This window comes from Coloeus monedula (genome assembly GCF_965178545.1).
Source record: "Coloeus monedula genome assembly, chromosome: 8".
In the NCBI taxonomy this organism is placed as follows: domain Eukaryota; kingdom Metazoa; phylum Chordata; class Aves; order Passeriformes; family Corvidae; genus Coloeus; species Coloeus monedula.
The window spans coordinates 33,648,271-33,720,359 of NC_138788.1; the positions used below are offsets into that span (position 1 = coordinate 33,648,271).

The following is a 72,089-nucleotide window of genomic DNA, read 5'->3' on the forward strand; positions in this document are numbered from 1 at the left end:
ACCAAAAAACGAGTACTTTTTTCATTATTTTACTAAAGTTTGCCTTCCATTTTGGTATGTAGAAATAATGGATATCTCATGTCCACTATTTAGAAAATAGTCATTATTTTTCACTAGCAGAAGACAAGAGAATATGAATTTTAGGAGTCAAAAATTACAAGACTGGAAGACAAAATGAGATGATTGAGGATCCTGAGAAAAGGAAATTGTTTTAATAATTTTAATACTTACAAAGTCATCAGGTGTGTTCATGTATTCTTTTTTTTTTTTTTTTGCCTTTTTTGTTATATCCAACACAAATCTAGCAAAACTGATTACTCACCACATTCAAAAATTATCATTTACTACACTGGGGACCGAAGAAGGATGAATTATTCAAGAAAAAAATGCATAAATAGACACTTCAAGACATTGGGTTTTCTCATGTCTTTCTCTAAAAGTAGAATTCTCTTTTATTTGTAGTATTCGTTTAAATAAAAAATTCAGTAGGAAATGGAAAAAAACCATATCTCAGAATAATCAGTGAAGTCAACCTAAAGGGAAAAAAAAAAAAGAACTTTATTCCTTACACAGGGATTTTTCAGTGTGCTTAATTAAATGCCTTCCTGAAGATTTTAAAGCATTTTAGCTCATGTATATCTTTGCAATTTCAGTGCCAACCCAGTTAAAGAGCCTCTCACTTAACCCTGGTAAGAACCTACTGCTTTCTTGTAGCCCACTGCCACTGAGGTTGAGTTAAATATTCCCTCTAGAACAAATTAGAGCACAGAACATACCAAAGCCACTCAAAGCCTTGGAAACTTCAACAGAAAGCCTGTTTTATTTGAGGGCTGAATTGCCAACAGAGCTGCCCTGTTCTTTTCTGTCTGCAGAAACTAAACATTCAGAGAAATATTAGGTTCTTCCCTAAACCCCAACAATAATTAGCTTATCATTATTACCCTTATGACTCCACATTGATTATGATAAATGTACAGAACTAATTTTGGTCAATAAGGAATTGTACTAATTTCATTTAGTTTGAGTTGATATCCTTTTCAAAACCATGTAATTTGTGGCTGAATCCACAACAGGATCCTTTTGTGGGTGCTTGCCCAGCAGAAAGGCATCATTTTGCCAAAAGTAGTTCTGCAGTTCAATATTTACACATAGCAGTATTGGTGTGGTGTGATTTTAAACAGCTTTCTTTCTACCCTCAAACAGCATAAAAGCTTATTATTTAAAACCAGTTGATTAAAATCTGTCTGCAGTTTTAAAAAGTAAAATATGCATGAACAGATTTTGCTCGAGTTTGTTTAATTATCTCTATTTACAACTCAATGCATAAAATTGCATAATATGTTTAAAAAGTCAAATAAATATTTAATTTTTGCCTTTGGCTTTCTGAGGGAAAGTTGCCCAGTAACAGAATTCCTTATTTTTACTTCTGAGAGGAGACAGAGTTGCCTCATAAAATGATGCCTGAATGTTGGTGACACAACCAGTGACCAGCATCCACGCTGATGGCACCAAGCTAATCCAAATCAGCTGCCTGTGATTTGACTTCATCATTATCAACAGCTGTTATCATTCTCCACTTAGATGTGGTCGGCAGCCTCTGGCTCACCTAGAGAAGTGTATTTAGATTTACCAGCTCAGGGAGCTGCCCATGTCCAAATTTGTAGGATTATTACAGGAATGCTGTACACTTCCCCTGCTAGGCAGCATTAATGACCAAACTGGCTTGGAACACTGACTGCTTGATGGTGTAAGCTGGGATTCAACCATCCTTTAATTAATTAGTGGTCTTTACTTCGAGGAACTGAAGTAAGATGTGTAAAATTGGCAGTAGCACACACACATATACAGTCCCAATCAGCTCCTTAGCCTACTCACGTTGCAGAGCTGCTGATTTTTAACTATAGATAATATAGAAGGCAAAAAAAATGAGGCTCTCACAGTGCAAGAATAAGCACCAAGCCTATCTTTCAGCAAATAATGAAATTGTGAATGCATTTTCCAGGCATCCAGAAGTTAATACTCAATGGTCTCTCTGTCCTTCCTCTTCTTGAGTACTGTAAAATATATCCTCTATTATATATTGAAAATGATACAAATTAAACCAAGTATCTTCATTTGACAGTAGCCTACATCATGCTAGATGGGCCAGACAGAAATGACTTTGGTATTTAAATAAGCACATAAATTATGACTTAATAAGAGCTGCAAAGAATGAATTCCAGGGCTCAGGTTGGGAAACAAAGTTTTGCCACTTCAGTTCCAAACAGCATGAATATTCATGTATAATTTTTATTTGCCTTCAGTGGCATTCATGGAAACTGGTACTGAATCAGGATGTTTCAACACTCCTCTGACCTGTGCTATGGGTCTGACAAAACGTCACCAATGTAGACCAATTAGCCATGGAATTAAGGGTGCTTCCACTTCTGCAGTTATTGACCAGGCACTTCAGCATGCAATTGATGTGAGGAAAAAGTAAATTGCTCCATTTGCCACAGTGCACCCAATCTCACAGCATCACAGAATTTAAAGGGGAATTAGGTCCCTGGTGGTGTTTCCTGGGTTAGGAAATCACTTTTGCAGTCGCTCACAGCTACGACTTAGATAACTGGTCTCATTCCCATCAAGCAGAAAATCTTATTTTTCTCCTCCTACAGATCACTGACATGATCAGCAGCTGAGGAAGCCCCCAGAACAGCAGCAAGACATGATTCCTGCTGGGAAACCCCTGGCACACTGTTCTTGAAGCCCTCAGGTACCACTGCAGTGAGCACAGCCCCCGGAACTGAGTGTTCTTCCAGGGCTGGGGGTGCAGATCCTGTGCAGTCACAGTGTGTGATTCCTAAGACAGAGCAACAAATGGCATGCTTAAAGGGGAATGCAGGCTGAAATTGTATTAGTACATTGTCTCACCCTACTTTACCCTTCCTGGGGCTATTTCCAATAAATTTGGGTTAGAACAAATTCCTGCTGTGAGCAGCTTTGAAATTCCGGCTTTTTATTACACAGAATCCAGGAGAAATGGCTAATGGTTTCCAAGAATCCAAGTGAAACATGAACAAACAGTCCTTTATTTTTACCCAGTACTAAACCATAAGGCCCTGTTCAAACTCTGAGCGTTTGTTTTGCAGCTCACTCCTGTCCAGGAAAATTGGCCATTTTATTTTGTTTTGCTCTGCTCGTGTAGAGCTTGTTCTTCCATTTACCTCTTCTATTTAATTATCCTGCATCATTATGCTCCCTTTCAGGTCAAAAGCAATTTGAAATGGCTGCAGCAACGGTTGGCAAGTTTCTACTAAAAAAGAAAAAGAGAAAATAGTAATTACACAACAATTTAGGTTGAAGTCAATAAGGCCATTCTTGGCATGGAATGTTACTCAAGATTAAAGATAGCAGATGTTTGCCTTAAGTCACAGTCTCCTGTTAAATACTGCACATGAGCACTAAATATTGTAAAGGTTAAAGACTTGAATTTATCACAAGTTTATTATGGGAACATGAATACTTTTACAGCTGTAACCCCATAACAATATACACAGTATATTGAGCACTAAAAGCACCAGTGCTGCAAATGTCAATTGGTTCATAAATAATTTATATCAGCTTCATGTAGACGTTAATTTAATTGTTTAGACTAATCAAATTTCCCCAAGTTGCTGATTACTATGGACAGTGGTTTGCTGGCTGAAAATATGTCCCTGTCAATTCTTGGTGTAGAAGAGTTATAAAGGATACATTCTGAAACGAGTCAGGGCTCAGTAGAGAAATTCCACGGACAGCAGACAGAGTCCACAGGGTTGGCTGTCCTGTAGGGATGGGATGTCTGGGAATGGCCAGGTGTGTCCGTGCCCCGGGATGGGCAGCAGCACGTTCAGTGCACTGTAGGTCCGCTCCACCAGATGGCCCCAAGCTCATACATTCACCCCCAAAAGAATTCCCAGACGAAACATTTGACACAACTTCATTAAACGGCAACTGCTGAAACTCGCTGATGCATTAATGTTTAGAACTGGTTAATTAGGCACAATCAGGAGCCAATTGTAGGCACCTGCACAGTAACTAAACAGAAGCAATAATGATTTGCTTTTATAAGTGTTTTAAATATGATATCCAGGGCAATTAAGATGTGCATGGTTGCATCATGCTGACTGAGATTTGTAACTCCTTTGAAGTTTTATTCCCTGAAGTTTCTTTTGTCTATCAGAGTACCAGTAACTACTTAGGAAAGAGAACAGCAGCAATATATATGGAATAGTAGACAAATCCAATTATAACGGGAAATTCCCATTGCAATATGCATCTGTGTAGACACGTACAGAATAAGTAAAATGATCTCAGTCTTGAATCTGTTTTCTTTAACAAAACCCTCCACGACTTTGGAGTTCCTCTAGGGCTGAATCTGCAGCCAAGGGCTGTGCACTGCATCTGGGTGTGCAACACAGATCAGACCATGCACAGGGAATGTGTATGCAGGGAAGCAAAGGGAAAAAAGGATTTCCCCCTTTGTGACCTAGATTTAAATAGTTAAACAGGCAGGAAAAGAAATGGTAAAAGTAAAAGGAAAAAATACTGACAGAAGACAGTAAAAGAAAAAGTTAAAATATAAATTCATTTATGTATTTGAAAGAATAACTAGGTTGTTTAGTGGACTGTAATTGCTGAAGAATAAAAAGCTACCCAGGTGTCATGTCAGGCTGGATTTTAATGTTTCTTTGGCCAGCAGTTTTTGCTACACCATCTGGTTATCTACAGACTCAGGCAACGGAAAACTGGACATATTGTTCATCCAGGCATGTCTTAATACCTGATCTCAGTGGATCTGAACCTACATCAGTTTTATGTCCTGTGACAAATCTGAGTGTAAATCACTCCAAAATGAAAGTTTTCTGCCAAGCTGTTCTCAATTTTGTATCAGAACTACGAAAGGTAAGAAAGCTTTAGTCAACATCCCTTGAATCCTTCTTAAAACAGACAAAATTATTTCACTTTCATGTGCTGTGTTGAGACTCTTGCCTGGTTTCAGAGCTTGTTGCAAATTCCTCACATGGATTTACAAGGAATTAATGCTCTGCCTCCTTTGTCCAACAAAAGCCTGTATCACTTACAGGTAGCCCTACATTTGGGTTACATAGTACAGCCTGTGAAGAAATATAAACCAAAGTTCTCTGCTCTCACTTACACCCCTAATATGTAAGGTATCAATAACAATCAGTGATTTCATGGTTTCAACAGTGAGGCATTTAATCAGTAAACAGCCTCAGTAAAGTTATACAGGGTAAGCAAAGGGGTGTTTGGTCCATGGACAACATGCTTGTTTCAGGTGCAGAAATTTCAGGCAAATTTCTCTGTACAATATTTAAACATTTTAGGTTTGGCTTTCTTCAGAATCTTTTAGATCCTCAGGAGTCCTAAATTTATTAGTAATAACACAAAGTAATGGCCATTTTTCACTGCTAAGTAAGGTGGTTCTGAAGTATTTGTGTATATCTGTACTGCAAACCTGTCACATAATCTTTCTGTGGGCAAGCAGCTAAAGCATTGTGTAGATGTGCCTTTTACCACAGAAATTACACAAAAATATTGGCTCATTGTTTCTGGATTGGGCTCTAGTAATTAAGAAATGACTTATGCAGATTTAAGGTTCCCATGAGGTACTCATACATATACACGCAGATTGGCTCAGAAATAAATCATGCACTTAGAGATGTTACAAATTTCTTTTTCTCATCATAATTTTGGCTTAGGTTAACTCACCTAAAATAGTGAATGGCAGACAGAGGAGGGCTATGGAATTACAACATTTTGGAGGAAGTTCAGTGAAGAAAAAGAAAAAAAGCTGTGACTTTTGTTCTCTGACTTTTGTTCTCTGACTTATGTGAAGTGGTGGCACTGATTCTACTTAATGGCAGAGTTTCACATAGTGAATAGCATCAGCTCAGAATCAATGAGACAGATTTGGGCAGGTGCCCAAATCTATAGAGAGCCCTCTGGTTTTCATTTAGTGTCCAGGCCCACAAAAGGAGCTGCCTGCACAGGATGAAGTGCTCAAGTTCTCCTGACCTTGGGTTGCTGCCTTCAGCCTCCCTCCCTAGCAGGACTGGGACATGCCTCTTCTCTTTCAGTGCTTTAGTGGAGTGGCACAGGGACACTGGTACTGTCATCACTATTTGCTCTTCTTTTGGGTAAAAGAGCTGATAAAAAAAGAAAAAAGGGACAAAATTTAAAATAGAGATATTCTATATTGATATGTTCTCAATCAACAGGTGCACTCTGGGGATCTAGATGGATTTTCTGTCTGAAATTTATTTTGATTTCTGACATTATCATCTAATTTGTGTGATTCTGTAAAAATGGTACCAAAGTATTTACATTTATATTCATTGATTAGACACTAATGATAAAGAATAAAAAAAGTGTGCTTTTCCCCCAGAAGTTATAAACAGAACAAACATAATTAGTGCTTTGAGTGATTAAAGAATGAATACATGTAACATCCTAATAGTAAACATCCACTGTTTTCTATTAATTATAATAATAAGCTATTTTAGTTTAATTTAGTTTTAAGTGGAACTTCTTGAGCAAGCACAATGATTGGAATTTTTCAGGATGATTTTCCCATGTTTCATTTTAGGAGATATATTTCAGATTTTAATATCCTGAACCATTATAAAGGTTCCTACTGGCTTAGGGACTTAAATATTATTTTCAATCTTCTACATTTTTGCAGTGATATGAAAAACAGAGGTTGTTTGAAAGCATTCATTTGAAGTCTGAAATAATGAAACAATACTCTTCCTTCAAAATTAATTCTGCTATTACTTCCCTTACTGAAACTTATGAATTCTGCAACTGAGGATGCATTCCCTGGGATGGAGGAGTTTGTCTTGAACTCCTGAAACACTACCAGTGATTCTTCTCAGGTTATTTTTCTTCACCTGGGAATGCTTGGCTTATCAATATTTAAAGGTAATACTTTTCTCTGATACAAACCCATAAGAAATATGTTGATAAAGATGGTGGAGTTATCTAATAAATGTTTTGGTCTGGATCTGTTTTTTCTTTGATGAACCACTATGCATAGCCATATAAGGCCAAAAAAATACTTTAATGAAACCTTTTCAAGGATCTTTAATACGGAACAAAAGCTCTCATCAGCCCATGAAACTCCATGGCCTTAAGAGCTTCCACAGCTACAAGACCTAAGGACTGGACAGACAGCACACATTTCTAGTGAGGTTTTTTTGTCCTTAAGGTCCCAGAAGAGTTACATCCCTTAGGAAAAAGTCAGGAAAACCAACTTTTGCAGTTTCAGCTATTACTACCACTTGGGGTTTTTTGTCATGTTTCTTTTGCTGCGAGCTTGCTGTTTTCCACAGCCTTTTGGTAGGATGAAGTTTACCTGCTTTGATAGAAAAATCAGTTTCTTTTAAGGTCAGCTTACCATGAGCTGCAAGATTTTGCCCCAAGGCAAGCAAGAAGCCTGGACACATCCTGGCAAAGGGCTGTAACCTCCAGAAAAGCCGTATCAGCTGTGCTGCTCTTTCTGGCTGTGAACATTTCTTTGTGGACTGAAAGCTGGCTGCAGGTGGCTCAAAGAGAAACCAATCTTTGTGAGAGAAAAATACTGAGGGCTGGAGTTAGCCACCTAAAAGGATTGATAGCTTCCTCCATCGGGGTGGGATCAGTTCTCTCTTCTCTGCAGTCACTCTGAAAAACATAAATAGCACTGAGGGTACCTGCTGTGCCTGATGTAGGGATGGGACGAATAAAAAATTGGGATGTTCCCAGGGTCACTGTGGTTTGCTCTAAGAATGTGCTGTAGTGCAGTGATTGTGCTGTACCTCCTGCTGGGCTGGAGCGTAATTCCACAATGTAGCCTAAAATCTCTTTCTTGCTATTTACCACTACAGCTCATATTCAGTTCAAAAGTCAAAGCAAGTTTTGTTCAGCAGCCAGCTGCAAGCTGGGTCTAGCTTTAAAAAACCATCAGTCTGAAGTATTTATGCTTCATAAATCACCATCAGCTGATACATGTTGGAGAACCAGAACACTTCAAGCAGATTGCTGCAGCAGGACAAATTTTGTTTCATTTGTAGCTAGCACTCCTTGTGTCATGTCTGGCTTGATTCACACAAATTATTAGGCTATTTCTAGTAATAAAACCAAAGATTATTCCTGTGCACACCTATCAAGAGTGTAGGTACACATTCAGTCATGGGGGGCACAAACCAGAGGAAGTACAAGTATTTGACAACCAAAGACCAACCTAGTGTCCTCAAAGGAAGGTGACATGTCCTTTACCACCACCACCAGTTTAATATGGAGATTTCACAATTTAGAGTAAATCACCCTTTTAAAAATCCAAACTATCAATACTTGGCGGAGCTTTGTCAGAAAATTAATGAAATGAGGTGTACAAGGGAGAAGGGTCTATTTCAAGTAACATTTTAAGTGTTCTCTCCAATGCCAGTCACACACCTGGGTTTTCCAGGCTTCAGTCATGCCCCTTGCAACAAATCTAGCACTGATGTACTTCTCTCTAGATGAGTTTAGTACAGAATCTTATGCCTCTGTTCTTCCACAAACATGGTCAATAAAAGTTTTATTACTTAGTAGTTAATTTAGAGTTCAAGGCTTCCCTTTAATGCACAGTGCATCTATTAGGCAGATAGGTTTAACAAAGCCTCTCTGGCATTAATTGTCCAACAATAATCATGTAGTAAAGTGGATTGGATTCCTGCTGCAATCCTGATGGCTGTTTTGTAGCTGTGTGCAGTATTAATAGCTATGAACACTTTCCTGAAGGACATGCCCCTTCAAAGGCCCCAAGAAAGCAGATAATTAAATACATTTAATGTAAATTAGTTTGCTGCAATTCATGACTTAAGGCTGAAACTCTCTTATGCTAAAGATGTTCAGGAGTCTCTCCATGCAGAAGTTAAATGAACTCTGTGCAAAGGTAGTCTAGGGTAGCTCAGAGAATGCCATTGAGAGGCATGGTGAAAGGATTGGAGGAATCAAAGGAGTAAACCAAGTCACTGGTTGTTTTGCTGCCTTTCTTCCATCGCAGCAATTTGGGGTCCCATCATAACTACAACCTCTGCATGTTTAGCTAAATCCACCTCTGGGAATGATCAGACACTGAATTAATGACATGTTTACACTATAATATCACATCTTGGGCAGAATGTGACCGAGGGACAATGTAGTGACACACTGGGTTCTCTGCATCAACAATGAGGAGCACGGTTTGAAATGGCACGGACGTGTAAGCAGGTGAAAAGCCCGTTATATAAATACATCCCGTAGAAGGTGTTCAAACGCTTTTAATCCTTTAAGCAAAGATAAAGCAAATGGGCCAAGCTCAGCGCCAGCAGAGTGGTCTGGTGCGTGATTGCCCTTTGCAGAACGGGCCGGCAGTCTAAGCCTGTACGAACACCCGATGCTATCTCTGTGCGGTGATGCTCCCTCCCGCCGGCCACATTATTTTTTTTTTTTTTTTTCTCCATCATTTTGAAGCGCGGGGCATCATTACGAGCCAGAGATGAACACCGGAACGCCAGCCCAGGGTCGGAGCTGAAATCCAGCGTGTGGCGGCGGTGCCCTGGGATGTCAGCCTCTCGCACCGATGGGTTCATGGCCCTCCAGGGAAGGATGGGGAGCGCTGCGTTAAATGGGGCAGAAAAAGCGCTCTCATGGCGCCCCTTCCCCGCGTTAGGCGGGGACAGGATCCCGGTGCCGGCGGGACCCGGCCGGTGGCGTAGGGCGGCCCCGAGGGGCGGGCGGGACAGCCCCGGCTCCGGCTCCGGCTGCGGCTCCGCTCGGCAGCGCCGCGGGGGCGGGCGGGGAGGCGGGGAGGGGAAATCCCCAGGATCCCCGGCCCCCGCGGGGGACACCGCGTTAGTCACCGGGACCCTCCCCCGAGCGGGGACACCGCGTTAGTCACCGGGACCCTCCCCCGAGCGGGGACACCGCGTTAGTCACCGGGACCCTCCCCCGGCGCTCGGCTCCGCCGCGCCAGCGCCGCACCCCGCACAGCGCGGCAGCCGCGGCGGCCGAGGGATGGCGGGGCCGGGGCTGCGCCCGGCCGGGCTCTGCTCGGGGCCCCGGCGCTGCGGGGCGGGCTGCGGGCGGGCGGCGTGAGGCGGCCCCGCTGCCCTCGGGCATGAGAGGCGGCGCCGCGGGGCTGCGGGAGCGCCGGGACCCACCATGCGGGAGCTGGCGATCGAGATCGGCATACGGGTGCTGCTCTTCGGGGTCTTCGTGTGAGTAGCGCCGGGCAGCGGCAGCCAAAGGCACCGGCGGCACCGCGGCAACTTTGCTCCGCTGGCAGCCGAGTGCCTCTCGCACCGGGCCGGGGAGTACGGGGGAAAGGTGCGGGATGGAGGTGCGGGATGGGGATGCTGAGCTCGCCCCGTGGGCTCCGGCGGTCAGGGGACCCCGCCGGGGCAGCCCCCTCGGGATGCCCGAGCGAGCGGCAGCTGCCGCCGGTCCCCTTTTCGGGATGCTCAGGGGTAGAATATTTCCCCGGGTTGAGTCGTTGCAGGGGCTCTCCCATCCCCGGGGTTTTGTCGAAGAGCTGAGGGGAATTTTTTACTCGGAGAAGCTGCTGTTTGTGAGAGAAGTGTGCAAAAAGCGACCAGCCAAAACAATGCAACCTCACAGGTGCGGGTGGTTTCGTTGGGCCGGCTGTAGTTTGTGGGGTGAAGTCTCACCTGCCGGGGCTGTGAATGCGCCTCAACAGCTGGTTCTGGCAGCAGCGGGAGCCCCGGGCCGGGCAGCTGCAGCGCGGGTGCTGGAGCTGAGCGAGGACCGCCGGCTCAACGTGAGGTGGAATGTGTGAGAGCGGGTTTGGGAAGCTTCTCCGCACGCTGTTGGGCAGGGAGGAAAGTAATGAAAATCTGGTTGTTGAAAGATGTGCAGCTATCGCTGCAGGAACGTTCTTTCTCTTTGCCTTTTTTTAGGAGAAAGCAGTTATTCATTTTTTTTGCTTTGTGTATTTCAGCCCTTTCTTCTCAGTGCTGTATTCATTTCTTTCTTTCAGGCAGTTTGTGGTCTGAATACATTTGAACAATGAAAAGTTCCACTCTATATAAGTTTGCATTTCCATTGCTTAATGTTTAAAGATGAGTGTTCTCAGCCTTTGTGATCTCTCAGGAGCATCACAGAAATGGGATCAGATTTTGCTGTTTTGCTCGTTTGTTTTCCTGAGGATGGATGCTGTTGGTCACAGGTGCAGGCAGTATAGGACATCTGTTAAGCTGTGATAGTGACTTAGAGCTGCTGAAACTGAATGCTTTGATGAGTCCTTTCTGTACCTCTCATGGTTAATTAATAACTTGTACAATTTTCTGGTGTTTGATTCTTTCCTCAGCGCTCATTTCTCTTGAATATTGATGCAAATCTTTTGATTTGCAAAAAAACCCTGTGAGGTACCTTTGAAATCTGTCAGTTCAGTTGCATCTCGCTTTGAAAGTAGACCTGTTCCTGTCAACAGAACTCCTTTCTGGAATACATGGAGCTACAGGGTGAGCAAAGACCTCAGAAGCTGATGCTACATCAGAACCTTTCCCTTCCTTATGATTGTGTGTGTAATTCATCGCCTACACCACCCCTGTAAGAGATCTCTTCATGTAGTTTATTACTATGATGTGTAAATCATGACCCATCAGAATCAGTCATTTCTTGGTTGTGCATCTCTTCTGCCTTTATTTCCTCTCTAAAAGATTCCATCATTTTCTCTGCTCTTTGCATGGTTCCAAAATCCACTGAGGAGGGGTAGCTAACAGTAAAGCTCTTGGTGGAGTCACCATAACGGCAAATGCCTATGGAAGAACTTCTCATATTTTCATGTAGCTCAGCTCCTGCCCCGTTGGGACTCTGGGAAATAATTCTGATATTTCAGTAGGTCATTCAGAGCATTCATTGACATCTGAAAGTACTGGGCACGGTAGTGTTCCAAATTCAGGTTGGTGTTTAGTTTCATGAAGAACTGCATTTTATTTGCTTGTAATGGTTGCAAGAATACAGTCCCTAGGTAGACCAAAAGAAGAGCTTTTATATTCAGATAATCTTAGCACCAAAGTAATCTTTTGTTATTGCAACGGTATTCAATAGTTCTCTCAGTTTCCTAAATCGGCAATCATTCACATTTTGAAACTTCTATGTTGCAGAGGTTTAAACACTCTGTTTCCTGTGGTTTTTTAGACAGCCAGTGCAAGGATTTTTATGGAGCATTGAGTTCAGTGGAATATCTTTTCAGGAATGAACTTTCACTGGTTTTTTTGGAAGCCCTGGGAGAGGAACCCGGGCAGCAGCAACTTGAGCTCTAATTTCTAGAATTAGAAGCGATTTCTAGGAATGAAAAGGCTGAACAGGTTCCACCTCCCTTGGAAAGGAATGCCATTAACAGAAATGAATTAAGGTTGGGTCTGAGCTCATCTCTGTTGTGAGTGCCAGGACAAGAGGAACTGGACAGAAGAGAAGGGGTTCTTTCTGTAAATGTCTTGATGGCTTTGGGTCATTACCAACTCTTGTAGTGTTAGAAGCCTGACCTTGAAGGTAATGGTTCCACAGCTATTTGAGAGTCCTGAACCATCTGTGCCTCCCAGATGTCTTTGAGCTTCATCCTAACAGTTCATATCACTCACAGCAATAATCTGGCACATTTTGTATCATGGAATGCAAAAGAAAAAGGTGCATATTCCACGTTGGAGCTTTGCTTGGTAATAAATGTCATTTCATAAAAATGGAGGTGTGAAAACTGCTGTTGATGATCACTGAAATTGAATGTATTGCCAATCTGAATCTATTTTACAGCAAGAACAACCATGTTTTCTATGTTTAAGACTGGCAATGTTTTTTTTTTCCTCCAGTTGCCATAATTATCAACGTCAGTCATTCCATCAAAGGCAGAAACCTATACTTGTTATATAAGATCTGTTCTATCCTGCAAATGGGCACCCTTAGAAGCAGTGCACACTTTTTATGGTTGAGTATTGATTTGGTTGAATTCAACAGCCATTTAGGGTAGATAATGATAACAACTGACTCAGTTCTAAGTGTTGTGTTCTTGGCAATTGCTGAGAGCTCACTTAGCAATTAAAGACCAGATTAGGTATTGAAATTTAGCAACTCAAGCTTCTCTCCATTTACAGAGACCTGTGCTAAAGAGCGTTTTAACCCTCAGGATTTAGTAGTATTGAAGGAGGGATTAGTTAGAAAAGATTTTTTAGAAGGACTGTGTCTACCTGAAATTGAGAAGCAGGAGTTAAAAAAACCCCAAACCCCAAACAACAGAGTCAAAACCCAAGAACAAGTGTTTGCAGTAAAAAATATACTTAATGCACACTTTACTGCAAAGTTAAATAGGTATTCTTTGAGTACCTTCAGCAAAACAGCTCTCAAGTTGCAAGTTACAAACTGCAAGGATAGTGATATTTCTGTTCTGCCTCACAATTTTTCCCAGTTCCTTAAATTAACAAATTAATTTATAGTTTTCAAAATACGTATCTTTGCACCTTTTGATTGGGCTGAACTGATCTGATTGAACACGGGCTCTTTGTTACTTCCAAGGTGAAGAAAATTCTCATGCTTTGACTATTACATTATGTAGTTTCAAATATTGTCCAATCAAATCTTGCCTTTAATCAATTCTCACTTCATATTTTTGTTTAGGTTTTTACTTATTAAGAAATATTTGTGAGTACAGAACTGAGTTTTAAAGTGAGGTTTTTCATATAACTCTCAGAAGAGGAAACGGTCTATTGTTTAATATAAGAGCCATGAGGATGTACTCTGTTTGCAGAAAAAATCCAATGCTAAATTAAAGAATGATTAAATTAGGGTTTTGTGTTTCTGTTTTTCTTCATTTTTGTACTCATTTCTCTGACTTGGAGCATCTTAAAATGCCTGATTATTGCTAAAACGTGTTAAAAGTGGCCAGACTTTCATCTCCGTCTGTACAGTGGCATTTGTCACTTACAGGTTGCTTGAAGAAAGCAAATTGTTTTGACTGACTTGTTTTTACTCAGATAAGCCAATTATAAGGGGATTTGTGAGCAAGTCTGATAGTTTTACAGAGGACTGATGCCCTTAAAACAAAGTTTTTCATCTGTCCTAAAAAGAATTCACTGAGGGGTAGCTCAGAATGAGCCTGAGAGATTTCTTTATTTCTTAGTTCTGTTTCAGGTGTCTTTTAAGGGAAAACTTTTTGCACCTGTTTCAGAAGTTTTGGAAGACCACACCACTGCCTCTTGGCAGGAAGAGAGGATTTGTGTGTGTTATAGTATATTTAGCCCAATGACTTGTCAAAAGTATATCACTGACGTTTATAGAGAGCTAATTGAATGAAAAGACAACGTCTTTCAAGGATTACTTCATCAAACCTCGAGCTCTTCAGTGCACGTGATGCGATTAAAATATAAATGTCGTTTGGAGTAATTGGATATCTTCCCCAGAGCACAGCCTCATTAGCAGCCTCCCTGAGGAGTAAATGTTTATCTGCAGGCTAATATACAGATATATATTGCACACGTGTGAGTTTGCAGCATTGACTAATGCTGACATCTCTTGTGTGTGTGCCATGTTCAGTTTCTGGTGTAAGTAAATAAAAGCTGTTTCTGTGCCTGTTGTGTTCCTTACAAGTTTACATTATTAATATTTTAATCGAGTTATGAATATGCACGAAATAATTTGATGTGGAAAGCTCTTTCAAGTAGCTTTCTTTGTCAGGGGATGTTGTCTGCTGGATATCCTGCATATGTTGCCTTTATAAATGATACTGTGTATTGTCTTGTTAACACAGGGAGAAAATCAATTACCTGAGGAAATTCTACAATGCTGCACTTTTGTTTTGCTCTTCTCCCAGATTGTGTTTGCCTTTTCTCTCTCATATGGACAGGATTTTTGGAGGACAGGCTGAGCTGAGAATTGTGAGCAGTCAGAGCTGTGTAGGTAACAAGGGCAAGATGGTATTGAGAAGAAATCACCAGACTGAGACATTAAGATTTATTTTCTCACTCTGGCTCAAATGCTGTGAATTTACACAAATCAGTTGGACCAAGAATTCAAAGCACCTTTTAAGCCTTGGCTCTCTAGCTGAATTTTCAAAGTAGGTATTTGGCCACTTCCTAGTGGTTTTTTGTCCTCTGTTCTTGATTTGGATATCCCATAATTCTGGCTTTTTGGAACCTGATTTTTGGCTTCTGATCCTAGGAGTCTTGGACTTCATTTCTGTGTACCCCAATTTCTCATCAAGAAAACAAGAGCAATCCTTCTTTTTCTCACCCTTCCTTCAGTTAATTGGTAAATTCTTTGTAGTGAGGCAGCCAATGGGTTCACTGAACATTCTTGGAGCTTTTTCAGTGTTTCACAAATAGTAGTGATAAAAATAAATGAGAACATCAACGTGTTTGCTGACCTGTTTAATAATAGGTGCATTGTTGTAAGCCATAATTTACACATTACTAAAGTGAGGGAAAGGTTTAGTTTTGTGGTGCAGGTTGAAGTCTAATTCCCTGAGTAGGGTTAAGGAAGAGTTAAGGGAAAGACCTGCTGTAGAAAAGAGTCTCTCTGGTGCTTAGGATCTGAGAACACATATCAAAGGTTGCATATTGAGCAACAGACTTGTTCCAGTGCTCAGCAGAGTGGGTCACACCTTTGAAGTAATGGGAGAGCTAGAATGACATGGAGCTCCTGTCACTCCCTGATACACCACAAAGTAACCTGAATTTTAACTTTGCTTGGCACTGTGTCCTTGACAGGTTACTGTGAAAACAAAATAAATACCTAAATACCAATTCTACCTGGCGTCACATGAAGCACACAACAAGATGACCATGTGCCTGTCCTGATGGGTATGAATGACCAGGGAGCTCACAGAGACACTTGGTGCTGTACTGGGTTTTATGGCCAGGGTTTGGTAGCGAGGGGGCCCCATCCTCCTGTACCACTTGAGGGGAGGAGGGAGAAAAAATCAAAGTTAAGCCTGGGGAGAAGGGAGAGGCGGGGGAAAGCTGTTTTAAGGGTTAGATTTTCTCATTTTTTCTAGTGTGATTAGGCTAGTTTCCCTCAGTCAAGTCTGTTTTGCCCATGACAGCAACTGTTAGGGGATCTCTTCCTGTTCCAATCTTGACCCAGGGTCCTTTCAATGTATTTTCTCTCGCCCATCCAGCTGAGAAGGGAGAGGAGTGATGAAGCAGCATCCACTCAGTGTCATGCTGGTGTTCAGCTACTTGGTGTTTCACTTAGTTGAAGCTTGAGATTCTGTTGTTTTTGTATTATATTTATTGAAATAGGGTTGGATTTTACTGACTTTGATAACAGTCATCCAGGAGAAGCTGTGCCTACCAGTCTTTTTGGGCAGACTCTGGTCTGTGCGTGAGACAGACTGTTTCTACAGACTGTTGTATCAATACAGTTTGTGGAACTGAGTTATTTCATTTGTCTTCCCTGAGTCTGGGGGAAAGAGGAGCTGAAAGGATGGGAAGAGGGAAGGGGATTTAATGGCAGGAGTTCTAATTGTCCTGCTAATAGGATAGGATTTACAGTTGATCTCCATGGCTAAACTCACAGCTGAACACATGCTAAGAGAGGATGTTATTGTAAATGCCAAAGCATCTGCTCCAGATTTTTTGAGGAGTAAATGGTGACTTTGTGTGTCTTGTTGAATCTTGTTGAATCCCATTTACTCACAGACTTTGGCACTTTGTGTTTATTTGCTTCTAGCCTGATTGAGGATGTTTCATAGTGAGAATGCTACTAAGACTGATAGGGTTCCTGGGGGAAAAATTTTTCTTTAATAAATTGATTCTTATACTTTGATCTAAGCACAGTCAAGATCAGGCACAACTAACTGTGATTCTTATGGGAAAGAATTTAATAAAAATTACAGTCTTACTGCTGAGAATGTACTCATATCTGGCACAGTAAATCAAGATTTTTATGGTCCCCCAATCTGTCAGTGACTTTGAAAAGTCGGTACTTGGAAATAGCTGGCAGAATTATTGATGCTAAAAATGAATTAAGGGTAATGTTTAGTGTGTCTTGTAACTTTTTTGTGTAGTAAGGACTGTGCTGGTACCGAACAGGGGATGCCTGAGTGCTGCATCTGTATTGGCAAGGATTACCGGACAAGGACAGAAAGCTAAAGGCAGCACTCACATCCCTAATTAAAGTATTGGTTGTGATCCACTAATGAACAACAGGGACTTAGGCTGGGATGGTTAGGGAAAGCTTCACTCATTTCTGGATCAGAACAGCTGCTTTACAGTAGATCCAATTGCGTTGCCTGCATGGAAGACAGAAAGTTGTCGTCAGCTGTAGCACTTGAACTAAGATTTTCACGACTATATGGGTTTTAAAGTACCTTCCATTCACATTTTTCCTTTGCTTTTAAATGTTAGATTTGTCATCGTTGGACCAGAGGTCATTGCTATGCAAGAAACTGTGATTGATTGATTGATTGATATGATTCTGTAGAAAATGAGACTGGAAATGTTTCTTCATTTTAAATCAGATTGCTACCGTCACTGTGTATTGTATTTGTTTGTTTCTCTGTATTACAAAACACTTCTAGTTTTACTATCTATAGGGTTAAATATTTTGCTTGTTAAAATACCACTTTTTATTAAACACCAATTTAATTAATACAAATTTTTAATTAAAATTGCATATGAATGCAGTCAGTGGAAATTGTTTTACTGTAGGGTGGGTAACAGTTTACAACTGCTGTTTTCATAGTAAGTGGCTGATTGAGATAAATTATTCAGGCGCATTCCAGAGAGTTGAGAGGAGGAGTGAGGAAGATTGTAAGAGAGGTGTAGAAAACATCTTTTGTTTTCTTTTTTCCTGGAAAAGGTAGAAATAATTGAGCTGTTTAATCTGGAAATCTGAGGAGATGTGGCAGTGATCTTCACAGGTCAGCAGCTCCTTTGAGATGTATGAAGACAACAAGCTGCTCTTCACATCCTCTGGGAATTAGACAGGAAAGATTTTTAAATTTGTAGCAAGGGAAACTTAGGTTGAGTGTGGGAAATATATTCTAATTGAAAGGACTTAGAACACTGTGATAGACTGCCCGAGGACAGGTAGAGCCTCCACTAATGGAAGTTTTGAAATGCAAGTTGCACTGAAGTGTTTTAGGAGTATTTTACATCAAGTTTTGCTTTGCTGTGAGGAGGCAGACTGGGTGGTCCTGTAAGCTGGCACAAATCAACTCAGTGGACTGATATTCCTGAGTGTCCCAGTGTGTGGGTAAAAGTTTGAAGTGAAATTTCTTGCAAGAGTTTTTTGACTCATCTTGATGTGCAGGAAAGGGAACAGTGGTACCAATTTGAAATTACGTGGAGAGTACTTCAGCAATCACTGAACAGAAGCTGATGGTCCCTTCTGCAGGGCAGTGCCCTGCCAAAGTTTGTGTGCTAAATATTCTGCATTAACCAGACTGTGGGAAAACTGAAAACCTAGATTAGGTGAAATGTTTTACTCTGCAATCTGATGTTTTAGCCTGGACTGGGTGAAAAGTTTTACTACTCCTTTAGCCTGTATAATGGAGGTGAAAATGCTAGCTCAGAAATGTTTCAGCTCGGAAGAGTTTGTGGCTCCCTGCCGAGTGTTGTGGAGCCTTGCAAATGGGGAACAACAGAGGGGAGTGTCACCCGATATAAAGTGTTCTATTTTCATTAGCTGCCAATTCTCACTAATGGGAGAACAGATCTAATGGCCTGTCTGTACTCTCACAGGCCACAGAGAGGCCATTAATAATTGTGCTCATCTGTGTCCAAGGTGCTTTGCAGGAAGGTAACTATTGCTATTGGACCTCAGTGAGTGCTACAAAAGGCAAAAAGTGATGCTCCTATTCCCCATTACTATATCTTCTTCTCTTATTATTATTATTTTTTAAATCATTACCAAGACTCTGGAACATGTAGTTCTCATAGAACTGTTTTTGGACTGAGTGATTTTAATACACTTGGATTTTATTGGGAGTATCATTAGGAGGAGGAATGAAGGAGGGACAGAGATAACTGAGAAGGGGACCTTTGTCACTAAGAGAGAAACTTGGCATGGTTGTGAGTTTACCCCAACTTTCATTTCAGATCCAAACATAATCAATATTGTGTGACATGCAGATGTGAAAAAAAAAAGGAACTTTACTAGACTCAGCTCCATCAAATTGCTGTGAAGCAGTGTAGTTGTGCAGGGAACTTTTGAGGGTTGTTTGACTGAAAGCAGTTTGAGATGTAATCAAAATAAGCATTAAAAACATCAAGAGGAAAATTTTTACTGTCTGTAGTGTGTTTGGGTTCATTATTCAGGCATGTGCTTAGTTAATTTAGGCCTTTAATATGAATTCAGTTTTTCACTTTAGGATAATGCACAGCTGCCAGCTTTGACACTTCTAATGGCAGCAGAACTCATGATTTCATTTCCCTCTACTTTCTCCTCCCCAAACACACATTAAAATGGCTTTTGTGAAATATCTGGTATCATAGGGTATATTTAATAAAAACAGAGGATAGAGGCAACAATTAATACCATAAATAAATTTTTTTAGTAAATAAAATGAGAGATAATGCAGTGAAACCAGAAACTAATAGGTTTTCACTTGGCTGGTATTGGTTATTTCTGTAAAACTACTGCTGATTGTTTCTGTTACTTTTCTGGATGGCCTGAAGACTTGCACCTTGACACAATAAGCAGCAACTCTGACTTCCTTGCCTTGTTTTCCAAGGGCAGCACTGTTCCATGTGAGCAGGGATCACAAGGACCGAATGGCTCTTTCTCCCCAGGAGCAGCTAAATGCCAAAACAAAGTTGTTTTTGTTTCAGAATGGTTTATTTTATATTCTGCTGACCAGAAAGCAAAGTTGCAAAGATCACTTTCAATATTAGGTCAAGCAAAGTTGCAAAAATTAAAAACAAGCCAAAGTATATGACTTGGACTAATTTTGCAGTGGGATTTTTTCTGTGGTTCAGTACTCTTGTCTCCTGCTCTTCTGATCAAAGCTGCAATGCAGCGTGACCAGCTGTTCCCTCTTTCTTCCTTTCACTTTGCTCATTTCCAAATATTCAGCTTCTGTGAGGAAGACATGATGGTGAAAAGATTGTATTAGAGATAATTAAGTAATTTAAGGTCTGGAAACCCATTTTATTCCCATGGAATGGGAGTTTTCTAGAATCACAGTGGCTATAATGATGCTCAGTGATATTTAGTTCTACTTGCTTTCAAAGGCTCAGCCCCTAACAAGGAGAATGCATGGACTGGAAGTTTTTGGAATCTTTCAGATGTTCAAGAACAACTGCATGGCTGTGCTAATTCCTTGTTCTTGTGCTGTTCATGCATGCTCAGATAATCCTTCCCCTTTCCTCTGTGTCACAGGAAGGAAATAGTTTACTTAGAGAGAATTCAAATGCTAGGGACTGAGAAAACAGTGACAATGTAATTTAAGTGCGAAGAGAACTCACATTAGGTTCTAAAACTCCACCCCAGGCTGTTCTATCTTTTTCAGCACTGTGAAGAGATTGTTGGTTTGCTCTTTCATATTAGGTATTCTAAGTATATATCTCATTTATATGTGATTTCATAAGCCGCAGGACTCCTGTTGTGAATCTGTATTGTTTCTAGCTCGAGATCTGTGCTTTTAACTGATCCAGGCTCCACAGCTGTTGCCTCCTTGCTGGGTGCAGTGTTGGCCGCAAGGAGGAGAGTACAGAGGGTGGCCATTCATCTTTGGGAGAAGTTATACCCTGAGATATAGCTGTAAAATCAGTGGATATGTGAGGCAAATCTGGGAAACCTATTAATAAGGCTGAAGAAAAATACCAGAAACTCTACTTTTGTAGTACTTCAAGGAAATATGACAGCTGTGGTAATATGTGGGTATTTTAAAACCGCATCAGAATTTATTTTCAGTCTTAATCAAAATGATTTCTCATATGTCTGAAGGGCTAATGGAGGCATATGTGCTAATTAAATGTCACACTGCAATTGCTAGCTAATTTAAAGTATTCAGAAATATTTTCTTCAAGTGGTACTGACTCATCTGAAGCCAAACCTACCCTCAAGAACCAGCCCTCTATTTGCCAGTGGCATTAAATAAAACCCCCTGAAAACATTGCCCTTGCCCTTTGTCTTTATCAGTCCCAATAAAGCTCTGTATAGGGGTTATATATTGTTAATCAGAAATAGTAGGTGCATACACTGCATGGCATTGGACTGGGAAATAAAAAGTTTTTAGCTGTTAAAAAGGTAGAGAGAAAATTTATGGATGCTGGTGCTTCTGTGTCAGTGTGAGTGTACAGTACTTAGCTGGTTTTAGTGCACTTAAAAAATGATATTAAAAAAAGCCTATGAAGAACCAATAAGACATTAGCTCCTATTCCAGTGGGCACTCTTTTGCATTCAGTACCTACTGCAATATAAATTCTGATATATATTTTAAATTAACTCTTTCATTTCGATTTCTTCAGAGGAGTTGAAGCTGTTGCTTTCCTACCTGGGTGTTTGTCAGCAGTGCATGCTTGGCACGTGTAGGTACCAGTCCAGTTCATAAACAAGCTGCAGCATTAGGAGTTACTTTGATGCTGATACTGCAATGGTTTGCCCTACCTTGCTTTGTAAAACCATGTCAGGAAGCATCAAATCCCTTGACACCCAGTGTTGTGCCTTAACTACAGGGGATGTTTCTTTTTCTATCAGTTTATATCATTGAAGTTATACTTTTAATTCATGCCAGCTTCTTCCTTTCTTGTCATTCATAATTGAGTCTCGGCCATATTTTTTGAAACCCTTCTGGATGGCTGAGGAGCTGTGGATTTCCCAAATTACTTTAGATATTAAATGGCTCAGATGTCTTTGCTCGTGCTAACCTCTGAGCTGACACAAAGCTATCTCATCATGCTGATACACACAGACAGCAACATTTCAGAGTCTGAACTGCTCCAACTCTGTGGAGAGCAGAATAATGGTGATAAACCACAGGCATTGCTTCTTATCTCCCTTCATCACTATCCCCTCTGCTTCAGTTTTGTTAATTTTACATGCCAGACACAGACCATTTCAAGCTTTTCAGATTTTGTCTGGTTTTGCAGGAGTTTGTAAAATAACCACCAGCAAGTTAGAGGGTTTTTTCCATAATATTATCTGTAGGCAGTAAACACGGCTAGGTTTTCTCATGGCTGGAGAATAAGTTATTCTCTCCAGGTTTGTCAAATAACAAGACATGAATGCTTTCCCCACTATTAGTGTGTTTCAGAAAGGCGAGGTTGAAGTCTTGAATTCAAATGCGAGCCAAGGTGATGTGAACAAACAGTGGTCAATGCAATGTACCCAGATGATGCAAACTCTGGGCTCCTTCTCTTTTAGCCTGGATCACCTGTGGGAAGCTCCTAAAGCAAATCCTGTCTTTTAGAATACGATTCTCTTATCTCCACAGCTGTTGGGCCCAATGATGTGTTCTCCTTTATGGCTCTTTCTCCTTTATGGCTCTTCATCCAAAATGTTGGGGCAGTGAATCTCTGGTGCAGGAATCTCTCACTGAGTTACGAATTGCCCAATTAGGCCAATTCTGTAATTAGGCCAACTATTACCAACTTCAGCACCACTGACACCGCTCACAACCTTGCAGAACAACTGATGGCACAATTTAACATGGCAGGTACACCAGAAGAGCTTTTACTGCTAGATTTGATACCCGGTTTGGGGAATACTTGGGGAAATATCCATGTAAAAACATCCAAAATGGAGTTCCAACAGCCCAACCACAGTTAATATGTGTTTTTGGGAGAGGCAGCAAGGTCTGCTCACACAGAGTTCTACAGGCAGGGAATGGTGGTCAGAGCCATTTTTTTTCTTCACAGACCCTCAGAGGTGATTTATAAGAGAAGTTCATTAATATCTGCTATCTTTTTGTTGTTTGCCCCAATGAGGACTTGCAGAGAGACCTGTTTGAGGATAAAATCTGCTTATCAACAGATGAAGCTTAGAAAAGAGGAGGGTCATTCATTAGGTATCTGGGATGAAATTCTGGGTTTGAACAATCACAAGTTCATGATCATTCTCTCCTGCTGCTTTGTCAAACCATGTGTACTGCTCTGTCCTCTCAGTTACTGTCACTTGGTATTTGGGGAAAGCTTTGTCTGCAAGAGAAAAAGTAAAAGGCAAAAACCCCCAATTTCCCCTGTCTCCTGCCAACCACACACCCTTTAGTTGATGCTCAGGAGCAGGCAGCAAATTTAAACCTTGCAGTGTGATTCATGCAGCTGAGGGCCAGGTAGTGGTGGAAACCATAAGGTGAGGTGCTAAACAATATCCTGCTGTGACTTATGGGAGATGGAAACCACGGTGGAAGCTCAGGTCAAAACCTCTCTGAGGATATTTGTGCTCTGTTTGATTCGTTCACTACCAGTGAATGGTTTCATAAAAGGATAACTGCAAGTTTTCAGTCCATATCATCACAAAGCTGCTTTTAGTGCACTGTTACCTGGCTCTGGCTGTGATGTGGTGCTGGCATGAAATGATGCTAAAGGGCTGCATGCTGTGAAATGGAAATGAAGTTAATGTACCTCACAGTGCTCGTGTCCTCAGAAAAGAGCAGCGTTTTTCCTCAGTGTGGTGCTGTAAGCAGCAGTGTTGGCATGGCCAAAGCAACCCCAGGGACTGGGGCACCTGTTGCTCACCGGTGTTTTTAATGACATTCGGGCTCCTGTTTCCCTTGGGCTGCTTTGAAAGTCACAGTTAAAGGCTCTTGAATTTAATGGAAGACCTTTTATGCCTTAAATTCACATCATTAGGCTGAAGTGTTCGAAATCTTGCTTGCTAAGCAGTTAAAAACATTGGGTGAATATGGAAAAATGAAGGAAATGTAAGGCCAAAAAGCTAAGACTAAATTTTTCTGTACTAAGACAAAGGAAGCTTTTTTGCCCACCTGCTGCCAGGGGACTGAGGTTGTATTCTGGGCCATAACACAAAATGATCAAAACCAGTTTTCTTTATCCAAGGACTGCATTCATTTCTAATAACATCCAGTCCTTTAAACAAGCTTGTGCTGACTTATGAATAGTGATAAGCTGTATTTTTGGTTGGGACAAAGGAACGTAAATCACCAGGTGTTAGACACCTTAGAAACCAGTATGTCCTCATGATTAATACAGTACAAAGGGAACTGCCTTCCAGCTAGTGAAATCTCATATCCAGTCACCCATTGGTGATGCTTCAAAAAAGGAGAGAATTGTTCTCTTATGAGTCTTGGCATAAAAATTTAATTAGCAGTTGAGCTCTTTCGGAAGACAAAAACACAGAAAGTGATTTATTTTTTTACAGTCACTATCCTCTAACTGTTTACTTTCTATTTCTGTATTGTTCACAGAGACATCTGCTGCCTTCTGCAGCTATGTTTTTTCTCCTTCAACAGTGATTTTGAAATTATTTTGCCCAGTTTCAGAAAACTTTTTTTTTTTTTTTTCATTATGTTGCACTTAATTTGAACACTGTTTTTGGAAGATATCAGAACACTAGTCCAAGAAATAAATGAATACATAATCAGATTTAATATATAGTGGATACAAAACTGCTGCTGTTGCATAAAATAATAATGATTACAGTCATTGATAGATTTGCTGAAATTACTCCTTCTTAATACGAGTACAGGTGAGTATGTATTAATCAGAAAATCAGTCCTCATCTGAAATCAGATCTGTTTGTTATTTATTATATTTTCATCTCTTTATCATGTGTTATTATGCTCTTAAAGGAATTAAATCTTATGACAGTGTGTATCTGCAGTGTCATAGCTTGTTTCCTGTGAGAAATGAGTTTGATTTTTTATTTTAATTTCTCAGACTTAACTATAATTTTAGCTTTCTTACATCACAATGAGGACATGAAACAAAAGATCAAGAAGAGCCCCAAACCTTTAAATCTGCTGGCATTTGTTCATAATGTCAAATGTCTTAACATCAATTTAATTAAATTTCTGATCCAATGTGACAAACTTTCCAAAAGTGCACTGGTGCACAGATATATCATGGTCACCTTGAAGCACAAATGTTTGTGTGTTGCTCGCTCTCTGCAGTTACCAGAAATGCTTCAAATAATACATTTTAGGACTTTCTTTTAGTTGAAGCTTGGAACCAAGCTTCATTGTCTAGGAGTTGTCTAGGAGTTGTATTGTATTGTCTAGGAGTTGACCTTTATTTTTCTTGTTGAAAACTGTAAAATGAATTTTTCATATGGGTGATACATTACCTGGAACTGTTCTTCTTTAGAATTGTTTCCTGATTTCATGTCATGCACAAGCCATTGTCTTTTAAACTCAAAAAAGCTTTAAGTTTTCATTTTGAAAACACTGAAACAAATTGTTTTGACACTTCTGAAGTTCACCTTCTTGGGAGAGCAGGCTCAGACTCTGGGTTTGGAGAAGCTGAGCATAACAGTAAATATTCCCCTTGCATAACCAGACTCCTTAAGCTTCCAGAATAATCTTGTTGTCCATGTAGGCCAGTATAGGAAACATAAATATTGTTACAAGTGACAAGACTGTGTTTGACCTTTTCTGGTCCTTAAATTTTGTTATTTTCCTTTAGGAAAGGAGAGGAATAAGAGGTCAGTTGGGCTCTTTTGAATGTTCTGTCTAGAGGGGGAGTCTGAGTGTGCTCAGCTAAAGGGGGTCAGAGACTGGTTTGGGTTGGAAGAGGCCTTTCAAGAGCACCTGGTTCCAACCCCTGTGCCATGAGTAGGATAAGAAGTTTGCTGTTGTTTAGGAAATAGCTGACCTAGCTCGGTTTGAGGGCTTGTCTTCCCTGGGGAGGGTTGCATATGTGAGTATGGTTTAATTTTACTCTGCTCTACGAATTGCTTTGGGCTTTTTCTCTTTACAAAGTCACTCGACATGCCTGCTACTGGTATAAAACCTGGGTTTGGAGATGTTTAAAGCCCTAGGCTTTGGAAAATGTACAGTAAAAAAAGCTTTGGGCTGCTACATCTCCAAGTTCTGGCTCCATGGGCTTATTAGGTGAGAGCAATCTGCAGTAAACTGGTCCCTGTGTCTTTCCTCAGCAGCCATTCGTCAAGTCCTAACAAACCAGAGCTAAAATGAACAATGTAAAGCAAAGGCCAAACTTCCCAGGTAGACTGATATTAATTCAGAGCCAAGAAAAGTTAAAGAGCACTGAAGGACTGTGGAAAAAGGAGTATGGTTTAAATGAAGTGAGACAATTTAGGTAGTCAAGAAAAGCTTTTGAAACTTCCTACTACGGTCAAGGATCACAATTCCTGCTTTTGCTTTCAGTGCATGACAAAAGATACCCACACAAATTATTTTCTATAGACAATGTAACCTCAACATTTTATTTTGATACTCTTAATTTCAAAATAACCTAATTACAGAGCCATGGGGGATTTTAGTTTGTTTGTTTGGAGTTTTGTTTTTGGTTTGCTTTTTAAGAGAGCTAATTGACATAACAATGAAATTAAAATTGTTTTGGTAGAATGAGGCATTTCTGGTAGACTCAGATTCTTCTTGAGCTTGACAGCCCATCTTTTTTAGGAGAAAGTTTCTTTTGGAGATATTCTCTAAAATTACCTCTTTTCTGTCAGTAGAAGAAATTTTCTGGGCTGCTTCTTTCTCTTTCTTTTGCTTTGTGATGCTGCAAATGCAACTGTTATGCTTCAAAATCTTGACATTTGAAAGACATTTTATATTTTATATTTGTTTTATAATTTCTACAGGGTAAAAGACTGCATTACAATATTGTAAATGGATAATAAATGACTACATGATTTATTTAACCTCATGGTATTATTTGCACACTTTTCCCACAAAAAGAAGAAAAAAAAAAGACAATTTATTATCCACAGTAGTGTTCATGGAACTTTTATAAAGTTGTAGAACAGCTTTAAAAGTGTAGACTTTTAAAACACATTTACTGAAGGGTGTATTTATAAAGTTTGTATTACTAAAATGCAGTGAGGTAGGATGGCAATGTAGCAATTTAGTAATAATGATAATTCATGCAGGCGATGTCGAATTTGGGTGACTTTCTAAATCAGCAGAACTCTTCTGGGTGTTTTTGGTCATCATTGTGAAAAATTTGTATCTTTGATTGTTGTTTGCAGTTTTACAGAATTTTTGGATCCTTTCCAGCGGGTGATCCAGCCAGAGGAGATCTGGCTGTACAAAAATCCTTTGGTGCAATCAGACAACATCCCTACACGTCTCATGTTTGTAAGTACTAAAGGCCTATGGGTCACCTGATGGCTGTCAGCTGAGTGTGTTGTCATTTGATAAGCAGTAGGAAATACTTCACAAGTAGAGGATGTTCCTTTAATCCTAAAGGCAATTATTTTCCAAACCAATGTTGTCCAAAATGTACCAAATTATGGGAAGTCTTTAAAAAGAAGCATTATCAGATGACTGAATTTATGAATGTTGATTTTTCAGTTTAGGAATGAAAGTAGTGTTAGCTTAGAGGGATGTGAGAGAAATGAGTAGAGAAGCTTTTTCAATTAGCTGGTTGGGTGACCTGACAAAACCTTGCCATGCTCTTATAAGGTTAAGTGCTTAAATTTTGAAATCCAATTTGTTTTAGGCATGTTAGGCACTGAGATACTTGACTCTGAATAATCTTTTTTTTTTCCCCAAAGGCAAAACCTTTGTTTTAGCTTCTGCCAACACTGATTATATCACAGAGCTGCCCTACTGTCACTGTTCTTCTGGCTCTTCCCTGCTCAGCACGTGCAGAATGGATGGCTGAATTTGGTTATCAAACTTTGTAGCTTTGATAACCCTCACTAGCAATGATTACCAATCATAATAATCTCTGTATATAAGAGTGCAGTAAGACAGACCACCTCAGAAGTGCTGAGAAATTATGGGTATAGTTCAGGCTGTAAAAGTAGAAGTTCAGTCTTTTCCACAGCTGCCTCAAAGTCATCTTCTCCTGAGTCTTCAGTGAGGCCAGGGTTTTGCTTTTCTAACTTGAATTCAGTGATATGAAAATGATGATGATGAAAATCAGTGATATAATTTCTATTCAGCTTTTTTATGAAGGTTTAACCCTTCAGTTATGAAAAAATTTTAATTAAGGAACAACTTAAAGGTGCCTCCTGCATATGAGGCAACCATATATCCCAGCCTTCTAAGACAGAGGCTGAAGGCCTGGTTTTTAAATTTGCCCTTATAAACAATAAACATTTTGTGTAATTGTATTAAGAAGCAGCCCTATTATGGACTTTTTCATCCTGGATGGGTGAAAATGTATGTTTTTCCTGAAATGGAAGACAGCTGTGTAAAAAAACACCCAAAACCCAAAAATCAAACAACAAACAAAATAACCCCCAAGCCAAACATTAAATTGTTGTGCTGGGAAAGACTGAGTTTAGCTGTGTGATTTTTCCTTATGCTCAGCATTACTTTGCTGCATGGTTTCTCTGATCTGTTTATAACTGAAGAGTTCAAGAACCAAGGCTGAATCATTGTACAGGGTTTTGCTGCAGTGGTGAAACTATTTTTCAAACCAGTTGGGATAATCATTAGTCCATGCTCTTGTTCTCTAGGCAGAAGGCACTGGGAAGCACAATTCTGGGATATAATGATGATATTCCCCTGTTCCCAGAGCCCCAGATTTTGGTAAAGTTTGTGGTGGGTGGAACTTTCAGGCAATTCTGTGTCAGTAACATTTGTATGGCCTGTGTTCTCTTTCTGGCTCAGACTTTAAACAGTGAACAGCTTCTTAAATTAAGAAACATTGATAATTTCTATATTCTTATTTTTTAAATTTAAAGGAAGAAAAATCCAACTCTAGCACTGATCACAAGCTTTCATTACGGACAGAATTTGTTGCCACTAACGTACTCTGATATTGAAACACGTGACTATGGCTTACCAGAAAGAAATCTCTGAGACTTTATCAATTGCTGGATTATTTTATTTGCTATGAGAGACTTGAATTCAAGGGAAATGTTGTGAATGAGCATCCAAATTAGACAAAGCTGACTCCTGCATGGGTAGCAAATACTGGCAAGACCTGAGCCTGGTTCTGTCTCTCTATCAATGAATATTCCTTGTCTTGGAAAGTGCAGGTAACTGCCAGCTTTCCCTTGGATGCATGGAAGTGTGTGGGAGTCCCTATAACTTCAGCACATCTCTGGTTTGCCAGGATGAATAATAAATGACAGAGATTTTGTCCATGTTTCACAAAAGCCTGGCAATGCTGGAATATTTCACTGCTGGAAAAGGAAATCTTGCTGAGATGCATCTGAGGAGAGTATTGCTCATTAGAATGTCACCAAATCTGGTATAGATATGAGCCATAGAGGAATCTTTTCAAAATAAATAAAAAGGAGTCTGTCACAAGCCAAAATTTCTTTGTGTGTGCATTTTGCTGCAGAATAAAAAGCACCTTCCAGGTAATGCTTTTGTGTGAGGAGCAGCAATATACCACAAACATGAATAGTTCTTCATCTCCCTCAAAAATTCACATGCTTGTGAAGTATGATGAAATCTGCAGTTTTACCAGATTTCTGAAGATGGATGGGGAAGTGGTTTGGAAAAAGCTGCCACTTGAATGCTATTCTTTGTTGATAATTTCTGCTGCTCCTGCTTGTTCAAAAGATTTCTGCCTCCATTAAACCACCACTATCAGCCTGTCAGCCTTGGCTATATTCCCACATGTTCTTCAGTACTGGAATGCAGATATTTTTCTTCTCTTTTTTTTTTTTTTCCTGGTGTCAATCCTTGTTTTTAAGAATGAATCTAGTGATTTTAGGACTTGCTTTTTTCTTTTATTTCACACTTTTCTCTGAAAGCAGAAATGAAACTGTTGATGAGGATAGAGACAAGTGAACATTTCTGGAGCAGTAACGTGGCATTGGCATCCAAACTTGAATCTCACACCTATTTAGAGGGAGATTTGAAGTGGAAATAACACATCTTTTTGCACAAAATTTGGTCCCTGCCTTCCTAAATGTAGAAAAGGGGAACAGACTCCAGACTGTGTTTTAATCTGCAGGTTTCACTGAGTTAGTTAATATTTTGCAGATGCAGGTGAGGGCAATCTGGTACAAGATGCACAGGCAAAATAACAGACATAGTGCACTCTCATACTGTTTTCTACTCAAATATTCTAAAATCATAAAGTGAGGGCTGGGATTAATCTGTGGTATAAAAAGAAGATTGAGTCGTGTCTTTTGTCATAATATATCTGGTCTGGTTTTTTTTGTCAGTGGGGCTATTTAAGAACTAATGCATAGTTCAGCTTCAGTAAAGAAAGCATAATCTTACTTAAGACCTGGCACCCCTTGTGCCATTTACAGCTTAATTTTTGCCTTGTTTAAAAAAACCCCAAACCTCAACCAGTAATTTTCACTTTTGTTTAAGAGAATAAATGTTTTTGAAAGGCTCTGATATTTTTTGACCAAATGTGGTTGTGAAGAGGTTTGTAGGTTCTAGAAAGGAATTGGTTAACTTAGACTGGAACCAGCAAGAGGCATAAATGTACTACCTTGCCTGTAAATTGCCTTTTACCTCTGCAACTGAAGGTCTGAGACAGAAGAGACGAGGGAAGGACCGGTTGAGAACAGAATCAGAGTTTCCATGGCAAGCTCTTAATGAGAAACTCCCTGGTGCTGTGCTTGGGACAAAGTGATGTGTGTCTCTGGAGAAAAGCAATGAGTACCTGCCCTGAGAGGCCAGACTGGGCGCTGCATGCAGTAAGATGCCTTTTGGATAACATTCCCGGTGAATCATCATGGCCCAGATTGCTCTGTGATAATAAAAGTGCTGTTCATGGAAACTGAGTGTGCACTGAGGCAGAGATGCCATTTCAGGTTCCCTGTAGGAGGATTCCTGTCCTCCAGCACTGACAATTACAGAATAAGGTTCTGCTTAACCAGTGACTAAACTTGTAGATGCTCAGCTGTTGTTTTTCTGGGCTTGATCAAAACAAAGCAGCTTGGTCCACATCCAAACACTGGTAAATGAAAGAATCATAAAGACACAATCTTCCCAATGCATTCAAGCATGACAGTTGAAAAGAAAACAAAAGATAAAGAGCATTTTAAAATGCCAGGAAGTTGGTGCTGCAGTCTCTTCTGTTGAGTAGGGTCTTACTGAGCACTCAGCCTGAGTGTGGTGCCTTCTGCAGCAACGCACACTGTGGAAAAAATGTACAAATTCCATATGGATCAGTGTGTGAATTTTGTGGACCTTATGGACTGTTACTTTTTCATTGGAGAAGCTGACATTTTAAATGCAGCTCTGGGCAATTACAAATCAATTATAACCGAGGGCTATATTGGAATATTAATGTGCTCGTCACCCTGGAGTTGCAAAAGACAAATCATCCCACTTTGCTTAAGGTCAGGAGTTTGATCAAGATCATTCAGCCTTTTGGTTTAAATGGAAATGGCTGCAGCTAATTATTAATCAGTTGGACTGAGAAGGAGTTGATGCTCTCACACATGATATTTGCTCTCTCTCACACAGGCAATTTCGTTCCTCACGCCACTAGCAGTCATTTTTGTGGTGAAAATAATCCGTCGAACAGACAAGACCGAAATTAAGGAGGCTTTCTTAGGTAATGTATGTCATACTTCAAGGTGGAAAAATGTGTGATAGCTCTCAGAGATTGGTTCCAAGTGTAGTCCAAGCCTTGAAGAAAACCTGTCTCCGTTACAGTCCATTATAGCAGTTTTCAGTGCAGTTTCAGGGCATCTCACACAAGCCTTTGGGTTTATATGAGCTTCTAGGTGTACAAATTCTGTGCCTTAATTCCATAATTCAGCCCACAAGGGTGGAATTTGATCAGCAAAGACAAGTCCATCTGAGAGACTGTTCACATGTATATTATTCTGTCACACCCAATCTTTTACTTATGTCTTATTTATATTTGCAGCTATTCTAAATCAAGGCTTGGACTGGAAAGTCCTGTGGGACTCAGCTGCTTAGTGCAGGAAATGACTCCTCATTGTTTTCTCTGATCTTCTCCTGGAGTTTACTGCTACCCATTGCAAAATCCGTGCTCTTGGCTCAGTTTTTCTAATTAGAAGCTGCTGTTTCATCTTAAACTACCAATGGAATTAGATGTGCACTTAAACCTGGGCTGTGAGCAGTAGTGGCTGTGCTGTGGGTGAGGTCTAATTACAGTTGTAGGCAGTAAATTTGAGCAGAGAAGCAGAGGACAATGGGGAGGGTAAATCTTAAGCTGTTCCAGCTGATTTTGGCTGCGCCTTTCTCTTGAAATCTTACAGTGATACACACCCAGATCCTTTTAACCTAGATATTGCCAGGGACCAACATTGATTAAAGCACTTTCACTGGCAAGGCATACCTTGAAGCACTAAGAACTGCAAATGTTTTTGTTGGCCTTATGTTTGAAATATGCATAATTCTGAAATTCTGCTTTACTGGCTAATTCGCACTTTAATTTATTGTCCCTAACATAGTAAAATCAAAGCAATACTCAGCCTTGCCTTAGCATTGGATGTAAATGGCACTGTGTAATTGGAAACGTTTTTTTAGACAAGGCTGCCTTCCCATAGATTATTCTTTCTCCAGTTGCTCTAACACAAGTGTGAAATGATCCTCAGTTTGTTTTGACTGCTGCCAGTCATTTGTTGTAAGTTCTGGAATGTCTTAGAGTGATATTTTACTGACAAGTCCATTCAGTGCAAAAACCTCTTCATTCATAAAATGCATACAGTCAGTTCTGAGCCTCACTTTCTGTTGTGTAAGAAGGAAAGGAGCTTAGGGTCAGTTTCTCCATCAGAAAAGACATTCTTTGTTTTTTTCCTGCTGTTTTGCCTTCTGTTGTGATTCCCTCTACAAGGTCCAGGAGAAAACTTGCCAGTTTCTCCAATCTTCCTCTTGCTACCCAGACTGAGGAAACACCAGCCTTGATGTTCTGTTCACTTTGTGCCATAAGTGTGGAACTTCTTGAGGCTCGTTGATGTTCAAGTGCCCTGTACACTAATAAGATTCAGTACCTGGTGATGTGAATGCTCATCAGGTGTGGTGGGCCTTTGTTGATTTGCTGAGATCTGCCACAGAATGTTCATAAAGAATGTTCAGGGAGTACCCTGAAAGGTGGATTTCTTTAAGTGTGATACATAGAAGAGAGAAAAGGGGGAAAGGATGTGAAATTCTTTGCCCCTCATATAGTGTTTAATACAAAGAAGGGGATTCAGTGCACCTGGAGTAAGGACAAGTTAATTTAGGTGCCCTTAAGCCTTCCCCTGGAAGTGCCTAAATCTCTCACTGAGTGGATTACATGACTTTAGCTGGGCAATATGAATCTCTCTTAAAGGAAAAAACAGCAGAGGAAATAAAATTTTTTTTTACCGTCCTACATTGACACTGTCATTTGATGCTTGGATTGCCACTGTAAGGAAGATGCAACAGTGAAGGCACAGCTCAGTCAGGTGTACAATGAACAATCAAGAAAAAGCTCAGCAAAAAGACTAAATATTACTGCCTGTCTTCAAAAGCAGGTATATTTTTTAAAAAGGAGAGTGTAGTGCTGTGGCATTGCTGGTCATCTGCATTTGATTTTGTGGAAAATTTCCCCATGTAATTTCCATAAAAAACTGAGACAAAGCAATACAGGGGAAAAACAGAGCACGGGATTGGGTGGTCACTGTGAACACAGGTGTTGAAAAAGGAAGACTTTAACAGTATGGGTGCCTCTAGGTTTGACTTGTTCTTTTATTTTTGCTGGCAGCTATTGTTATATTCTGAGAAAACCCTTATTTTTGCTTTCATGAAGGTCCCACTTTTTTTTTTTTTACTTTAAAAAATAGACCCTATAACACATTTTTATGATCTGTTATATCCTCAGGCAAAGGTTTTATGGAGACAGGATGAGTGCTGCTGAAGTGCAGCATCTGGGGCAGCAGCCCAAGGAGGAAATAACTCATGTGGCTGTCATAATCAAAGTTATATTACTGTAAATGTTCTGCTGGAAATCAGACATTTGCCTGATAATTTTTTTTCTGATGGGAAATAAAATTCATTGGCTCCCATTTTGCAACAGGGAGCTATGGTGTGGACTGCAAAATTAAATCAGTTTTAATCTAAAATATGTGTATGTGCACGATCAAAGTTCCAGTGAAATCAAGGCAGAGATCTTCATAGGCTTGAGATGAGGTTCTTTGGAAAGTCTAGGGACTTGGCATGCAAGCACAAATAAAAAAGATGATTAAGTCTTACCTAATATGACAGTGCCTGCTTATTCTCCAATTTTATTTGAAAAATTTTTTAATCATAGGAGGAAATGTAAGGGGAAAACACTGAAATATTTAATCAAAACATCCAAATCCTTTTGAAAGAGAAATAAATTAAGTCATCCAAGTCTAGTTTTAGCCAAAAGCCAGTTCTTTAGTCTGGAAGTGAACTGTTTAATTGCGTCATGTATCAATTATATATGTATATATACACATATATTATATATGTATATATACACATATCTATATCTATATATCTTACATATTGGTCTGTACAGGAATTTTGCTTGACCCAAAGAGCATGAGAGTTTAATCTGGTAAATCACAAAACTAAAAAATTGCAAACCCACGGTACTTCATTCTCTAATTTTTTCTCTTCTTGACTTATGCCTGTGAAAAATGGAATGGTAGGAACACTGGCTTTGTGTAGGGAAATAAGAACAAAGTCATGATTATTATGATGCTCTGAGGTCTGGCCTTAGTCTGGCTAAGAAGAGAAAACATAGGCTGAAAAAAAGATCATTCAATTTTCAGTCCAGTAAAGGTTTAAATCTGTAAATCAAATGCTGTAAGGCTGCAATTTATTCCTTGGTATTTAGGTTATTATTGTTCTGTTTGTTCATTCTGTTTTGTAGCTGTTTCCTTGGCTCTAGCTCTGAATGGTGTCTGCACAAACACTATTAAATTAATAGTGGGAAGGTAAGTAGTGTCATGTTATAAATGATGGGTTTAGCTGTTGAGAGAAACGGAGACAGACTGGCAACTACAACACATCTCAGTAAATAGAGAGCTGCAGTTCCAGAGCACGTGGAGTCAGAGGGGGCCCCTGTGGAGCCGTCCTTTGCCTGGTGCAGGTGTTGTACAACTTCATTATGTGACATCCCACTGTGGCAGGAATCCACGCCCCTGTGTTTGGCTATTTGTTTGACTTGCTGGCAGATCCAGACAAGCGAGGGGTTTGAAAGGAATGGTGGGAGCTGAAATCAGTCCATTAAATTGGCAACACTGAAGGGAAGAGTCGCAGCATGTGGGAGTTTAGATGCCAGTGCCCCTTATCTGATTAAATAGGAAGCAGTTGAGTCTCTGTATAACCCAGTGCCTGTGTTTTGTGAGAAGCATATTCTATTTCCAGGTGACATCAACATCTGTGGCACACCAAACCTGGGAGCTAAGAAGTAAATGGATTCCTAGGTAGACTATTTCTTTAGGGAAGCATAATTTTGAATGAAGGGCTTAGAAAAATCTAGCAAACAAAACTCCCTGAAAAATATGTTTTTAGGTACTTTTTGTCTCTTTATCAAAATTTGGAATAATTTCAGCTGAAAAGTACACATTTGACTTGAATTCACCCAATATTTGACAGAGTCCAGCACTGCTTTTGTTGTTGGGATGTTTTGCAGCACTGAGGAAGAAGTATTTGTGTTTGGTTTCTGATGAACCCTCTCTGCTGCAGTGTTGATGCCCTGACAGTAATGGCACTTGGCACTTTTATTTGAAGGGTGCTTTTAAAATAATTAAGAATACACCCTCTTCCTTAGGCAGGAATAAGCTCAAAACAAGTATTTTGTTGTCAGCTTGTCTCTGAATCTGTGATCATTCACTTTTCTTCTCCATGTGGTTTATTAGCTCAGGATCAGTATGACACCAGTCAAACCTACAGGCCCAGCTCACAGCAGGGTCGGAAGAAACTCAAAAGTTTTCTCAATTCATTGAGACAGCATCAAGGCTGGCTTTAGATTTTGGTGGTTGTTTTGAGGATGTTCTGAGCTGGGCATTTTAGCAAGGCCTGTGAAATGTGGGGGTCATTACACTTTGCTCTGTGCAAGGTGGATCACTCTAGGAAAAAGCAACCTGCATGTGTGTAATAAGCAGTAAATGTAATAATCACTCTGAGGTTTATCTGTTACTACAGCTTCTGTGTTTTTAATATCCATGGTGTTTTTTGTAGACCGCGTCCCGATTTCTTTTACCGCTGCTTTCCAGATGGAGTAATGAACTCTGAAATGCACTGCACAGGTGATCCAGACCTGGTTTCTGAAGGCAGGAAAAGCTTTCCAAGCATCCACTCTTCCTGTAAGTTCATTTAAACACAATGCCTCTTTTGTAAAAAGCTGTCCTTTCTGTGGTTTGGGGTTGATCCTTTTCTGCTGGATTGTGAACCTGATTTTTACTGGAGGAATCTGAATTTCTGACATTCAGAAAGTCAGAAATTTCCTTCTGGAAATAAAGTCATGAGCCTGTGACCCTTCCTTATCTTGGGAACCACCTGAGTTCATTCAGAGTCCTAGCAGGACTGTCAGTAGAGTGAAGCATATTCAAGGTTACAGAACACTGTGATTCTGAGGGGCATCTGTTCCCCAGTGCAGACCTTTGTCTATATAGTAAGTATTTATTTTGTTATATTCCACTGGAGTATAAAGTAAGACAGTAAAATCACTCTTCTTTTGGCTTTGAGGTGGTCCTCAATCTAGGTCTCATGGTTTGATCAGATACTCCCAGTTTGTGCTGTATCCTGACAGATGCTTAGGTGGCTTTTTGAGAATTCATCTATCTGATTCAATTAGTTTTACTAACTTAGGTGTTTGTAAAGGTTCCTTTCTCTATCTTGAGGAGATGACTTCTAGTGTGTTTTATATCATGTCTAATAAAATATCTTTTCATCTGTAAAATAACTTGATTACTGTGAGCTTTTTTGGGGGGTTTTTTGGCCAATAATAGTTGCTGCCTTCAGCTGTTCTAAGAACTGCTGAATGAGAACCACTAAGTCGTGTCTATGGAATTTTTTTGAAAGTAGTAACTTCAAATTTCCTAATTGGGCAGAAGTATATATTGCAGGCGAGTCTGGTGATGAGAGGAATGAAACTGTGAGCTGGTTTTGCTCTTTCTTTCTTGTTTGAGGCCCAGAAATGAATAAGAGAGTAGTAGATGTTTGTGGATAAGTTAAAAGCTTTAGTTCTAAGCCAGTGGGGCAGCCACAGAAGGAGTCCTGGGGCTTTCCTTTTACCTGGCCCTGGCTGCATAAGCACTGAGTTATGGTGCTGCAGCTCACACCAAGTTTATTGGAGCAGAATGATGTCCCAGAGTACTTAGATCAGAATTATGAGAGCAACTTTCTCTATCACTGACATAAGATTAGCATGTGGCTGAGTCAACTATTTCCCATCCCAAAACCTTTTATTAAAATCTGATTAGAATGAAAAGATATTATGTATTCAGTAATTTTTATCAGTTGGTATGTGTATGTTGGAGTGAGGCAATTCTGCAGCTGCTTGAACTGCTTAGCTGTTTGAAGCCTGATGTTATAATATCTAAGTCCCTGACAAGCCTTAAAAATCCATTCATAGTTTAGTCTCCTAATGGAGAAGGAAAGCATTTAATTTGACAATCATACAATGCTAACCCTTACTCCTTCTCTGCAGCAAAATTATTTCGATGACCAGAATTGTCAGTTTTATCAAGAATAGTTTATAGTTGTGATCATGAATTTAGTTTCTTCAGTTCATTCCCGGTAGAATAAAGAGTGAAAATCAAAAAAGTGGTATGGGAAGTGCACCATTATACTGCTGTCCTACACCTATGAGGATGTTTGAGGTATAGTAATTCATGTTTGCAAATTGTGCTATAATTCTCCATTTTCTTAGCTCAGTTTTAAAAACTGTCCTTCCTGTCTTCTTAATGTGTAGGTATTTGCAAACTTTCCCTCCATAATCTCAGTCCAAAATTTTTTCTTGGCACCTTTCTCCCTTCCTTCAGCACAAGATTGTTATGAGGTAAAGTGAAGGAGTTCCACTCTTCAAATTTCTGCCACCCCTTCTCTGTGTGTTGTGAAATTCATGGAACAGCACCAAAATTGGTTTTTTGGTTTCTGTTAGTGTTTGTGGGATTTTTTTTTTCTATTTTCATGACTACAGAAATGTAGGGGGGGAGGATGAGAGTTGACATAAACTAGTACCTCTCCTGGTATGATGGTTACAAGTAGCCCACTACAGTTTGGTATTTCCTACTTCACTTGAACCCATGAGGAAAATAAATCACAAATAAAAGCTGCCAGGCAGCTCATAAAGAAGGGTTAGACACTTCAGTCAAGAGCCATTTTCATCTTCAAAGCAGTTTTTCTTAAGACATTTCTAGGCTAGGCTGTCAGTCACAAGCTTTGTTACACCAGAATCTAAAACCTCATCCAAGCAAGACGAGGCCTTTAACAAGGAAGTGTGTGGTGCTCGAAATGGGGAGCTGCAAGGGTGTAATGCAGGGATGTGTATCAAGAGTGACAACACTGGCACTCCCAGATGGCCTGGCCTGACCTTGCTTACTCCATAAAAATGTTGTGAACCACCTGTTACCACTCTCAGAGCCAGCTTGTGCCCTGAGGGAGAGTGCTCCTTTATTGGAGCACAGATGATTTTCTTGGCTTCACCTCCCTGGGCCAACGAGTGAATGTCATACAAAGAAGGAAAATGTGTGAAGTACAGACTGTTTTGTAAAGCCAGAGAGTGGCTTGCATGTTCCACAGGATCAAAGAAATCTCTGGATCTTCTGGATTTTTTGGAGCCCGTTTTGCTTCTTTTCCAGTGTACTGCCAGAGTATCTTGTGTGAGGGAATGGACATTTGTATGTAGGGATCCAAGACTCCTGCCTGTGTCCAGTAGCTCAGAGGTGTTCCTGAGTCATGCAAATGTTGCTATTCTGACACCCAGAATAACTCCAAAATACAGATTTGTTTTTTCCATAATTAGCATTTCCATGGTTTTATAATCCGTTGGCAATTTTACTACTTTAAAGCTACCACCTGTGACGGTACCATGCAGCTTCTCTATGCTCATACTTCATCAAAAGAGTGATGTTTATGAAGATCATAAATGCAGCATTTTTTCCTGCCTCTGTCCTTCCTGTGTGTGCTCTGAAGAGTTTTCTTGCAGACAGCCTTTGGGCAGCCTGCCTTGGAGAGACCTCCTGGCTTCCCCTCCTCTCCAGATGCACTTTTTGCTCCTTGCAACAACATGCAAACAGCAGCAGCAAGTAACAGATCAAAAATGAGCAACCAAATGGATGGACATACAGATAGAATGATTGAGTGTATTCAATGAAACAAACAGAACAAATTGTGCAGAAATCAGTAGAAACCTTTTATTGCTAATGATCACCCAGCACACCAGCTGATGAAAAATGTGGTGTATGGATAAAGAGCATTTAAGTGAATGCAAGAGGAAAATTAAGGTGAACCAACACAGAACAGTTGATTGGATGAGCCACGTGCACAACTGGGACCTGAAAAGATCACTGAATTTGCAGGCATACATTATTCTGATGGGATGGATAGAAAGCTTTTTGTAATTGATTTCTTCCTTTTTATCTCATGTCTGATGTCGCTTTGACATTTCTGTCAGGCTGGCAAGATCTCTCCACAAACAAAATATGAACTTACAAGTCCTGGAGTGTTATTTATCTAAAAATCATGTGCATGGGAAATAAATGCTTGTAATTCCAGGTTTATATCCAGTGAAGCAGTCCCAGGTAAGCCAGATATTCAGTAATTAAAAATGGAAAAGAAATCAGTAGGGTTCTTTTAATTAACAGTTCTTTGTTACTTTGAGTAGCTTTATGCATTTGCCAGCCCAAGGAAGATTTCACAACGTGCCACTCTTTATACAGGCTACAAGAAGGGAGCATTTGATTGTCTGGTATTTGTGTGGACTGGGAGGTCTGAGTTTATTTTGGTGACAGAATTTAGAATTTGTATTATTATCCTGGGGTCCTGAGGGAGAATGTCAGCTTTCTAGATCCTGTGTTAGCCTTAAATTGCAATTAGCTATAATTGGTTATAATTGCTATAATTGGGTAAATATCTTTGTTTGGAGAATAGATCTAATTTTTTTCAGGGAGCATGTTCAGCCTAGAAGCCACCAGGGTTTTTTCATGCACAAGGAAGACTGATTCCACTTGTAAGCAGAGGACCATATGTCAAGAACACGTTTAATTAAGGTGACAGGAATACTGAGCATGTTTTCCATGTGAGAGCTCACATTTCTGAAAGCACGTAGGGTTTGTGAGCTGCAGCTTAAAAATGTTGCAATTCCCTGGGACCTCTAAAGAGTTCTCAGAGGAGAGCAGAAGAATATGAGCAGTAAACTACCTGTGACCTTGCCACATCACCAGTCAGGTGGCTGTAAGGAGCTGGGAACTAAAGGAGCAAATTCTCTTCTCACTTTATGTCCTGGCAATGGCATAAATATCAACTGGTTCTACCAAATTTTATGAGTTGGGTTTTGTCCAAGTCTTCTCCCAGTTCCTGTCTGAAATGAATTCTGGCTTAAAATATAAATCCAGATCATCTTTCCAAGTTGGTGATACCAAGTTTAGGATACAGAGCTCTAAATCAAAGGAATAAATACCTGGTCCATAGTGTTTTAACTGGATCTTTGACCCAGATATCACCTGTATTAATGAGGACAGGCCACCAACAGCAAGCAAAAAAGCATGCTGCAAAAGTAGCCTGTGCTTGTGTTAATATAGTTTAATGAATGAGTCTTGGCATTGCCAAAACCACGACATGGCTACATCTTAAGTGTTTATGTTCATATGTTGTTGTCAGAACAGTAAATACAGGCTTGCTTCAAATATTGTTCAGCAGAATGGGCTGTTTAGCTTAAAAGAAAAAAAAATCCTAGACCGGGAGATATCCCATATGCTGCTGTGATTGTAGTAATGGAGTACTTGTACAAGCAAGTACGGGTAAATAATAGTAACACAACACAATTTATTTAGAAACACCAAGAATCCTGTGTGAATTTAATGCCAGATTCTTGACCTTGTTTCCTTTCTTAAGGGAAGTGATTAATTCTTCACGATATAACTCCCTTTAGGCTCTTATTCTGCTCAAAACATTTGCAAGCAGATTGCAGTCGCCAGTTTTGGCTTCAACTTTATTTAGGGACTATTTTTAAATGTGTTATTTCTGAATTGGCCAGAACTATTGAAGCTGGGTTTTTCAGCTAAGGAATTTGATTAGAGGAAGTTGCATGAAACTGGTTTTGGTACCATGGTACTGAAGGAAAAATAGTGGCTTGGTGAGAGGTTAATTTAAGCTCCTTGGAGCGTGCTGAGTGTTGGTGGTCAGGGGGAGATTGATCCCATGTTGGCCATGAATAGCCACACCAACATCTTCAACCTGATGTGTCTGCTGGGAAAAAATGAATAATCACTTGCTAGTCTGGTTTGTATCAGCTTATAGTTTGATCCACCAACTTCTAGGATAAATGTTCTTCTGGAAATTGTGCAGTTCCTGCCACTACTCAAAGCAGGGTCAGGGAGAGGAGGTTCCAGAGGATGATTTCCAGTTGAGTTTTGATTTAATATGAAGGTTCCACAGCCTATCTCACAGGATAACCTGGTTCAATGCCTGACCATGGTCACAGTGAAAATGTTATTTCTTATGTTTAAATGGAATTTCCTGTGCTTTAATTGGTGCCAATTGTCTCTTCACCTTTTACTGGCAGAATTGGGATGTACTCCCCCAGTACAGGAATTTGTATTTCCTCTGTTGGAATTCAGGAGATTCCTGCTGGCTACTGGTCCCTGAGAGAAAGATCCCATCAACTGACTGGAAGCCAAACTCACTAAAAATTAATCATTTTAATATAGTGGCTGCAAAGATTATTGAACTTACAATTTCACATTGGATTGGATGGGTTTATGGGAACATAATCAATTAAAAGTTACCATATCCTGTATAAAATTTCTTTATCAGCAGCAAAATAAATAAAACCCTCATGTGATTTTTATTTTTGTAGCTGAAATTTAGTTACTTAAATTAGTTTGAAAAGTTAACTTTTGGCTAAATTGTGTCATTGATTTTTTTTTTAATAAAAATCTTTATTGAGTCTAGAGATTCCTCTTTGCAAGGAAAAAATAGAATTTTGGAGAAATGATTTTGTGGTAGCATCTCAATTTTATTTTTATAGAATGAATGTTAACATAGAGCTGGTGAGAGCTTTCATTTCTTGTGTGGGTGTTTTTGGTTTTCTTCTTTTTATTATATTGGCTGAGAGAGGCTTGTAGAGATTACTGTTAAATATTGCTGAAGAAATCAGAGAATTTAATAAGAAATCTGAAATGAAGAATGCAGTCAGAGGCTGTGGGGACAATAACAGTGACTTATGTTGTCATATGTTTTTTAATTACCTCCTTGATGAATGAAGGTGTCTTGATATGTCTGAGAAAATAATGGCCCTTTAGAAGTGAAAATTCTTTTCCTTGCCTTTCAAGCTATAGTTTACACTTACCTCACAGACAAAATGGTAAATATGTAAAATATTTACTTTTTACAATATGTAAAAAGCTGAAGTTAAAGTGAACTGCAGCGTAAGGAAATCTCTGATCTTAGCTCCACTAAACCAATTTTCCCAGCAGCTACTGCTGTTTCTTGGTTATTATTTCTGTTCGGTTTGCTTTTATCTGTGCAGGGCAGGAGCTTAATTACCTTTCAGTCTAATTCTTCCTTTCCTCTTGCCTAACTTTAGCTTTTTAGGCAAAATATGTAAGCTAAGGTTAAGGTAAATGCTTGGTTTCACAGCCTGCAGAAGATTTTGTTGTGATGCTGTAGATTTCAGCTGTATCTAAAGTAGAGACCATTGCTCTTCTGCCTGACCTTTTCAGTTAAAAGGACTTTGAGTCACACCAGAGATCTAAAGATCAATTTCCATCAGTGAACTGTAGTGACAGCTCTTCTCTGGAGTGAAATGGGTCAGAAAGCACAAGTCTGGTTTGAAAACAGAAGGTTGTTAACTCAGAGGAGGCTGGAACATCACTTCCTGACCATCTTTAAGGAAGAAATCTCACTACTGTACTGGCAAATATTGAGATTCCTTGAGCTGCCATTGCAGCACATGGTGTGGTCTTCCAGCCCATGGTAAGAATAAATCAGAATATGTGTGAGGGTGTTCTACCTATATTAGAGCTACTTGGAAGCAAACCCAACCATTCTGTTTCCATGAGGACTTTAAAACTCCACAGAGCACTCACCTTTATAAGTTGGGTGGGTCTTTTCCACCCAAAAAGAATTAGTTGTGATCAGTCTCCAAATCCTACTTGCAGACTCAAAACCCCTTTGAGCAGCAAAAAGGATAGACCTGACACACACAAGATCATGTTCTTCTAATGAAAATAACTCGGAGTCAATCCAGAATTATTTAATTAGAATCAGGAGTACCAGCTACAATTCTGCTATAAGCAAAAGAAAAATAACTCAATAAAACCCTTGAAATTGAATGATGAACTTAAAATGCCAGGCACCTTCCTTTAGAGGTGGCTGACTGATTTATCAAAAGGCAGAAATCTCAGTCATAACATTTTCTGAAAACATTAATTTAGGTCTCTTGAAAGCAAGGGGATATTAAAAGGCTCTTGAGATAAAAGCTAGGAGATAAATGCAGGAAATCAAGTATATTATTTATGCCAGAAAGAAAAAAAAAAAAGCACCTGCAGAAAGCCTCATTTGGATTTTGCTAATGCTGTCAGTTCTAGGTAGAAAGCATGAGCTCTTGGAGGTAAGTGAATAGTAATTTTTTCCCCATTCCTTCTGCAGAAGACTGAGCAAAGAATGACACCAGTGTTTTCTCAAACAAAACCCACGTGACAAATATTTATGCAAAATATTTTTAAAACTAACACTGCTTTGTTGAAATCCACTGATTTGTCTGGTGGTTTTCTCTCGAGACTTTCGGTTTTCCTTTGTTTCTACCTGAACCAAGACAGTGCTTATAGGAGTCTCTCAATCTGGTTCCTACATTTTGTTTAAGTAACCAGAAACTTTTGGAGAATGATTATTTTGGGAGTTTCTGATCATGCTGGAAGGCAATGCAAGTTGGATTTGTGGAAGAAATAGCATGGGAAGAATTTTTTAAAAAATCACTCACAGGGGAGGTGGGGGGAAGGAAGAAATGTCTGGATGGTTTTACTGAGGGAATTAATCAGCAGATAGAAATCAGAATGATTGACCAGATGTTTATGCTATTGTAGCATTTCTGCAGACACTTGGGACTAAATATGATTTAGTATGACTGTTGAGTAGTATGAAATCTTATTTAAAAATATTTAAATATCACAAAATATTTAAAGCATCACTTGCTCTGTCATGCCAGAAATTCTCTATCATGTGATAAGTTATTTTATTCTCCATTTTATTAGCCTGTCTTTGCTGATCTCTTCACCCTGGGTTTCAGTGACAGGACACGTGGGAATGATTCAAAGCTGTGCCAGGGGAGGTTCAGACTCAATATTAGAAGAATGGCTTTACCAAGAGGGTGGCCACACACTAGAAGAGGCTTCCCAGAGAGGCTGGCAGCGTTTCCCAAGCCTGTCACTGTTTAAGAGACATTTGGACACTGCCTTTAATAATTTGCTTCAGCTTCAGCCCTGCTGTGGTCAGGCAGTTGGACTAGATGACAATTGTTGGTCCCGTCCAAGTGAAGTATTCTGTTATTTTCTGTTCCATTCCCCAAGTTCCCTGCTCTGTCTTCCTTCATTACCTGCTTGAATTCAGTAAGTTTGTGTGGATGAGCACAGGAAGATCTTGTCTAGAAAAATGGAACTGCTAGTTGATGTAAATAAGAAAAAAGTCAATAGCCAATGGTTAAAAGATATTTATGCTATCAAACAATAAGATATGATATGACTTTCTGGTATTGTTTAGTATGGCAAGGAGGTTGGAATCTCAATGGAGAATATCACTGTATGCAGAGAATGCATCTTGCAGCAGGGCAGGTGATGCGTAGGTGTTAAACATGATGAGCAGGAGAATAATCTGGATGTGAATATTCATGGATCTGGCCTTGATTCTGTGTACTGTTCTATGGTGTTCCTTGGAAATGGGAATTTACCTCTAACAGTTATGGTCCTGATAACTGGTTCACAGAGCAGTGTCTGCATTTGCTCAGCTGTGTCCCATTCCTCCCAGCTGGACTCTGCTTATTTGGGCAGAAAACGTTGCCAAGATTACTCCTACATTAGGTTTCTGTCTAGTCCCCTCCTTGGTTTTGGGAGAAGAAGAGAGAAGCCTCTTGGGGTTTTTTCCTTCTCTAAACCAGTTACAAATTTTGTGACAGCAGACTGGGGGTGAATTGTCTTCTAAGCCAGGTAAGAACAGCTCTCAGAACATCCCAGCACCTTTGCTGGTGACTGGCTGGTTCTTAATATTCCATTGTCTCTGTCTCTTGACAATTGACTGCTCCACTCAGTGATTGTCACTGTATAAAGCATTACTGTTGTATTATCCCCGAGGAGTTGCCTTCTCTGATGATATTAAAGCTGATTATATAATTTATACTCGCACCAGACTTGCTTGATGAAGCACTAATTAAGTGAACATAGCATTTGTGATGTTTCTTGCTGTGCCACTACAAAGAAAAAAGTTGACTGGGAAATATTATGCCATTAGAGTGAAAGGACAAGTAGCTCCTCCTCCCCTTTTCTGCTAAATAATTAAAATTAGTCAGTTGTAAGAATGAAAATATTTTTACATGTTAAGAGACATCCATTTCTTTGAAGAATTAAAGTGATTTATGTGCTTCAGAGTGAAAAAATTGAATTTCAATAGAAATGTTTGCTATCCCGTGATAATTTTTATAAAATATTACCTCAGTACTTGTAATTATAGTTGGGTATCTAAATTTGAACTGTTAATTATTTTTAGCTAGCAATTTCATGGAGGATAATCATATTTCCTTCACTTGAAAATGAACATTTTAAGTAACAAATGAGCTACAAGCCACAGGTTTTTGGCAGTAATTGCTGCTACTCCCCTATTTTCAAGATAAATCTCTTAATTAACAGCTGTATGGCACTGTCCCACTAAAATATTTCATCCTTTTATAAAAGAATCCAGGGAAATACGAAATGGATTTCTTAGATACGCAAGGGAAAAAAAAAAAGTCCTGTGTGGTTTATTGGCTTCTTAATTCAAATTTCAAGTATACTCAGGAATGGTTATGTTTGTCATGTTTAATGCTTCTACCTCTTCTCTGACATAATTAGCTGTGAATACTCAACAACAAGGACTGTTGGAATTCATGAGGGGCTTGTGAAATGAACTCCTTAAAGTTTAGTTTTCCAGCCTTAATAATAAATCAGCTCTTTCAAGCCTGTTTGAGGTTCAGACTATGTGTATGTCTCAAGCAGGCCTCCAAAAGGCTTTCCTGTTTTCCTGAATTGAAAAACAAAAAACCAAAACCAAAAGGATTTTAATACATGAATTCTGGCAGTGTAAAACAGTGGTTCCTCACTGGGATTTATCCCACCTGGCCAACATTTTCTATGCATTTGTTTTACACTGTAGGATGTAGGATCAATGGGGGTTTGGGTTGGAAGGGACCTTAAAGATCATCCAGTTTCACCCTCTGCCATGGGCAGGGACACCTCCCACTAGACCAGGAGCCTTCTCTTCTCCATGCTGAACAATTCAGTTATTTAACACTTTAAAAAATTATATTTTCTCCTTTTTCTTTGCATGATTAAAGAGATTAATCCCAAACCTACTGCATACTCCAGAATGGAGAGCAACTCTTCGTTCTAGACTGAATTGGAAATGAAGATGTCCAACTGTCCAGTCCCTGATTTTCTCAAGGGAGTTATTTAAAAGTCTCTCTCAAGAGAGTTTTTGGCAAGTTTGGAGCCCACTGAATTCAGTGACAGTGAATGTTGCTGTGCAGCCTCTTTCTCCTTGGCATCCTGGTTCACTTTGAAAGTGGGCTTGAAAAGGCTCGAAGTCATCCGCCTTCCCCTTGTTCAAACTCTACTTCTCTACATAAAACCCCAGTGATAAATTCCTCTTGGTGGATAGCTCAGCCTTTGTTGCTTTGCACTTTGCAGTGTTGCAGTGTTGCAGGAATAAATCACATTTTCCTATTCCTGCTGCATCTCACACCATGAGAAGAGAAGCAGAGATCTATTTCTGCTCAGGCTGGGCATAGTCCTGGGGTTTCCCTAGCTTCTTTTTGAAGTGTTTAGGGGGATTATGTATTTGCAGTACTAAAACTGGTATAATCCAGTAAACTCCTTGACACTGCTGACCATGAGCTTGACAGAAGCATTCTGATCCTCCACTGTAAAAAAAATTCCATCCATAAAGATACTCTTCAGCCTGTCTTCTAACTGTATTTTATATGCTAATCTGTGTGCCTGGGCCAATTTCCTTCAAACAAGCTTTAATTTACGTGCACATCCCTGAATGGGTGATGCAAATACTTGGCATGGTGAATGGAATGACAAGTGGTTGCACAGGATGTGATCCTTATCCAGGATGATGGCACAGGCATGGCAAAGCAGGAAGCAAGAAGTTACCCTGATCCCAGTGGGTGGGACTTGGTATCTTCCAGTGTTGAACTGGAAAAGAAAAAATTGCTCTTGGTAGTGATTATTTGTTGTTAGATATCTCATAAATGCCCACATGGCTGTAATTTGTATTAGAGCTGGAGAGGCAGTGATCTAAAGCTTGTGCCTTGATACTGTGTTTAAAAAGAGAAATTCTTAGAAGTAATTGCAGGATCTGAGCTGGTTTAATTTTCCCTCTCCTATGTTCTCAGAGAAGGGAGATTTGTTCAAGGTTTTTATCCACAGAAGTGGAAAAGCAGGCCATGGAAAAGGTTCAATTTTAGGACTTTTTGTAAAAGACAGCATGAACTGAACAAATCAAAACTTAGTTCTCATTTTTTGGTGGCAATGAGATGCATCCTGAGGCCACTTTAGGTATTTCAGGTGAGATGAAGTATCTGGAAAGGTGCATAAAAAAACATGTCACCAGCAAAACCTCAAAAGGTTCATAAGAATTCACTGTGACAGCGGTGCAAAAACAATCTAATGACTAACACTCTTGCTTTTCAGATAATATAAGTCTGTTTTTGTTCTAACATGTCTCTGTCTCCAACATCTCTTTTTTATTTCCCAAGTCCCTGCATATATTTGTATTTTGTGATGTGCTTTTCATGTTGCCTCTGCTGAACTGTCTATCTCTGTGAAAATAAATTAATAAAGCTAAACCAAAGGGAAGGTGATTGACTGTCCCACTTGTAAAAAAAAAAAAAAAGTAAAAATATTTTGTGATAAGAAGCTCATAACATTCTTTGGGAATTGTACTTCTAGAAAATGCTCTTTGAATTGAATTTCAGCATTAAAATTTATGCACTCATTTGGTATCATACTTTTTCCTTCAAAAAAGATAAATATTACAGTCTTTGAACAGTGTGAAACTGAAAACATTCAGCAGTAGCCCTAGCTGCTGGAATTCCTCAGTAGGCTGCAGAGCAATTCCAGAGATGAATAGTCTGTGTTTGCATTTGGGAAATATACAGTAATCACTGCAAGAATAAAGCATTGCAGACAAAGAGATGGACCATTTTCTCTGAGCCTGACAAGGGCCATTCCAATGGTGGTTTTGCAGTTTTGTAATTTGATGTCACCTAAGTAAGTTGAGGGGTTTTTCTTCAGTTCAAAAACTGCTTAATGTAAAAAAGGCATTTGTTGTGTGCTTAGCAAAGCATCCATTAAAACTTGAGAAGCTGAAGATCCTCCTGGGGTAGTTTAAATTTCAGAAAACACTCACAAAAGCAATTACATTTTTTAATGAATAATTTATTTGGGGTGCTTTAGATCAGATTCTTGTTTACAGTTTCTCACCATATGCATTTCAACTTGGTAATTGGTTTGGTCTGTACAAACAGGTTTTTCAACTCACCTAAATCCCCTGTCTGGAGGGAATCAGGTGTCAGGATGGGATCTGTGGTGTCACCAGATGCTGTCATCCTCCTTATTTCGCCTGTGAACTCACTGTTTTTTAAAAGAATGGCATAGAGCCAAACTGAACAGTTGAGTCTAATGTAGTTTTATTTATTCCAATAATGATAATGCATTTTAAAGCATTTTAACAATGACCGAACCTGGGGCTTGTCTCAGGAGACTTTCCTGAGTTCAGCAACTTGTGGCATCAGGACTCTGATTTGAGTTAGCCACACCAATTGTTAAAAATATCTAATTTCCTCATTCCTTTCTCCTGTTACAACATTTAAAATCAATTAAATATTTGTGTCTGGAATTTGTATTGACATGATTCTTGTGTTAACACTGTTTTAAACTAACTCAGAGTGATTTTCTTCTTTTCATTTACAACAATGTCTCCATAAGGTCTGGTTGGTATTTTACATTGCTTTTCCCTACTTAATATAAAGAGAATTTGATTTATTTTCTGGAAGAAGACAGCTTACAAGTGTTTTTGTACTGTTTTGCTGAATCTTTGGGATCTGTCTTCTTAATAGTTTTTACTAGGACAGTAGGCAGGCTGTAACCCTTTAGGGCATGTGTATATTTGCATTTCCTTCCTGATGCAGTGATGTATTGGCTCCAGCTGGTGCAGGAAGAAGTGCTCAAATATATTCTACTGATGGACCAATTCTTCAGTGCAAATATCACCTTTAGGCCCAGGACTCTTGAAGAGTGAATTGTTTTTCTTAATGTTCTTGACTGTCATCTTCAAAATAGAGTCATCAAGCAAAGTTGCCCACACGAAGTGCACAGCAATTGAGTTGTCTTGAATTCTGCAGTTACTTTTATAATGGATATCCCACATGCCAGAGCATTTTGCTGTTAATTCCATGGTTTTTGCTGCTGACTCTGCGTGCACTGGGACTGTTGTGTCAAGCAGTTCTTTCTGGACATGCACACTGCAGGGTGAGGGAAGACAATCTGAAATTCTGCAGTGTAAGGCTTCTCTGCACAATATTAGCTCCACAGCCACAAGCTAGAGTATTATATATTATTTTTCCCTCTTATATTAGGTGTGGGTTCCCCTAGAGGAGTGTTTGTGAGTCTCTTCTTCCTGCCTTTTAGTTTAGAGGAACACATCAACCACCTAAGGCAAGATCTGCCTTGGTGTTTGGTACAAACACAGATCCCGCTGAACTTCCATGTTCTTCCACGAGCACCTCCTTCTGGAAATGTGGCAGACCCCAAAAAGAACCCCACAAATTTTTAAAATATCACCAGATTCTCTCCAAAGGCCTTTTAGCTAAATCTGCTGCTGCTGCTGTGCACCACACTGACAATTGCTGGTAAAACTGCCTGGTAAATGGTAGTAATCCTGAATATCCCTCTGTGTGAACTGGACACCTACTTTAGAGTTTGGGCAATATTCCTTTAAGCCCTCTAAATTGCTGGGCATTGTAGATTGCCTGAAAATGAAACCACGAAGCAGTTGATTCTTCTGCCTGGGAATACTGTCTTCAGACTTCAGTTCACCTGAAAAATAATATCCTGCGATGAAAAATAGAAATATGAAGACAAAAGTATTTTTGGAGTAAAAGTATTTGAAAGTTTTTGCTTCAGGATCATGTTTGATATTATGTATCCAAGACAGATTTCATTTTGATCATTCCATTCACACAGCTGGAAGATGAAATGATGCAAACAAGTCCTGCCCTTGTCCAGTGTCTCTCTGGAACATAAAGAGCTACAACAGGAAAGAAGTTCAGTGCATAAACTTGGTGCCTGAGCTCTCTCATCACTGCCAGTTATGCATGTGCTATAGAAACTGGGTAGTGGAACCTAAAAATCTCATTTAAATGTAATTCAATTACAGTGCAAACTGTCTGAATCCTTTTCTGCTTTGAACCTTAAGTTTTTAGAATAGGAAAGATATGTTGAAGGTTGCAGCACGAAAAAGCTTTTGTGACTCAAGTTAAAAATTTGCTTAAATGCTTAATTTAGTGTTTGAGTGTCTGATGTCTCCCCTAGAGGAAAAAGGTAAATTGCTGAAGGAAAAACCAATTAAATTTTCATGGGATAGGTTAATGTCTAGAGGCAACACAGTGTTTGCAGACATATCAAATTATGTGCAAACTGAGTACATATATTAGAAAAAAATCAGTTTGCTTCTCCCTTGCCTGGTTGCTTGCATTGCTCCATAGGTAACACCCCTGCTATGGAGAATATATGTATGTCATGGATCTTGTGGGAGAGAAAGTCTTTTCCCATTCACCTCCCCAAAAATCTGATTTCTTAAAGTTTGTAAGATCATGACTGCTTTAATTAAAATAAAACCCACCCACCCAACCAACCAAACCAGTGCTAATGACAATTTACTGTAGTGATGTGTTTTGCTTTATCAGTTGCATTTTCAGGCCTGGGCTTCACCACCTTCTACCTGGCTGGGAAGCTGCATTGCTTCACAGAGAACGGCCGTGGGAAGAGCTGGAGGCTCTGTGCAGCAATTCTGCCACTCTACTGTGCCATGATGATCGCCCTGTCTCGGATGTGTGACTACAAACATCACTGGCAAGGTGAGACCTGGAGGTACCCTTCTTTCCTACTTTTTTTTTTCTTATTTAGCCATTTATTTCTTTGACTTTTTTTTTTGTTACATCATGTGAGTTACAACACAATGGTGTGCTGTAGATTTTCCTTGCTCCTGGATTGATGCAAGGTTGAAATAGCTAGCACTGACCTTCAGAGCTTCAGGTCTCTGCCACAGCATCCTCCTGCTTCACAGCAGGCACTTTTGGAGTGCAACACCCATCAAATCAGCTGCATCTGTCACTGTTGTCTCAGAGTGCTTTAAAATTCAGGAGTGAGACGTAACTGCTGTAGAAGGCTGTGCTATTTATTAATTACACACTCATATTGCTGAGTTACAGTTCAGAAAACCCTGCCATCAATCATTTCTTTTACCATTTCTTGACCCTCTTGACCACCTTTGTAGCTTCCTTGCTTTACTCTTGTCTTCTGCTAAGTAAACCAGCTTGTAATTACTTTTTCCCTAATTGTGCCTACATTCCTATAAGAAATACTATGCACAGAATTTCTGATGCTGTTAATGTAGGTCATCTTGGCTTTCTGTGGCATTGCTGGTACAGCACTGCTGCCTTTGCAAATTGAGCTCTCCTCAAGGTCCTCTCTGCTCCTTTCAATTACCTGGTTCATTCTGGTTACCTGCTGTTTCCTGTTTCCCAGCACTGTGCTGGGTTGACCCTGGCTGGACACCAGGTCTGTCACTCCCCTCCTCAGTTGGATGAGTGAGAGAAAATGCAGTGAAAGGTTCATGAGTCGAGACGAGTTGAGGGAAAGATAACTCAGCAGTTGTCACAGTGCCTGGAGCACCTCCTCCCCTCCTTCCTCACTGACGTGCATGTCATCAGCAGGACTGTTTCTCTCACATACTCTCACTCCTCTCTCCAGCTGCCATTGCAGTTGTCCAGATTTTTTTTCCCATTTTTTAAATCTGTTATCCCAGATGTGCTCCCACATCCCTGCTGGGCTCAGCCTTGGCCAGTGACAGGTCCATCCTGAAGCTGGCTGGGGTTGGCTCTGTTGGACATGGAGAAGCTTCTGGAGATTCTCACAGAAGCCACCCCTGCCAGCTCCCTCTGCTACCAAAACCTGGCCCCGAGTCCCAGTACAAAGTCACAGCATTCTGTTGGTTCCTTTACGTAGTTTCAATCAAGTGCTGCGTGGCTGCATCCTCCTCTCACCCAGCAGCCAGCACACCAGAGCCTGGCTCAGCCATGCTTTCTCTTTCTCTCTTGTGCTCCTGCTGTTCTCCTGCAGCTGCTTAATCACCAGCCATTAGCCTTGACATGTTCTCTAAGGAGTCTCCTGGTTTCCAGCAGAGCCTTGTCTTGTTTCAGGACTCATTACTCTCCTTTTCTCAGTGGCACTGGAGTTGGAGAGAGCCTCCAGCATGAAACTGCTGAGCACAAGGTGCTGCCTCACCAGGCTGGCAGGAGGGACAGAAAACACTTGACACTTGGCTGGCTTGAGCTCTCTGTTAAAGAGAAAAGGAGGAGTCTGAAAAAAATGTGGAGAGTAGCAGTTTACTCTCAAGTTTGGAACACGTGTTTACAGTGTGTACTATCTCCTGCCAGGAGTAGGAATTATTTATGGACTGAAACGTGTGTTATGAGGCAGGTTATGATGGGGTGTTTTATACTGGGTGGAGGAAAACTGCACCCAAGGGGTTGTGACTCTGTTCATCGCAGCTGCTCCTATTCTGCCTTTGAATTTTAAGGAGATGGAGCTGCAAACTCATCTCTTCCCAAGAACAGTGCTGGCAGACATTATCCTGCAGGTGACCTCTGCTTTCCCCTGAAAGAACTGTGCTCCCAAGGGAGAGACTTGTTCACTCTGTACACAGCACAGAACCTCAGGCCTTGGCTTTCATGCTCAGCAGAGTCAGCTAATTGTGGTAAATTATTTATGGTGGCTTTGTGATGGAGCTTTAACTATGCTGTGGGAAATGAAAAAGGACCATCAGTTTTGAGTCCAAGACTCAGCATAGTGCTGGTGAAAGATGGAGTGGAGTACCCCTATATTAAAAATCCATTGAGTGTGCTCAGAACATTAATATTGTGAGAACTTTATGAGCTCCCTTCAATTTGGCTGCAGAGAGTAATATTCAAGGCCTTAGTATTGGTATTGGTGAATATTAGGATATTTCACTGTGAATCCTGAATATATCAACTGCTTTTAAGTTCCTATGTCCCTGTGTAGTCCTATAATTCTGAAAATGTTAGTTTACTCATGGAATAAGGGAAAATTTTGTATGGAAAAAAGTAAAGTTAAGTACTGAGGCTGAAAGAACATTCTTTTTCCTTTATGGACAAAGGAAAAAAAAAAAAAAAAAAGGAAAGTTATTTCTACCATGATATCAAACAAAAGACAGAACTGCTTTTTTCAATAACAGGAGTTAAAATAGCTACCTGAGTTTTTGCTTATTACCCCCAGTTAAGGTCAGTAAGTTAGAAATCTTTGGCATAAACCGTGTAGGGAATTTCTGCTACTGTGGTGCCCAAGCTGAGGCCCAGAGTTGCATAATTTGTGTAAAGGTTTTGAAAAATATTATCTGGGCAAGTTTTCATCACATCTTAAAATACCAGGGAACTTATAAAAGTCTGGCAAAAATCTGGTGTTTCTCCATAATTAAAAATAGTAATTATAGGCTTGACCTGATTGTTAAGCAAAATAAAAAAGCAGCTGGGACAATATTCAGTCAACCACAGTTAACGTAGGGTAATCTGAGAATTGCACCCAGCACAGGATTATAGAAAATTAATCTTGTCACAATAACTAAGTTTTTTACAAGTTGATTGATGCTGTACAGTGGAATTCTTGTCCTCAGTACCTTTAATACCATTATAGTCTGATAGGCGCAGGCTGATGAAATCAGTCAGCTTCCAGTGTGGGTAGAATAAGCTTCTGTCTGCTTGCAAATACTGTCTGCACACAATCACCTTTTAGATTCTTGTTTGAGCCTCTGTTACATTAATTTGTGATAGACTCATTATGTTCTTTCATGTGGAGGAAGAGAACATAGGATTAGAAGACATCTCCTAGGTCATTTCATCTAGTCCTGTTCCTCAACTGTGGCTTATAATCACATTTCTTAAATTTATAACCTCAGTATTAATTTTTTCAGGTTTTCTTGCCCTAGCCATTCCTGATGAAAGGACTCTCACTCCTCTGATGATTACAAACCATCTATTACCCACTGAAAATTGAACCACAGCCCCTTTGTTCTAATATATATCAAACTGTCCAAGTAAGGCATTTAATCTGTATTTAAGGACTTCGGACAAAATTAATTTGTATTGATTTACCCTTCTTTGCCAGTAAACTCAATGATTCACCATTTTTATTACACTGTGGTTTCTCAGTAATTGAAAGAATGGAAACACTGGTATACACGGGTGATATGGTGCTGAGTAAGCCTCGTTAAAATAAAATGTGTTGTCAGGTCATACTTTAACCAGTGCCTTTTGCCTCACTTCATTATTCTTCATCTAAATCTGAGGCTTTCAAAGAGTGTGCATTTTCAGTGAAATTTTTCTCTTGCTGATTGTAAATGAAACACAGGATCAGGTGAGTATTTTAGGAGGAGGCAGAACTAGAAACAGAAGGAATCCTCTCAGTGTTCCATAGAAAACTTAAAATCGCCCATGTGAGAGTGCAACTATCTCATCCAATAGCCTTATTTTATCTTTATTTTCTGGTAGGAGTATGGGATAATAAAAGACATCAAAGAAAGATACTCAAAAGGTGTTCAATCAGTTAACAGACATGCTTTGTCTTCGACCTTTCAGGTGGTTTTGGTAAGAATTCATCCAGCTTGAAATTGTTCTTGGCAGTCTGCTCTTGTAAGTGGGAGAAGTTCCAAGGGTTGCCTACCCATGGTCAGCTGTGATCTGGAACATCAGGAGTGTTTGATACCCCATGGAGGCCATTCTATTCCCAGTGTTCATCTCCCAAAACATAGCCAACCATCTCAATTTTGGGTGTTCAAAATGCTGGAGATGTCCCCAACAAAGGACTGATTTTGTGTACCCCCTGTGATTGTGGTATTTGGCTCCACATTCTTTAGGAAAATTCAAAATTCACGTTTCCTGTGTGAAACACTTTCACGTCAACCAAATGTCTTTCATTTGCAGTTGTCACCACTGGCTGCCCTTTCCCTGCTAACCTGCTTCTGGTTTTGTTGCTTTTTTCCTCCAGATGCTTTCGTTGGAGGGATCATTGGCCTCATTTTTGCTTATATTTGCTACAGACAGCACTACCCTCCTTTGGGCAATACAGCCTGTCACAAATCTTACGTCAGCCTGCTGGATCAGAACTCAGTGAAGAAAGAAGAGAGACCTACAGCAGACAATGCTACTGGGCTGCCTCTGGAGGGAATAACTGAAGGTCCCGTATGACTTTGAGAAATGTGCAGAATGAACTTTTAGTCTTCTGACATTTCCTCCAAACTGGTCTCTTAATGGTGGTCCTTACTGTACATTTTTTCTTTTGTTTCTTTCCTTTTTATAAAGGGAAGTTAAATATTTTATTTTTAATGCCATTATACCATCATACTTCTAAAGTTAAATTTCCAGTTCGTATTGACTTGCTGAATTATCTGTTTTCAGTCTACTGCAAACAGGTAGAACTACTTGAGGGAAGGGGAAAGAACATTATTAAAAACAATCCCATGTGGAGAATGGTTAAGAGAGTAATTTTGAGATGTGGTTGAGGATATAATAGATCTGGAAACAGATTTTCTGAAGAACTGAGTATCTTCTGCAAAGTTCTGGTCATCTTCAGCACTCATTGATTTTGATGGGTAGTGAGTACACAGAGCACTTTTCATCAGGTGTTCAACATCTGTAACTTGATAATTTAGGGCATCATCCTTATATTTATCTTGCTGCATTCTGACATTAACAAAAATCTCCACAGTCTGGTGGAACTTTGCATTAATTGTCAAGTTTTGCCAAGATCATTCTGAGCTACTAATGACTAAGGAGGTGAAAGGTGTGGATGGTGAAGTGCTTGTAAGAGCCAAGCCTCGTGCATTAGTAGTTCCACAGGATGATTCTCACATTCAAGAAATTCCATGCTGTTAAAATTATCAACTTAGAACAACATGTTATGTTCACAGGATGGATTAGAAACTTGGTATTACATCATCAGCAATTTTTGAGAGCTCTTGCAGCATTTACGGTCAAGACAAATCGAAAGAAAAGAACAGCCATTGCATTTAGCAAGCTGAAGTCTTTCAAACAAATGTTTAAAACCCCTAAAACTGGGAGGATAAAGAAACACAAAGTTTTCTGTGGATCTCGGTGTGCCGTGTTCATTCTTGTGTAGTGACTCACTGCAGCATTGGTGATCTAAGGAAATGCAAATGTTCTCATTTGTGACTTTGGGCACAACTATGAATGCTTGTGGTGGTTTCCAGCACTGTAACCTATCCAGAGGAAGGCTGGAGACAGTTTTCCACTAATCCCATCCCACATTTTCAGCTCACCATGCTCTTGGCCATGGTGTTTGCCAAGATTGGCTTGGTACCTGAATTGGAACTCACCTGAATCAAACCACTGTTGGTATGGAGAAGATTAATAGGTGTGACCTTAGTTAATCTATTATCAGTAGAATTCTGTTTGTTATGTATGCACTATGCAGTATACATCCCACTCCTGTGAAATGATGTACCTTTGGATGGCAGAATGTCAGATTCCAGGTTTTTTCTCCTTAGGTTTCCTGTGAAAATTCAGGCAAAATATTCCACACCCTGGCAGTTGAACATTTCTTGGAGCAATCAAGATGACGTTGATCAACGACCACAATTACGGTGCTTCAGACTGGAGGAGACTGCTGCCATGATTATAATTTCTGTGTTCCTGTTGGAATATGCATTGGCCTTGTAGACATTTTGTGATTCAAACAGCTCAATGTCTTTATGTAAGGCTTGTCATTTACTTTCCTCAAAGCTAAGCTTTGTAGATTTTTTTTGAGAAGAGCTGCTTCCTGATTGGCAACACTTGAATTTTTATAAAAAGCAAGTAAATTAGGATCCCATTAAAAATAAACCTAATAACTGTGTACGAGACGATGCAACTTTGCTGTGTATAAACTTATATGGTATTTGAAAATGACTATAAATAGGAAATGAGATCAAGGAACAGAATGTAACAAGCATGAGCCCCAGAGGTTCTGTAGAAATCAGGCCTTGTAAAGCTGGTACCAGTTTAGCTGTGTCAGAGAGGATGTTTCACTGGCAGTTACAGAATTCTGAGCTCTGCAACAGAGGCAGTTGAACTTCGCTGTGGTTTTCCTGGTGAATATACAGTAATTCCCAATACCAGCATCAGCAAAGCAAAATTATTTGGCATTTGCACTGGATTTGACAGAACAGTCCTCTGGTGTGATTGAGATCTTATTCTAGAAATCCACAGAGTTTAATGGAGGTTTAATCCTCCTACAAAGTTTTTAAACCATCCTACAGAATTCTGTAACAAATATAGTTTTCTATTACTTCATGTGGGAGGATTGCTGAAAGCCCTAGAGTCAGGATAAGGCTTAGACATTAGCTCTTTCTTTCAGCAGGAACCCTAGTCTTCCAGGTTATATGCAAATGTTAAAAAAAAAAAAATCTTCAATCAAAATTAGGAGTTTAATACTGATGCATAGAGCATTTTGCATGTTTTTATATAGATCTGGCTTATTCTCAAAATTGAGTGGGGCCTCCTAACTGTGCTGTACACATTCCCAGTATTTTAATGGCTTTTGATACAAACAAGCTGTCTTCTTTGGGATGGGGAAAGCTCATACAGCCCTCAAGTGAGTAGCATAAAAACTGAAACTGTGAGAGTAACTGGTGAGCTTGGAAAAGCAGTAAGGAATAACACATTTTAATGGGAATAATTAAATGGAAAGTCATAAAGCAGACAATGTAAAGGGTTTGGTTAAAATGTAAGTAAAATTACGAAAGACTTAATGGAATGAGATTTGTGGAGGGATTTGTAGGTGCCGAAATCACCAGTGCGAAGCCAGTGTAGGGAAGGCATTTTTGTGGATCAATGTACTTTAATCTCATGCTTTCTCAATGTGAAGGAAATGTAATGTTGTAATGCACCAATAAAACAACACATGAATGTGGGTTTGTACATCTGCGTGTTATCATTTTTTTTTTGGGGAAGGATGTAATTTAGCAAGTTATTCTCGTTAATAAACCACGTAGAGCATCACACACAAAAAAATTAAAAAGCCCTGAAGCAACTGTGTTACTGATAAACAGTCATTACTGATGCCATTAAAATGGAACAGTCTCCCTCCTTTAACCAAAATAATGCTCTTTGGCTTTCCTCCAGGAAAAGGTACAGTCTAAGTCTAAAAGGCTGAAATTTTGTAATTGTTACCCAGCTAAACTGGGTCCCTTTCCTGGTGCCATTCCATATCTCAAATAACACTGGAAGTGCTGTATTTAATAACAAAAGTGGTTAGACTAGAACAGGAGAACAATATCAAATCAAACAATGCAGGGATATCCTGAAACCATGAGACTGGGAACCAGTAAAACGTCCCCATGGTGAATGCAAATCTCAGGCATTGGGTTAGGCACAGAGAGTTTATGCTGATTCATTCAGATTTTGTTGCTTTTTCTAATTTGGCCCTCTATTTTTTTTTTCCCTGTGCATAGAACAAATTATTTCTATTGAATGTGAAAAGAGAGCTTCATTTTCCTTCTTTCTATCCACGGCAAAAAAGAGTTTGCTATGGATTGGGGGCAGAAAAAGCCCCAACGCTATTGAAAAAGCTGCACTTTTGTTTTATGGTACTAAAATTCTAATGACTTTGGGAGAACTGCTCTGGATCACCGAGCACATCACATATTTCACAAGTGGAATAAAGTCTTCACACGGGTTTTGCTCATAGTCTTAAATTTTTTAATTTTTCTTAAAATTGCTAAGCAGGATCATGTTGTTGGACAGTCCGGAGTAGCACCCACAAGCATTATCTGCAAACATATTTCTTATAACACTTACCCATCTACAAGATAGAGTCTCACCTGATATCTAAGAGTACACTCCATACTCACCTGATGAATATAATGCCTACATTGCTGTCCTAAGAGGCTAAAACTAAATTAGAATTTTCCACTAGGATGCACCCAGTTTAATTAAGTTTATTATTTAGAGAACTCCTGTTCTACAGGTGTGCAAATTACTCCCTGCTCAGGAACTTGCTCTGAACAGAGGAAAATCATTATCATTTTGCCATTAAATTAAAATTTGCTCAACATGTATAAAATTAAAATGACAAGACTGGGCGGGTAAGTCCTGATGCGCTGAATTGAACTGAGATTCTTTTTGCAGATGCTACAGGATTTTTGCTTAAACTTGCAGAAATAACCAAAAAAATCAGCATTCAGACTGTTCAGGCCAACTTTGGACCTTGTTTGAACCCAGATAACTATAATAAGACATCTGAGCTGCAACAGTTGTATGCTGAAGTTACAGAATTGAAGATCTGCCCATTATTATTTTCTAAAAAAAAACTTTCCCAAGGGAAAAGCAAGAGGCATTTGGGATAACCCACATTATGTAGTCTGTGTAGCAAGGTATGAATGGGGCGTGAAATAGAAAAGTCTCTGTGCTTTGACTTGATAAAAACAACGCAGGGATGCATTCAGCCAGTTCAGGAGGACTGCACAAAGTCAAGCATGAAACACCATTGAAGCAGCTCCATAAACCTTAAACCTTTGGACTAAGTCTCTTTGTTAGTTTGCCAAAAAAGCTCTTAATTTCACTGGCAGCTTTACGGCAGCCATGCATTATTCTGTCAAGCTACTAGATTTTAACATGGTCTGAAGCAAGTTTATTTCTAGGAGTAGATGGGGCTGGGCACAAGGAGGCTCTGGTTTTTATTCCAGTGGTTCTCTACGGCTTGTGATTATTTGGCCTCTTGTTCACAGATGTAATTGTGTCTTTTAATTACACCCACACCCACCACTGTGTTCTCGGAGCTCCTTTGGTCCCTGGTTCTTTCCATCTCCAGAGCAGCCTCTCTCCTGGTGATGAGGAAGAGAAGAGAATTGATGGTGACATGCACACACCTTCTCCTGGATGGTGTCTGTCTCTCTCTGTTTCATCTTAATTAGACTTTGCAAGTCTAATTAATGCACTTCTATGTAAGCAACATTCACCCACAACACAGAATGCAGCTCTAAAAAGGACCAGATGTCATTGCAGAATTGCCTGACTGAATCCAGACAAGCTCCAACAGGAGGACTCGGGTTGCCATTGTCCAATACACAGAACTTCTCCCTCTTAAGCCAAAGTGCATTTTTAAGAATTTTTAGGCTCTTACAATTCTTAGCACTGCAGTGAGAAAGGGTAGTAAGTAAAGGGAAGTTTCCAAATGCACTTCCACTCTCAAATTCAAGTGAATTCTCCCCCTGGTTCACAGCTGGAGTAAAAGCAGATTTCTGTTTTTCCCATTTCTCAGGTTATAGGTTGAGGAAACTCACACCTGCTTTGGGAGATGCTGTGGGGGTCTGGTGAGTGCAGTGTCACACACCTGCTTTGGAAACAACAATTCAAAACACTCTAAGTAGCATCACTCTCAAAGTGACCTGACACCATTCAGATTAAGAGAGAAGAGCTGCTAATTAAGATCCAAGCCCATCACATAATTGTTGGAAGAGATCTAAGCAAGGGAAAGTTTGATTTATTAGTCCCAACTGGCTTGCCCAGTGCTCCTTGCAGGACACAGAGGGTAGGTGACTCTGAAGGCTCCCAAGAGTCAGATTATTGCCAAAAATCTCCTTTTTATTAATATTTTTGTGTGTGTCTGGGTTATTAGGAGAAAGGAGTTCCCACTCTGTTGAGAGTGATATTTATAAATCATTTATTGCTGCTTAAAAGACTGTTCAGAAAATATCTCCTTTGCCAGTTAGGCTGAATACACAATTCTGTTGTATTGGTCTGTATTCTGTTCACATCACCCCTTATCAGCATTACAGAGTGTTTGTGTATACAAAAACCCATTTCATCTTCATTTCCAGTCCAACGGATTGAGGCCACAATGAAAGTTTCAGATGTGGGTTCTTGCTGAAAGCAATATAACACTGCAAAAAAAGGAAGGGGGAAAAAACATTACAGCAATGTCACAATGTCACTCTAATCTAAGAGGTGTAAACTTGTCTAGGGAGTGAATGTGATGGAACTCATATCTGCAGCATTGTTCGACAAATATAATGCACCTTAAACATCCTCTATATCAGTGAGCGTGGAAAAGGCTGGAGCTGGCTTCTTCAAACAAGTCATTGCACGAAGCAAACAGACAGAAATCATATTCCTGAGGCTTGTCTGGGAAGCAGAAATTCCATCTCATAAGGGTTGGGAAATATTTTTAATTTCATGTGTTAACAAAATGCATAATTTTACAAATAGGTTAATGGAAAAAATATAATCTCTCCTTACATCTCAGTGCCTAAAGACTTCCACCAGCCTGTGGGAGAATGATTTCCACCCCTGCTCTTTTGAGGATTCCAACCTTCTCATGTCAAGAAATGCCCAGAGTAACAGGGTTATCCTTGAGTAGGTGAATTGTTCCTTCCTAGTTGCTCCATTCCTAATTCCATCCTGGACTCTATAACCTCCCCTAGAATTTCAGTGCAACTCCTCTCTTTCTGTGAATTATCCTGATGGGAAATAGTTTCATTTTAATTTTTGACCAGTTTATTTTCAGCATCAGCTGGAGTCTCCTCTTCTTAAATACTGAAAGAAAACTCCTGTGCCACTGACCCCAAAAGGGATGAGCACAGCTGATCTAAGTATTCAGCTCAGGCTAATGGGGAACAAGGATTGTCACAGAAAAACCCAGCTCCTCCATCGATATTTTGAGTAAGATCTGGCAGGGGAGGCACAGAGATCTGGTGGCTGGTGCAGGAAGAGTGCTACAGGAATTCATTATCAGTAAGTGGATTTACATTTTCCATGAAGCAATGAGAGTAGCCTCTGCTGTGTTTGGGATTTCCCAAAGTAAATGGAAATAAATCAGCTGCGAGTGCATTCCAGCTGGGAATTTGTGAAGTTTAAGCACTGCATGGTTTAATGCAGAGAAACTGTGGAGCAGCTTATGTGCTAAGGATAAAGGGGGGAGCAGAAATATTGACCTTGTTTCTTTATGGTCCTTTGTGGAAGGCTTCTGCAGCAGGGTGAAGCAGAATTATCACCTAAGAAACTTTATCAGCTTTGTTTTTCTCTTCAAACCAGTGTTTGTGTTCTCCTATCTGCCACTAAATGAAGGGTAGCCTTTAACTCAAGGTGTGCTGGCTTATAACCGATCAATACCATTAATCTCTCCCATCCTTACCTTTATGGAGGGATTATACTGAAGAAGCCATCTGTTTTTTTGAATGTGTTATCTATTTAATACTTACAGTCATTTCTCAGGGGTTATAGAGAACTGTTCTGCAAGTAAATTCATGTTCTGCCATAATGTTGTCCTTGCAAAAATAAAGAGGAAAAGTTACACTACTTCTACTGCAATCTTTCTGTAAAGCTACAGTTGTGAGAGCATGGTTAAATGAGTTTAATGGCACTGGTAATGGCTGTGCAATAAGAAGCATTTATAAAGCAGTAAATGCAGCTATGAAGAAAGGTGCTTACAAGGTAAATAACGGAAGGAGTGCCTCGTTAGGTTGTGATAATGCACTAAATAGCCAGAGCCAGTGCTATAATTAATAATCCTGTTCAGAATTTTACATGATCTGCAACCCCCTCCAAACCTGGGGAAGCAAATCCATGTGTTGGGGGCTGTGAGTTTGCTTTCCTCTGCACTGTCTTTGGTGAAATTCACCCAGGTACATCAGCATCGTGAAGAATTTGTTTAAACACCAGAACCAACAGGTGCAATAGGATCCAAAACAATCCTGTGACATGAATTTCAATGGCTTTGCTGAGAGAGAGTGGGACAAAAATACATCTTGTTGTCAGCTGATGTAGACTAAAAGCTTTTCTGTCACTTCCCCATCCTGGTGAATTTTCACTTATTTTCAAAGGGAGGCAAGAGGTATAATTGACTCTCTGGGGTTGTTAAAGGAATAAAGGTTAGGTTCAAAGGGGGCAGCTAATCACACAATGTTCAGGGAAGTAGAGAAAGATTCACAGACACTTTTCTCTTCTATCCCTGCTCTCAGTATAGCATCTCAACTCATATTTTATGGTCCAGGGATGTGCTTTCAGGAAAAATGCCGTGCTTTTCTTCAGGATAAATTGTGTATTTATGTTTTGGGTCATTTCTAAACCCTTGCACTAATGCCCCCAGCAACTTTCTTGAACTAGGGCTATGACACAGGAAAAAAGTCTAGAAGCTGAGCTTTTAGGTGTGAGGCTTTTTTAAATGGTCTCTCAGTATCTGTAGTGTGCAGTGATTGCTCTCTGTTATTAAGCAGTGATCCTCCAAGGTGATTATTTGAGATTCTCCTGCAAAGCAGTGGCTCTCACCATCTCAGTTAAATGATTTCTTTTTTGCTCTCAGCAGCGCAGGGCACACAGCTGAGCAGTTAAGGTTCTATCCAGACAAGGCTGAACTGGCTCATGTAGGTGAGGTCTGAGCCAGGTTTCACTCAACACCATGCCCTTAAATGATGTTTAAGGGCTTTGGGCTTTTTTATAGCCAAAAGACAACTCTGAACTTGGACTGCTCTAGAAGTTGTAAACTCTAGCTGCAAGTGAATCCCTGATTAGAACAAACACAGATATCTGCCTACAAACCTGATAATGGAAAGTTTGTACTACAATTAACATGGTGATTAGGAAAAAGAACTTCCTCTGATTGCTGTTGAAATCAGTGGAGGCTGAATCAAGCTGAGGGACCCTGGCATTAATACTGTGCATTATTGTCTGTGAATTTGTCTGTGTGAAGGTGAGCTGGCAGGCATGATAGAGCTCCTGAAAATGTCATCATCAACACAAAGTAGTTCCTTAAGGGAGATGAAACTGCGTGAAGTCCAAAAGTGGGTCAGTCCAATTGTTCCATTCCACCAAATCTTAATTATTCAAACTGATACTCAAGGTCTGATACAGGCTTTCACTCTTTGCTGCTGCACAGTAAGTGCAGGAGGGGAATGGACATTCATCTGGGTTGAACATGGCTTGAATCACCTCTTATTACCTACGAGGGTAATTTTTTCTGATTTTAATTAATTTCTGATACCATCCAAAGGACATGAAAGAGCTTGAGGGACAAAAGTAGCTCTCACTTTTCTTTCATTCTTCTGGCACTAAACTCCAACCGGCAGGAGCTGGTTTTTGGTCTGTTCTTTGTTCAATCATTTGTTTAAATGAGTCCAGTGAAAATGCCTTCCTCCCTCACATGGGATGTTCTAAGAAAAATATTCATGTCATGCTTGATGTGTGGCAGTATTTCACACAATATTTGCATGAAAGTCATCAGCTTAGAGAGAATTTATTTACACTGAGCATTACAGAACCCTTTCCCTACAGGGAAAACCTGGAATAGCACTGCTCTGACTCTTCTCCCTTCCACAGGTGCTGCTTCAGTTTCTGGTGTTTCCTGCTGGAGCCCCTTTCATAGGTTTGGCTCATGCATAACTCTTCCCACATTAAACACCTGATCAGGTTTTTAAAGGATAAATAGTTCTGCTCCCTTTTCCTGGAGCTTCAGAGTGAATTTGTTCCTGCTGGCATCGACAGCTATTAAGTCCCAGAATAACTCACCCACCTTTCAATTTTGTAGCTGTTCTCCAAAATCCAGCTTTGGCTCCAGTATGGGAGAATGTGATTGAAGTGCCCCTTCCAAATGCCTTTTGGTGCATCTTTTTTGGAAGTCAAGCTAGTAAGTGCTGGAACAGGGCAAATGAATATGAAGGGTGATAAACTTCAGGACGTTTTAATGCCACCAGAACAACTCAAGATATCGTGAAGCCTTGGAAAGCTGTGAAGCTTCTATGAGCTCTATATTTATATGGTCAGTATGCCTGGAATATTTGAAACCATTAAGCATTAATGCCTAGTTCTAATTAGAAATATTCATATTTTTATTAAATGGTAGGTACTAAAAAAGTTTTCGTTCAGGTAGTTAAAATCAAGTAGGTTAATTATTGATCATAGTTATTATTCTTTCCTTCTCCTTACATTTTGTGTTAAGTGAAAATCTTGGTTAGAATCTGGACATGAACCATGGGGATTCTCCCTGCTTTGTTTGTGGATTGTTTCACTCATGGGCTGTGAGTTTGGGTTTTTTTCTCCCTCTTATTATTTTATTGGACACCTGAGCGTTTTTCATTGTCAGATGACTGTGTGCTGTGAACCTCCTGTTCCCTGAGTGTGCCTGGCCTCAGGGTCACTCCTCATTTTACTGGCATGGGATCACAGCAGAGGATTGAGCTGGAGGAACAGAGCCAGCAGCTGACTGAGATGCTTAGAGCTGTGCATTTTGCTTTTGTGCAGGCACTGACTGCCTTCATTTTGATTGCCTGATCTTCATTGCAAAGTAGAAAAAGGGGGATTCAGGCAATTTTTGCAGTCTTTCAAGGCAAAAGTTTCTATTTTCCAAAACCTGAGCTGGGCAAGGGCTGGGGTGAGGGTTCCTCAATGAAGGACAGTTTTATACTCTGTGCAAGGGCACACTGAAACAGATGGAAATAAATACCATTCACCTGACAGGGCATAGGGAATTTATTCTGGATACAGAATTTCATTTCTATTTGAATGAGGGAAGCCTTGGAGTGTGGAAAAGATCTAATCCCTGCACTATAAACCTTGAGCCTGGGACTAGAAAAGAGATGCTCCTTCTTGGGAGCTTGGACTTGAGCAGGAAATAACTGGAATCACTTCCTCCACAGTGTCAGCAACCACTAATGACCTACTGCATTTCATCTGGTCCAAATTAATGTTGACTAATTGTTTCACAACTTAGCAAGTCAGGAAATTCATTCCCTGTGAATGAAGGATAATGATTTGCCAGGACATCACAATGAACTCCAGAGGCCACTTGCTTGGGTTTTTCTGTTCCACAGGCAGGGTTTTAAATGTAAGGCTGAATTAAATTCTTAAATTTAGCACTGCAGATTACCTTTTAAATACCTAGAAATGTGGCTTTGTGTACAAAGATGAAATATTGTGAGCATCAACCACCCATAAAAGCGATTGCCAGTGTCTCAGCTGGGGTGGCATCCCCTGGGTGGGTTTCCATGGAATGCCTGTTCATGGCATGGCTGGGGGACCACAGGGACAGTGGGATTAGCCACAGCATTATTAAACAAACTCCTGCTGTGACTGGAAGCTTGTGAGACAACGTGTTATCCACGTGGTGTGTGTGACTGAGAATCAGGTGTGCTCCCTGGGATACTGTCTGGGCACTCAGGGAAGTATCCCCCACCCCATGGGAAAGCCTCCATAATTTCCTTACATGCAGGAGTGAGACCTACTCCACCTTGATACAAGCAGGAAGGACTGTGGTGACATTTTTCCCTGCCTCTGACCTTGAGCTGAAGTTGTTCATTAATTTAAATCTCTTCTGGAAGAACACCTTTAATTTTTCCAGCTTCATGCCTCCTAGCAGAAAAACATCTCTAAACTATTTTATTGATGTATTTGGGATCTTCTCCTCTGTGTATGCTCCAGGACAAGAACATCTGGAAACCTGCAGACAATGACACTAATAAATTATCCTGCAAACTTTTTCCATCCCTCAAACCATGCAGTCTGAATTTGGGTTGCTCATTTGCAAATGAATCTGTCTCTCCCTCACTGGATGGATGTAGTGTAATGACTCCCTGGCTCCCAGCTCCAGGCCATTTAGGATATGGTTAAGCTGACTTCTTTTTGTCACTCTGGCTGCTGGCCAAAATTAAAATCAGAGCAATGTGTAAAATACAATAGTGTTATACAGTGTGACTGCAGCAAGAGATCTGACCCTGAACCTGTAAAATACCTGGCAAAGCCTGAAATAAAGAAAAAGTAAAATACAGTACCAGGAACCAAGGCAGTGCAGAATGGGACTACCTGTCTGAGTACCTCTGCATTAGAAAAGAGGCATCTCTAATTTATTTTTATCTTGTACATTAAGTTTTATAGAACAAACTACATTCCATTTTTTCAGTCAACCCTTGCAGGTGAAATCAGTACTTTGCACACGACCATCAGAACAGGGGATGTTGCTTCATAAAAACAACATTAATTGCTCGAAGACAAACATTTTCATGGCAGCATGTTTTGTAGCCTGCTTATATAAGTTCTACTCAGTGAAAGCCTGAATGAAGATAGATCATTCCTGTGTCTCTGGAGAAGGAAGGGTTTGCAAAAGTGAAGAGCCTGAGGAACACAGAGCTGAGGAGCAGCACTGCCTGGACCCCCCTGGGGCAGACTGGGCACAAACATCTGTGCTTGAGGGGTCTCTGCCTCCTGGGCAGCAAATACCACCAGATGGGTTTTGGCAGGAGCTGTAAATTTTGGCTTCCTGAGTGGTCCTTCTGTACCTCTGGAGTTTTTACCAACAGTTCATGTACAATCAGCTTTTATTTCCTCTACATTAATTTGTCATGAATTATCCAGCATAGATTATATCCTTAAAATTAAGTCCCCAGAGCGGTGAGTCTGGAAACACCCAAGAAAGTCTATGCATCAATTACTTGGAAAGTTGGCTAAGTAGCTGACATTTATATTTACTGATGAATTTTAATGACCAGTGGCAGAGCAATCACTGTAACAGGGCAGCTCTTGCATTCCAGAGCAGCTTTAACAGCAGCTCAGTTCTGTGCTGGCAGGGAAATCTTTCAAAAATCTTTCCTGCCAGGGGTAGTACACGTTTGGCACACCACACACTGACACTTCCCTCAGTGCTGGGAGAGAGACCCTACCTGGCCACAGGCTTAAAAAAAAAAAATTAAACACTTAAAAAAGGTGTTCAGGGTTAATATTTAACCCTGAATATTTAACCCTTAATATGTAGGACCTAGCTGAAGGTCCTACAATCTGATATTACACTGAAGGTGAAGCATCTCTAAAGCAAAAATCAAGCTTGGACCAGGAAATGCTGGTAGAAAGTCTGACCCAAATAACTGAACTGGAAATAAGGTGAAGAGATGTATTCCTAATGTTTTCTCACTGTTAATTATTATTATGAGTACTAATATCATCACTATTTGAAGACTATACCTCATGTCTGTCTTTCTGAAATATATGCTCTAATTAAATCTCAAATTGATGGGAAATCAGGCTAGAAAAAAATTATATTTTTTCATGTTTAAAATTCATTAATCTATATAAATTGAAGATTAAACTTTCAGCTAGGAGGCCACCTCTAACTTTAGGTTTTAGACATTGGATTTCTCACCACGCAGATATTTTAATGACTGATAAATACCTGTTTAATTTTCCAGATATCTATTACAAAAGCTATCAGGAAGAATTTTTGTGCTTTTTCCTACCTATTTTTATCTACTAGAAGAGAGTGGGGGGTTTTTTGTGGGTCTTTTACACTATAATTCATCAATTTTAACCTGGTAATGTACCTAAGAAAACAGGCATGTGTCTTATGTAGTAATTTAGCCAGAAAAAAGAAATTAAGTGGCTTTTGGCTTTGGATTTATGAGTTCCCAAGTGAGATCTACCAAAAGCACTGAAGAATTAACATTCTAAATAACTTTTTTTTTCATAACATCTGCGAGCTCATCTCAAAACTGTGGAGCAAAATTGAGTCAAATTACTAAATTTATATTAATTTAGACTTGATACTAATAAATATACTTCCGCATCTGGCATCATTATGGTTTTTATCATAATTTTCTCATTAAGCAAAGTCTAAAAGTTCTTAAACCCCCAAATTTAGGGATTTTAGTGCCTTTTTTTGGTAAGGATGTATCCTGAGCCCTTGCCAGTATTGTAGTCATGCCCTGTTCTGGTAGCTCACCATGCTCTGGGGAAGGATGAAACATCTCCCATAGGGCCAGTGGCTATCAGCATTTCCTGTGCTGATATGGATGTTTGTGCAGGAGGTTTTTCTTTTCCTTTTAGAGGAGTTTTTAATGCACACACCCCAGATGCCTAAAGACTTGCATACTCTTCTGTGTGTTTATATTCCTACTTATACTTTCAATCATATTTATGCCTGGGGTTGTTGGAGAATTCGGCAAAACCTCCACAGAAAGAGAACATGAGGGCTAGCAGAGATGGACATGGATAGATTTAGGTTTAGACCTTCAGCCTTACACAGGTAATACCCTACACAACGTTATTCTGTGCTGTTTTCCCTGTGGGAGGATGCTGTTAAAGAAGATAACAAGTCTTATCTGGGTAAATAATGAATAATAATCAAAAGCTAGCTTAAACTATACCTGGGAAACCTGGAGGAAGGCTTGTTTTGCAGAGGTACAGGTCACCTATGTTTTATAGGGTAAGAAACTACATTTTCAATGTGGGATGTGTCCTTGTCCTGTCAGCTCTGTGGCAATGAAGACATCCTAAACTTTTGGGTGTCTCTGAAGCTGATTAGCAGCCACTCACTGATGCAGTGTGCATGCTGTCACTGATTGCTGTTTCCCAGCACAAATGCCTCCAGGACACATCAGCCATCCTTCACTTGGCTCAGGGCTCCATCCTTTCAGAAGGTGCAATCCACTTTATCTGCTTCTTCAGGCAAAATGCATCAATAGCCTTCATAAAACCCAGCATTCACGAAGTACAGAAAGTTGGTGCCTGCAAATCCTTGCTGATATCACTTGTTTGACTGTTCTGTATCAGCAACACTGCAGCCAGGAGATAAACTCCGTTTGCTTTGGCTGTGCTGCCCCTGCTTCCTGAAGTCTGTCTCAGATCTGGTTGAAAAACCCAATTCAGCATCTTCTGTGGCCACTTTGGGGACTGCAGGTCACCTCACCTAATACACTGTACACGTGCCAGGAGAAGCAACTTCATGTAGCCATCAGACAAGTTTGGATAAGTTTTCCAGCTGCCACTCAGGAGCAGGGCTGCCTATTTTTGAAGTGTCCTGTTTCATTCCTGTGTTGAGTAGGTTTGGACTGGATATCAGGAAGAAATTCTTCCCTGTGAGGGTGGGTAGGCCCTGGCATATGTGGCCCAGAGAAGCTGTGCCTATCCCTGGATCCCTGGCAGTGTCCAAGGCCAGGTTGGACGGGACTTGGAGCAGCCTGGGACAGTGGAAGGTGTCCCTGCCCATGGCAGGTGGTGGAACAGGATGGGCTTTGAGGTCCCTTCTAGCCCAAACCATCCTGTGGCTCTGTGCTCCCTCTGTCAGCTCTCAGTGCCCCCAGCACCAGCTCTGTCAGAGCCCTCCCAGGCAGTGCCTGGAGCACAGCCCTGCTGCCTCAGCCCGTGTCCACTACAGGGGTCACCCTCCCCAGCCCTGCTGGGACAGCTCTGCTGCTGGGGGATGTCCCTGACAACTGCCTGGATCAGAGGTGACAGTCACATCTGTTGTTGCTGTGTATGTGGGTCAGCCAGAGCAAGCTCCTCACACAGACACTCAGCTTATCACTGGGGCACTGAGGCTGGTATCAACTGTGATAAGAGGCTGCAGTGCTGCCTTCAGAGCATTTTGACAACTGTCAAGAAAATTTTCCTTCGCTGCTGAAGCTTAACAGCTCAGGCATTTTCCAAAGCTGCTCTTCCATACTTTTACATAATTGGAGTACTTGTCTCCTGCCTGTTCTTACACCACTTGCTATGTTGCTTTCTGGGGCGTCTGGGGTGCCAAGCATAGCTCAAAATAGCTACTAGGAATTTGATATTTCTTAAAAAATATTTTTAGGGATACCATCCATAACTTCAGTGGTGTGCAGCATCGAGATATTTTCATTCTCTCTCAGAATTTTTGCCTTTGTAGGCTGCAAAATGAATATGTTCCTCTGTTCATGATAAACAGATCCAGCTGGGTGTGTAAGTAAAGGGTTAGTTAGGTTCTTTTTCTTTATGAATAGGGGAGTTAAGGGATTCAGGGACCGCAGAGACCCCTTCAGCTCTGATCTCTGCCTGCTCTCAGAATCCATCCTTACTCTCTGCATGGGACGTTTTATTCCCCCACTTTTCTAATGAACTCTAAGGGTTCTAATGAACCTTGTTCTTCCCCATGGCAGCCACCATACTTTACAAAACCTCAATAAGCATTTATTTCCCAGGTTTCAGTGAGAGCTTGCTCTCAGTGCTCTGGCTGTTTGCTTTCTGTTGCCTGAGGCATCTCTACCACCCTGGTACATTCCCCAGCATCCAAACATCACACAGACAGGGCACTGCTCTTGAACTGATAATCACTTGTAGGAACAGTTTGTTGCTTTTCATCAAATATGTCACATTCATTGCAGAGCAGTCTCTCTGTTTTATTGGTTTCCTCAGAAATAAGTGCTCCCAACCCCAGTCTTGCTCTCTGCAGCGTAGCTCTCTCTGCTGCTTTACAGCACACTAGAGCAGATGCTCTTTGCCTTTCAGCTTTGTAAAAGCTGGTGGAAGAAGTCAGTGTTGTCATTAACCCCTTTGGTAGCCAACTGTGCTGCAGTTTTTCTGTTTGGGGGTTTGTGCTTTGCCCGACTTTCT

General features: G+C 40.1%; 1 protein-coding gene across 2 annotated transcripts; it reads left to right on the forward strand.

The window, feature by feature from the left end:
• Nucleotides 1–10,209: 10,209 nt before the first annotated feature.
• On the forward strand, nucleotides 10,210–55,946 carry PLPP4 (phospholipid phosphatase 4; the record flags this gene model as incomplete). 2 transcript variants are annotated; one of them, XM_082285684.1, is made up of 7 exons in its annotated part: nucleotides 10,210–10,265; nucleotides 27,118–27,226; nucleotides 31,487–31,577; nucleotides 34,857–34,920; nucleotides 36,170–36,294; nucleotides 51,372–51,542; nucleotides 55,747–55,946. In XM_082285684.1, 7 exons carry the CDS (start codon nucleotides 10,210–10,212, stop codon nucleotides 55,944–55,946), a joined length of 816 nt encoding a protein of 271 aa, XP_082141810.1. The 2 variants fall into 2 exon arrangements, with proteins under 2 accessions (XP_082141810.1, XP_082141811.1); XM_082285685.1 differs by lacking the exons at nucleotides 34,857–34,920; nucleotides 36,170–36,294.
• Between the last annotated feature and the right edge of the window lie 16,143 nt (nucleotides 55,947–72,089).